The 72,089-nt window shown below is 35.3% G+C and overlaps 7 protein-coding genes across 9 annotated transcripts in view; 5 read left to right on the plus strand and 2 right to left on the minus strand.

Moving 5' to 3' along the window:
• Nucleotides 1-4,354: 4,354 nt before the first annotated feature.
• LOC113356540 (elongation factor 1-gamma 3-like) lies at nt 4,355-7,854 on the plus strand. The gene is made up of 8 exons (XM_026599701.1): nt 4,355-4,485; nt 4,591-4,634; nt 5,403-5,552; nt 5,650-5,710; nt 5,794-5,846; nt 6,223-6,324; nt 6,413-6,917; nt 7,289-7,854. The coding sequence occupies exons 2-8, from the start codon at nt 4,626-4,628 to the stop codon at nt 7,666-7,668; spliced, it is 1,260 nt and encodes a 419-aa protein (XP_026455486.1). The 5' UTR covers nt 4,355-4,485; nt 4,591-4,625; the 3' UTR covers nt 7,669-7,854.
• A 498-nt stretch (nt 7,855-8,352) lies between these two features.
• LOC113361375 (11-beta-hydroxysteroid dehydrogenase-like 5) lies at nt 8,353-11,545 on the plus strand. The gene is made up of 6 exons (XM_026604635.1): nt 8,353-8,535; nt 9,065-9,257; nt 9,522-9,607; nt 9,798-9,929; nt 10,135-10,302; nt 10,956-11,545. Exons 1-6 carry the CDS (start codon nt 8,353-8,355, stop codon nt 11,262-11,264), a joined length of 1,071 nt encoding a protein of 356 aa, XP_026460420.1. The 3' UTR covers nt 11,265-11,545.
• A 1,478-nt stretch (nt 11,546-13,023) lies between these two features.
• On the plus strand, nt 13,024-17,847 carry LOC113356541 (shaggy-related protein kinase kappa-like). The gene is made up of 13 exons (XM_026599702.1): nt 13,024-13,358; nt 14,067-14,316; nt 14,447-14,539; nt 14,628-14,687; nt 14,765-15,037; nt 15,309-15,383; nt 16,066-16,122; nt 16,197-16,337; nt 16,433-16,483; nt 16,562-16,657; nt 17,014-17,097; nt 17,193-17,295; nt 17,416-17,847. The coding sequence occupies exons 2-13, from the start codon at nt 14,167-14,169 to the stop codon at nt 17,502-17,504; spliced, it is 1,272 nt and encodes a 423-aa protein (XP_026455487.1). The 5' UTR covers nt 13,024-13,358; nt 14,067-14,166; the 3' UTR covers nt 17,505-17,847.
• Nucleotides 17,848-17,997: 150 nt separating this feature from the next.
• On the minus strand, nt 17,998-20,268 carry LOC113356542. 2 transcript variants are annotated; one of them, XM_026599703.1, is made up of 4 exons: nt 19,992-20,268; nt 19,740-19,791; nt 19,255-19,495; nt 17,998-19,081 (listed from the first exon to the last, which is right to left on the minus strand). In XM_026599703.1, the coding sequence occupies exons 3-4, from the start codon at nt 19,409-19,411 to the stop codon at nt 18,108-18,110; spliced, it is 1,131 nt and encodes a 376-aa protein (XP_026455488.1). In that variant the 5' UTR covers nt 19,412-19,495; nt 19,740-19,791; nt 19,992-20,268; the 3' UTR covers nt 17,998-18,107. The 2 variants fall into 2 exon arrangements, with proteins under 2 accessions (XP_026455488.1, XP_026455489.1); XM_026599704.1 differs by lacking the exon at nt 19,740-19,791.
• A 6,294-nt stretch (nt 20,269-26,562) lies between these two features.
• On the plus strand, nt 26,563-27,886 carry LOC113361376 (serine hydroxymethyltransferase 3, chloroplastic-like; the record flags this gene model as incomplete). Its single annotated transcript, XM_026604636.1, has 6 exons — nt 26,563-26,714; nt 26,794-26,968; nt 27,094-27,211; nt 27,313-27,425; nt 27,537-27,659; nt 27,788-27,886. Coding segments are annotated over 6 exons (780 nt in total), but the record flags the coding sequence as incomplete, so codon positions are not given.
• Nucleotides 27,887-28,448: 562 nt separating this feature from the next.
• Nucleotides 28,449-29,769, plus strand: LOC113362255 (serine hydroxymethyltransferase 3, chloroplastic-like; the record flags this gene model as incomplete). The annotated part of the gene is made up of 6 exons (XM_026605183.1): nt 28,449-28,597; nt 28,677-28,851; nt 28,977-29,094; nt 29,196-29,308; nt 29,420-29,542; nt 29,671-29,769. Coding segments are annotated over 6 exons (777 nt in total), but the record flags the coding sequence as incomplete, so codon positions are not given.
• A 40,023-nt stretch (nt 29,770-69,792) lies between these two features.
• Nucleotides 69,793-72,089, minus strand: part of LOC113356543 (hydroxypyruvate reductase-like) — a 5,462-nt gene continuing 3,165 nt past the window's right edge. For both annotated transcript variants that reach the window (XM_026599705.1, XM_026599706.1), the window contains exons 8-10: nt 71,948-71,989; nt 71,278-71,490; nt 69,793-70,128 (exon numbers count right to left, since the gene is read on the minus strand). In XM_026599705.1, the coding sequence (XP_026455490.1) occupies nt 70,060-70,128; nt 71,278-71,490; nt 71,948-71,989 (324 nt within the window). In that variant the 3' untranslated portion in view covers nt 69,793-70,059. The remainder of the gene's footprint in view (nt 70,129-71,277; nt 71,491-71,947; nt 71,990-72,089) is intronic.

Raw genomic sequence — 72,089 nt, forward strand, 5'->3', positions numbered from 1 at the left:
TAACATTTCTAGGAACTGGTACTAGAAGATCTAGGATAAATATGGCCATAATGAATGTAGATTGGAGTCTAAATTTACCTCATTTTAAACTTATGCATCTTACCCAAGTTGGCAGTGACCATAGTCCTATTATGCTAGTCACTGACTCCACTACACCTAACTGTTGGAAACCTTTTAAGTTTTTCCTTACCTGGTTGAATGACGAGTCTTGTGTTTTAGTTATTGAAAAAGCTTGGAAAATAGATGTTTTTGGTTCACCTGGATATCAATTTGTTAAAAAGCTCCAATCAGCAAGAAAGGAACTATATTTGCAGAACAAGAGTCACTTTGGTAATATCAACCAAATGGTGGATGAGTTATAACAAGAACTTTATGTATTACAAGCTCAGCTTCTATCATCAAAAATCCAGGAATTCTTTTGTCAAAGACATGGACAACAACAATAAATACTTTCATACAAAAACTAACAGAAGGAAGGCTAGAAACAACATATATTCTCTACAAGATACAACAATTAGCTTCATACTAGAGAATAAATATTTCATCATCTCACTTCTCATTTCAAAGATATAAGTATTTATGTAACAGTGAATCATGATGAAAATCTGTTTATGCTTTTTTCTACCATTATCACTGAGGATGATAATATTCTACTCACAAGAGTTCATACTCATCAAGAAATTCATGATACTCTTAAAAGTATGGAGAACTGGAGTGCTCCAGGACCTGAGGGGTTTCAAGCAGGTTTCTATAAAAGCCAATGGAGTATTATATGTGAAGATGTTTGTCAGATGGTCACTAGATTCTTTGAAAACAAGCACATTTTAAAGCAGATAAATAAAACTTATATCTCCCTTATTCCTAAGAAGAAAAAGCCTACATGTGCAGCTCATTATACACCAATTGGTTTATGCAATACTTCCTACAAGATTATTTCCAAGCTTATTGTTAAAAGATTAAAGCCTCTAATGGAGAAAATCATATCTCCTTATCAGGCTGCTTATGTATCTGGGAGATTATTAAGTGACAATACTGTAATTGCTCAAGAAATTATACATTATATGAAAAAGAAAAGAGGTCAGACTGGATGCATGGCACTAAAACTAGACATGTCCAAAGCTTTTGACATACTAGAATGAGATTTCTTGATCAAAGTTCTCAAGTATATTGGCTTCAGTGAAGATTTATGTGACCTTATACATCAATGCATCAGCACCACATCTCTTTCTGTCATACCCAATGGTTCCCCTTGTGGAGAATTTCATCCAAAAAGAGGAGTTAGGCAGGGTGATCCTTTATCACCATATCTGTTTATTCTTGCAATGTAATACTTATCAAGACATCTTTCTTATGCTCAACAAAAAACACCATTAAAGGTATTAAAGTGGCTGCAAATTCTCCAGCTATTAATCATTTGCTTTTTGCAGATGACTGCTTGATATTCACTCAAGCAAATATTTCTTCATCTAATAATCTTTTGGATCTTCTCCATAACTTCAACACTCAATCAGGTCAGCTCATCGACTTTGAGAAATCTTCAGTTCATTTCAACAAGAAAACCAAACCTGAAGTTGTTGATACACTCATTCAATTATTAGGTATTAAACTTATGAGTTTTAAAGAAAGATATCTTGGTTCCCCACTCCTACTAGGGCACTCAAAACAAAAAGCCTTTAAAGCTATTGAAGAAAATTTCATGAACAAATACTTCACATGGTGTTCTACATCTCTTACTCAAGCTAGCAGATCAACTATGATTAAACATGTTTTTAACTCAGTGCCAATTTACCAAATGGGTACTTTCAAGCTTCCAAATCATCTCATTAACAAACTTACAAGAATTCAAAGAAATTTCTTCTGGAGATACAATTCCAACAGGGGCTCAAACCCAATAGCATGACACAAGGTGTGTAAACCTAAAGACTTAGATGGATTGGCTTTTAGAGATTTAGAGAAGCTCAATTTAACATTGCTCACTAAGTTGGCATGGAGATTATGCACTGAATCATATGCACTCTGGACAAAAATTATGGGTAGTAAATACTTCAAGCAAAGGGATATACTTCACCAAAATCTTAAAGCAGATAATGGTTCTTACACTTGGAATGACATTATTATAGGTCTACAAGTTGTTCAAAAGAATTATTTTATGGAAGTCAATAATGAAAGGAAAACTAAAATTTGGTTGGATAAATGGATACCTTGTATGGATTCTCCTCATTCTCCAATCAATGACTTCCATAGATTCTATTAAGATGTTGAAGAACTCCTCTTCCCAAATACCAACAACTGGACTACTGATCTTCTTAACCAATTATTTGATGATAATACTTCCCCAAAGATACATAGTTTATTTCTCGATACCTATAAGGAAGATATCATGATTTGGATGCTGGCCCAATGATGAGAAATTTTCAGTTAAGACTACCTACAAGAAGCTTTCTATGAGCACTTCAGATGTTCAAGTGAATGGGAGAACTATACACAGAAAAGTCTGGAATTCATTGTGGAAAACCAATATAACACATATGATAAAACTTTTCGCATAAAAATGCATTCGAGAGTTGCATTCTACAAGATATAAGTTGTCTCTTTATAATGACAGGACACACAATGGTAGAGGAAGCGAAGAGACTATAGAGTACTTGTTGTTTTCTTGTGGTCATACAAGGCGAGTATGGAGTTTTGTCAATGTGGATATAGATGATATACAAAATAGGTGTAATAGTGTTTCAGAATGGGGTTAAAGCTTGTTTTCAGGAAATGACTACTATACTGAAGAAAAATGGTTGTATACTTTGATGATAACTGTCTGGATCATTTGGAAAGACAGATGCGATGTGGTATTCCAGGGAGTTACTCTTAACCCTTTTAACTCTATGCACAAAATTCATTATCACATGCATTCTCATTTGCATGTTACATGCATTAATAATAGTAACTCAAATCCTATCAGGATATCACAATGGCAACCACCCTTGCCTGGAGTTTTCAAATTTAATATTGATGCTTCTTATGATTATGAAACTAACAAGCTTGAAACTGGCATTGTCTTGCGTACGAATGCAAGAAACTACGAAGGAATTAAAGGGACTTACACAGATGGAGTTCTAAGTCCTGTGTGCAAGAGAGAAGCAATTTACGAAAATTCACATAGAAGCTGATGCAAAGCTAGTCATTCAATCAGTCACAGAAGAAGCTCTCCTAATTCAATGGGAAAACATAAACATTCTGAAGGAAAAAAAAGCATTTAAGTTCAAGTTTCATTCATTGCAAATTTTCGTTTATCAATAGAGAGGATAATCAAGTAGATGATGCAGTCGCAAAGTCTGTTAGAGAATCAACTACGAACAAAAACCTTTTTAATAATTTCCCTGCAGAAATTTGTAGTCTCCTGGCAAGAGACTGTAATTTCTCTTCTACTTGAGCAATAAAATTATATTTTATAAAAAATAAATTAATTTAATTTATGTCTAAGTTGTAATTAAGTATCGATGGACTTAAACTATGGGGTTAATTTTCAACAAAACTTCTCGTTTTAATCAGTCAAGTTTTTGAATTCGTCAACAACTACATCTTTTTACAAGATATAAACTTCAAATTGATTAGTATACTACGCCATTTTACAAGATAAAAAATTGGACGAGAAAAACTTAAATAAAGACTTCAATAAAAATCTTTGACCTCCTGGTTTTCTTCGTTTGAAGAAACTTCCATTTGATGCGCTCTTGAGGAGATTTTCCTTTGTAGGTTTGATTGCGCTAATATCCAAAACTTGAAAACTTATTTGCTTTTATCCTACTGTTTCTTTATAATATCATATATCTTGTTAACATCAGCTTCAAGTAATACTCCAAAAAGATCGCGTTGCGTTGGCAAATCAAGTCGGGTTCAAATTATGTCGTTTGAAATTTTTTGAAATTACAAAATAAAATTTGAAATTACCTATTTGTAAGCAACAAAGAAAGAGCCGTTGGAAATAGAGTTTCCAACGAGCAGATTGACTAAATTGCCGACAAAAAAGGCTTTATCACCGAAGCTATAGGCATGATCATTCGATAACATCTCTATCGCTAACCCTTTTCTCATAATGGTGCGGTCTAGTTTCTCAGCCCACCTGGTATAGCAAATGGAAAAGTTTGCCACCATGCATAGAAAACCGGCCCAAGAATCGTAGAAACTGTTCCACATGGTTGTTTATGGTCCGATACCAACCGTACAATCCAGAACTAATGTGGAGGTCCTGATTTTAATAAAATCAAAATAAGTTGGGGGTATTCCATAAATAAGATGAAATCAAGGTGCATAGATGTAATTTTTCCCTAATAAAGGATATCCGCGATTCCTTTTAACTCCACTTTCCACATCTATATAAACCCTCAATTCTAACTTATGCAACCTCTCTAGAAACCCTAAAAAAACTTATTGCATCATACTCTAGTCTCCTCCAACAGAGCAAGGCTAGGGTTTTGTGATCTTCTACATGTAAGTTTTCCATCTTTGGATTTTTATTTTCTGCGGCAGATCTATTTCCGTCGGTTCTACTTATAGCATTATCAGATTCTGATATCGTTTCTTTCTTTTAATCAGATCTAACACCAAAGTTAATAGAAAATCGTGAAGCCATGGCTCTGGTTGGTGTTCTTTTTCTTTTTTCAGTTGTTATTCAAAGTTTCTTATATTCTGTATATGTGAATTCTGCATGCGTTTAGTTGTTATAGATTTGTTTTTTTGTTCTTGAATTTTGATAGAAATTACAAGGGTTTGGAAAAGTTAATCAGAATTAAGAGATTTTTGATTTAGGTCTACGATGTTGTCTGACTTCAGTTCACAAGTACGAATTTGTTCTGTTATACTCTGAATGTCTAGTTTTCATGTATGGTGATTACGGTGCTGCTGCTAAATTGGCCTTGTTAGATCGATGTTCAACTATGGCAGAAAATTGAAATAGGTTTAAGTTTTATTCAGCAATCCTAATGTAGTTTGTAGTTGTTGGTGATTTAATATTACTTTCTGAGTGGTCAAAGCAACCAGTCAGTTCCGAAACTACTGTTATTATTACTGAGTAGTTGTGTGTAAAAGGGAACTTAGTTAAGTTGTCACTTGTTTCAAGTAAAAGATGTTCTATGCTGGTTTTTTATATGCTATCATCCATTAATGAGGTTGGGAGGAAGTACTCCCAGATTTATATGGATGTGTGTTAACATTGACCAAGGAATATATCCTTGGTTTCCTTTTTTACTTAAGAAGATTAATTATGGAGAACTAGGAAAATCGAAACTGCTTTCTGGAGACTTCTAGTAGAGAAGAACTTGATGGCTGGTTTGATGTGAACGCCTTATCGTCGTTATCAATCTTTTGTTTAACTTCTCTGTTTATTTGCTGTTGTATCTACTCTGTAGGTCTTGCACGCTGGAAATACAAACAAAAATGCCTTCAAGGCACTTATTGTTGGAGAGTACTCCGGGATCAAAGTTGATCTTGTTAAGGATTTTGAAATGGGGGTTTCCAACAAAGCTCCAGAGTTTCTTAAGATGAATCCTCTTGGAAAGGTACTATCCTTTAAATGTTCATATATTTTTTCCTTAACTCATACTCTCCATCATTTGGCTTTAGATTTGGTGCTTGAACATGTTCGATTTTGTGTAGGTTCCAGTACTTGAAACACCTGAAGGTGCCATATTTGAGAGTAATGCTATTGCTCGTTATGGTGAGCATCTACACATTTATTTTAGTTTGCTGTTTGGAGAACTGTTTTGGTACTTATCAGTTCTCAATCTTCCTCTGTTGCAGTTGCTTCTTTGACCGAAAACAGTCCTCTCTTAGGATGTTCAGCCATTGACAAGGTAAATAGTTGTATGAACTGTTGTAGTTAATGTGATTTGTACAGTGGTTTGATTTGTTTACTGCAAGTGGCAAATCAAAACAATAGTAGTAAAAATGTGGTTGACATTTGTTAAATGTTAGATAAATCGTTGTTCAATATTTCTAAAACAATAGTAAAAATGTCAAACAATGTATATATTTTTGCTTGCAGCAAATACCTAAAAATTGATATTCTTTTAGTAGGTGTTTTTGTCCATTAGGACCAGGTGCTGTTAGGATGTTGATTCAGCAAGCAATTATTATTTTCTTAAAGGCCATATTTTCAGGGTTGTACTACAATTGGTGAATTTTTCCAATTGTTTCATTCTTCTCATTTTGTTAACTTGTCTGGTGCAGGCTCATATTGATCAATGGATTGATTTTTCTGCCATGGAGGTTGATGCTAATATCTTGCGCTGGTTTATCCCAAGAATTGGGTTTGCTCCATACGTCCCTCAAGTAAGTCCAAATCTTATTCGTTTTTGTAATTTCTCTCTGACCCTATCCACCAGTCTAATGAATTTTGCTCTTTCTCAATTCAATGAAGGCTGAAGAACATGCCGTAACCAGTTTGAAGAGGGCACTGGATGCCTTGAACACTCACCTTGCTTCCAACACTTTCCTTGTCGGGCATGCTGTGACTCTTGCTGACATCATAATGACATGTAACCTGGTATTGGGATTCAGTAAAGTCATGACCTCAAGCTTCACAAAAGATTTCCCTCACGTTGAAAGGTATTTCTGGACCATGGTCAATCAACCAAATATCAAGAAGGTTTTGGGTGAAGTAAAGCAGACCGATTCCGTTCCACCAGTTCAAGCTGCCCAAAAGCCAGGTGCTGCAAAGCCTAAGACTGAAGCTAAAAAAGAAGTCAAGAAAGAGGCCCCTAAGCCAAAGGCTAAGGAAGAGGTTGCCGATTTAGAGGAGGAGGCACCTAAGCCCAAGGCTAAGAACGCCCTTGATCTTTTGCCACCAAGCAAGATGGTTTTGGACGACTGGAAGAGGCTGTACTCAAACACCAAGAAGAACTTCCGTGAGGTTGCAATAGGAGGTAGGTTTATCTTGTTTTTTCTCTTATACATTCAGTAACCTGTTCTGGCATTAATATTTTCATATCATTGATTCAATGTTAGTTTAGATGTCATATACTTGTGGTGGCAGTATTATATCATTGTGTTAATTGTCAAGTTATGTTTTGTAAACGTGGCAATGGTCTTCTTAAAATGGTGATAGGGATTTCTGTGAGTCAGCAACTGCAAGTCATCTTATTAAACTAGGTTTTAGCTAGATGAGTTGTTATGCATGACCTCATTGCTAGTTTGAATGGTGCTTGCAATTCAATGTATTTAACAATAAAAAAAATGTATGTGTACTTGTGTAGCATTGTCTGTTTTTCTCAATATCCTTTATTGGCATGTGCAGGATTTTGGGAGATGTTTGATCCCGAGGGCTACTCACTGTGGTTCTGTGATTACAAATACAACGATGAGAACCTTGTTTCATTTGTCACCATGAACAAGGTTGGTGGTTTCCTTCAAAGAATGGACTTGGCTCGCAAGTACGCTTTTGGAAAGATGCTCATCATCGGCAATGAGCCACCATACAAGTTGAAGGGATTGTGGATCTTCCGTGGACCAGATGTCCCTCAATTTATTATTGATGAGTGTTACGACATGGAGCTCTATGAGTGGACTAAGGTTGATTTGTCTGATGAAGCTCAGAAGGAACGTGTCAATCAGATGATTGAAGATGCTGAGCCTTTTGAGGGAGAAGCCTTGTTGGATGCTAAGTGTTTCAAATGATCTGGTTTCATCTCCTCACCACTTGTTATTAGTTGTTGGGAATTTAGTGGTAGAGTGGGGGGGGGGGGGGGGGGGGGGGGGGGGGGGGGGTTCTGTCCCATGTTTGGTGTATTTGAATTAAACTTGAGTTTCATTTTGCCTACAACATTTTTGTCAGCACTCTCTAATATGAACTACAGGTTAATGTTTCTATGTCCTTGTTTATCTGATGAAGTAGTAGATATATGTTTTCTCCTATTTCCATGCGTTTGAGTTTTAAATGCATCTTTGCTAGTTTGGACCTGAAGTAGTGTTTTGTTTTTTGCCTATTTCTGATCCACCCTGGTGATTTTAAGGAAAAAATAAAGATTTTGCAGGGTTACTGAAACCGACTCCCCTTCCCGTGAAAAGGGCTTCGACAACTTAATTAGATCATGTTGGACCCGTAATGTGAAACGGAAAATGGAGAAACTTTTCCATTTGTCTAGAACTGAATTAGAATTGGCAAGCAGTAGAAGCACGTGTCAATGTTCTCCATGCATGAAGCCTGTTTGGTGTTGAATGTTGAGCACTAAACGTTATAGCAGCAGCTGCTTCCCCTGGTTTCATTCTTATCTCTTAATTTCATCGTCATCTCTCACCACTACTCCAATTTAAGCACTTCTCTCCTCAAAGTCTCTTCTTTGTGATTTAGAGATTTTTGAAATGGATATCTTGAATTCACTACTGAATATAGTGGTTCCACCTGCAAGTATGGTGATGTTAGCTTTTGCATGGCCAACTTTATCTTTCATACATGCTTGTGAATGGGTTTATCATAGTTTCTACAGTGAAAACTTGGAAGACAAAGTTGTTGTAATTACTGGTGCTTCATCTGGAATTGGAGAGGTTAGTCCGTCTTTTTTCATCCAACTCTAGTTTGCTCTAAAATCTATTACAATCCCCTTGATTCTCAATATCTACTGTTCACTCTGTCAGTTAAACATTTTTTATTTGCAAAAGAGTATTGTGCACATGATTTTTTCCACCAGTTCTTAGTATCAAAATTGAATTTTGGACAAACGGTGTATGTAAGTGTACTTTTGAGCTTCTATTGTTGCCTCTACCCGGCTAATGAACAGGTAAACTTCTGATCTGGAGTCAGATGAGCTACCATTGCAATACATATTCAATTGATGGTCCATTGCATTGTAGGCAAATAAATACCTTATTGGTTAAATACTGAGGATCCTGAGCATGCTTCTCTAAGAGCAAGTATGTCAGGGTGGAAATCTTGATCAATTCCCTCTGGGGTTCGACTTTCCTTGGCCCCTATTATGTAGACCTTAGTTCTCAGTTTTTCCATTGACCATGAAAAATAGAACATGCAGATAAAGAAAAATGATCCTTATGTTAACTGTACTGATGATGAGTGCAGCAAATAGCATATGAATACGCAAAGAGAGGGGCAAACTTGGTTTTGGTGGCTAGGAGAGAGTTTAGGCTTTGGGGAATAAGCAACAATGCAAGACTTCTTGGTGCAAAACATGTCATGTTCATTGCTGCAGATGTTGTCAAGGAAGATGATTGTAGAAGATTCATTGATCAAACTATAGATCTCCATGGCCGTGGTATGGCTCACCCCTTATATTATAATCGTGGTATATTTTCTATTGAGTATGAGTTAGGCAAGCAGGCAGGTCTAATATCGTGTATATTCATTCATCGATGCATGTAAAAGTGACCCAAAATAGAAATGTGGTTGCTCCAAGTCTCATTATTGAACTAAAAAATCTTCAAATGATTTGAAACTGGTAAATATTAATTGAAATCCTCAAGAAAAGGGGTTCTGCTGAAATTACCTTGATGTTTTTCGTGTCACATATTTGCAACAGTGGATCATTTAGTAAACACAGCAAGCTTAGGACACACCTTCTTCTTTGAGGAAGCCGCTGACACCTCCGTATTTCCGCATATGATGGTAAGGCTTCCTGCTACTTGTAGTTGCCTTTTTTCCGAATGATCAATTATTAGTTTGATGGTTTGACCAGTGTATTCATTTCGTGTATTTCAAGTCTTACATATTAAATTATCCAATTGCTGGCATTACCCTATATCGAGATGGGTGCAAAAACTTTTTGAGGTAATTTTGGTATGGCGTTAATGTGCAGGATATTAATTTTTGGGGGAATGTTTACCCTACATTCGTTGCGCTACCTTACCTAAAGCAGAGCAACGGTCGAATCATTGTCAATGCATCGGTTGAGAATTGGTTACCTATGCCTAGAATGAGCCTGTATGCAGTAAGTAGCAACATCGCCATTTAATTAGTTATGCTGTTTACATTGAGGGGAAAACGTTTATATTAAGCATTAAAAAAACATAGCAGATTAAAAGAGGATTTAGAATTGGATAAAATAAAATCATCTTTGTCAAAAGTAGTCTTGACTATTAACTTTCATGTCCAAGTAGAAATGCTTATGGACAAAGTCTGTCCTTTCTCATTAGGCAGCAAAAGCGGCTGTTATAAACTTCTATGAGACGTTGAGATTTGAATTGGGTGATGAGGTTGGGATAACCATTGCAACACATGGTTGGATCGGGAGTGAACTGGCTGGAGGCAAGTTGATGTTGGAGGACAGAGCAGCTGAGATGCAATGGAGGGAAGAGAGAGAAGTAAGTAGCTGTTTGACAAATTCCGATTCCCAAATATATGCATATTTGTATAACTAGTCTCGTGAGTTCTTGGAATAAAATGAATATTCATTATACCGAGTCTATAACGTGAGTAGCTGGGAATATTACTCGACTAGTTTTGCTTAGTACTTTGTTCCATTAGATAATGAATGCACTAGGTTGCGCAGTTGGATTTGACTTGTTGAGAATCATTTGAAGTTTCTCCACGGGGGGCTGATCTAAGGTTTTCGTGAGGATTAACTAGCCCCATTTCATGTGTGCTTGATTTGTATTCTTTACTCTGAATTTACAATCATCTGTTGACTGGATAAAGCATATAACATTCTAGTATGTTGTGAAGATTGACCTGAATGATGATGTGTAAATGGGACTCGGATCATCTCAATCTGTTCCCAAGGTGTAACTTTGTGCTAACAAAAAGTGATACGTAAATGCATTAACATATCTCATTTGGATAATAGACTCTATATTATGATTTGGTTAAGATATACAGTGGATTGGTTTCTTGTTTCAGGCTCCAGTTAATGGTGGTCATTTGCAACAGACTGTATATTATGAATTGGCGAACAACCTGTTACTTACAGGGCACCGATTTTTGTTAACATCTACTGTGCATTGGTTTCTTGTTTCAGGCTCCAGTTAATGGTGGTCATGTAGAAGAGTTTGCAAAAATGATAGTATCTGGGGCATGTAAACGCCAGCCGTACGTGAAACTCCCTAGTTGGTATGATATATTCTTCGTCTATAAGGTTTTTGCACCAAATGTTCTAGCATGGACGTTTCGCTTGCTGTTTGCAACAAAGGGGTCGCCTAAAAGGATTACCACCTCCCAGTTCGGGACCGGTAGGCCGTTACTCGAGACTTCTTCTCCTAGAAAGCAACTCACTGGACCTCTTACTTTCTCACCGTTGTCTCTCCAGCACCAAATGAAGAATGAATGAATATCCCCTCACTAGCTTCAAACAGCAGTCTATCTCACAGGTCTAAAGCATCACGCGGAAAGTCAGGAGCGAAGCAGCTAGCTGTAGCTGCATCGCGCATATGAAATCAGTTTATCATGGAGATACATGTATGTCTATTGGATTCGAGACATAGTTTGAATTACGTTGTGTGTCGGCTTTGTACATAGTTTTTTACAAGAGTAAGTAGACTGGAGTCATTACATTCTGCGACCCGTCCATAGATAATAAACCTAAAAGCGAAACAGGCCTACAATAAATAATTGGCGAGCTGAATAAAGTAGAACTTTTATCTCATCACTGCTTGTTTACAATGGTGGGGTGTACTGCTCCTGCATCTTCCAAATAAAGTAGCTTTTTATCATCAGTAGATGAAAAGGAGTCTTTGCTTGTTTCATAAACAACTTTAGTTTGATGCATGGGTTAAAAGTTTTAGGCCAAATGCACTCCATTCTGTTCAGTCATCCATGGTTCTCCACTCCATGTCCCGGTTTGATGCGTCTGCCGATACTCAGCGGGGAAAGTCCCTTCTGGCTTTTGCAGGCGTGAAATAATTACCTGGGATTTTATTTTAAGATGCTTTAAAAGATGACACCGACTTGAAAAAAGAAAAAATCAAAATCAACTTTACGTGCTAACTGTAATTCTGTGGGATGAGCATTTTTTCAAAATCTGAAAGGTGAGTGGAGAAATCATGTCTCAATCTCATCAGTAGAGTAGAATCCCACGCCTCTCTCACTCTCTATAAAAAGCAACATTTCTCATACACTAATACTGCATTGATTGTGAAATTTTCTTGTGTATTTATTCAAATTCAGTGGTCCAATTTTGTGATTAAGCAAAAGTAGACAACAAGTGAAAAAGAAATCATCTATCTTGTAGATATAAGTGCACCTAGCCAGCTCAATAATGATGAGTTTTTTTTCTTTGACTCGATGAGTGTTCTTTTTTTGTTGTATTCTCATCATCCCTAGTTTGGTTTCTCATCCATATGGTATGGATATGGTAGAATACTTGCAAGGGGCCTTCCCCGAGTTGGGTGGCTAATTTAGCATCCAAAAATCTTTTAATTGTGATTCCTACATCTTTCTAACTAAAGAAAAGTTTTTATTTTTGATCGATTAAAAAATCTTTTAATTGTGGCCCGCGCTAAAGTAAAGAAAAGATGCACATGGTGGTGACGATGGTAATGTGGATGTCAAGGTCTCCGGGCCATCTGAACTCAGAGTGTATTTAGTTTACTGGTTAAATCCAAATAAAACAAAACAATCCTCATCACAACCATCATTCTCCCGAGAAATTGGCAATCCCGAGGCAGACTTCAGACGAAGTTTTTCCTTACAATTATTGATATGTTAGACGAATACACTCAACTCAAGATTTTCAACAAGTAATTAATATTGCTGGTTTTTTGTCCAAAATCAACAACAATGCTTGTAATAATTTCTTATTTAATCATCCTCTAGATGAGACGTTGATGGTATCTACAATGTAAGAATTCTCCATTTTATTCGCTATTTGACGCCTTGTGTGTAAGCACTTCCGGCCATATGTAGCCAAGGCCGACTATGATTGTGTTCTTCTGAGAGCGCTACGTCTAAAACCAGAAGAAGAAGAAACAATTCAAATAAGGTCCCAAATGTCACGTGATTGATGCAGGGTGAATGACGTTACCATCCAGACTAAAGAGAAGGAAGAGAACAAATATAACTCTTGTCTGTGGGGCACTCCAGCCAAGGAAACTGGAGTGCAGGTCCAGGAAAAAACAAACGAAAAACCTTTTTCAAGGCCAGATATGACGGAACACACACAAAACAACGCCACCACCCCCAACAGTAGTAGTAGTAGAAGTAAACAGACTACAGAGCTGTGAGCAGCAGACTGAGAGTAAAGAAGAAGAAGAACTGAAGAAATTTTAAAGAAAAATCCAAACACCAGCTCACTTGTCATCATCTCTAGTAAGACTGCAGCAGCAATTCTCAGAATTCAATCTCTCTCTAGGAATTCTCTTCTTTTATATAGACTTGGTGTCAAAAGTTTATAGAAATGCAAGAATTCTGCTTCAAATTTACCCAGGTTAGTCACCCTAACTAAAACTAATTTTTATTTTTATTTTCAGAAGGCGATTTAGATCCCATTTTTAAGCTTTAGAGTAGGAAATTCTGAGTAACCTGTAATCATTTTTAAGCCTTTGAAAGTTCTTGAATAAAGTTTTTATGAGAATTGATCAAAATGAACTGGTAGTGAACAGTTATGTAGATCTAATCAGGAGTTGAGATTGGGTTTATAATTAAGCAGTATCTTGAAATTTTTCTTATTAATCTAAGTATTAGTCATCTCCATTGCTTTTTCTTTTTTTCATTTGTGTTTTAATTGGGATTTCTGTATGTAAAATTCTACTTTATGTGTTAGAATTAGGGCAATAAATTTGAGGTGATAGGAATGAGATATGCATGCGAAAAAAGGTTTAGTGATTTCATTTATAGTACTATGTTCAGTATCCTTAAACCTTCATGTGACCTTTAATGAATGAATTTTTTTTTTTTTGAAGCATTTTAATGAATGAATGAATGAACGTGAATTGTCTTCGATTTTGCTCTGTTTCTAGGGTTTTAGTTTAGAATTAGTTTTTTGGTTCTCGCCTATGCCATGAAATGAATAGCTTCATCAGTTATTAGTTGTGGTTTGAGATTGAAGCTAACAAAGAAGTGATTTTCTTGAATGTTTTTAACTTTTTTGTTCATATGAGGTGTACAATTTTTTAACATAGACTTGTTTTTCCAGAAGGATAGGCACCTGGGTGAGATGGAAGGAAGAATAGAAATAAACCATCAAGTGGGTAACAACTATTAGCTTCTTCATATTTCAACGCAACAGTTAGGAGATGGGATCCACGGGTTTGAGTCATGGGGGGATAGGGAGTTCCAGGACAACTACCAGCTTCAAGAGCTCCTCGAGTTCTGTTGACTGGCTTGGAAGAGAGATGCTTGATATGAATATAAGGGATAAGACATTGGAAGAGGATGATGATAAAGTAAGTGATAGTTTGCAATGGTGATGGTATTTATGATGAGTTTGCTTTCCTTCAGCTAAATACATGTAAGCATAGGGTGGTTGTTTGTGTTTTATCCGAAATGTAATGGCTTTTAACTTATCGTTTGCAGGATAGTGAACCAGAAGTAATCGATAGTGTTGGTGCCGGAGCAGGGCATGTAATAGCAACTACAGTTGGTGGTCGAAATGGCCAATCGAGGCAGGTTAGGACTGAAATAAGTTGTTAGTGCTTGGCTTGATTATGTGGTGCTGAAGTTAGTGTCACTGAAATGTTTCGATTTTACTTTGCAGAATATTAGTTACATAGCAGAGCATGTGGTTGGAACAGGTTCATTTGGAGTTGTCTTCCAGGTAAACTGAACTTGAACTGGGTGTAGTTGGAAAACCTGGCCTTGTTTTAGATTCTCATAGCTTGTTGTATTTTGTAGGCCAAATGTAGAGAGACTGGAGAAATAGTTGCAATCAAGAAGGTTCTTCAAGACAAGCGTTATAAGAATCGGGAGCTGCAAATTATGCAAATGTTGGATCACCCAAACATCGTAGCTCTAAAGCATAGTTTCTTTTCGACCACAGACAAGGAAGAGCTATACCTAAATCTAGTACTTGAGTTCGTCCCAGAGACTGTTTATCGTGTTGCAAAGCACTACACTCGGATGAACCAGCGCATGCCCCTAATATACGTGAAACTCTATACTTATCAGGTTTGTGAAATTCTTTATATCGTCTCTTCTTACATGGAATCATACTTGGGTTTGATAATATACAGGGATTTTATTGATAAGAGACAGTAGTAGTGTAAGTATGATGTTTCCTAGTAAGAAGTAGTTACTGTCTGCTTATGTAAATTGCCAGAAATTCTGCTATCCAATTATCATATCGTAAATTAAGAGAACATTATACTATATATATCGCATGTTCATAGTGGGCTAGTGCTTCAAAGACACTTAAATGACCGGTTAATGTTTGGTGCAGATCTGCAGATCGCTTGCTTACATTCATAACTGTATTGGTATTTGTCACCGTGATATTAAGCCACAGAATCTATTGGTAAGAGCCATCTTGTTTACTCTAATTAACAAGTACTTGTTTGCATATTTCATTTACAAGTCCTTCGTACAGTTTAATATTCGTACACTGTTAAGATCCTTTCGTATTTGCATTTGCATCTGCATCCATCCCCCATGTGTAGCAACTCTAGAGAATCAAAATGTCAAAAGGAAGAAATGCCGAGGTATTCTCGGTTGGGTGTTCAACAAAAAGTTGTTAAACTACTTACACCCTCCTCAGTACCGCAGTGGATACACAATCCCAACAGTTCCATTGTTATCTATGATACCACAAATCGACAGCAGTCTTACCCTAAAAGCTCAAACAAGCTGCAATCCAGGAAATGCATATGCAGCCTTATAAGACCTATCGGCCTACCTTTACGTGTTTTTGTCTATGGGATCATCCTGTGTAATTAGGCGGACCCTTTTGTTCAGAAAATGACCGTCTTTGATATGGTTCTAAGCATCTGCCTCTTTCTTCATCTCACAATGCATTCCTAGAGCTCCTGTTTCTTATTGCTGGTGCTCAGGGCAGCTGGATAAGATGCAGATTTTAAGACGATTTTCAGAGCCTGAAATATGCGTAGTAGTTTAAACGTTTGTATTGGTGGTCTGGGCAGCTGGATAAGATGTGCCAAGTGGACTGAGTTTTTGTTCTTGTTTTTGTTTTTTTATTTCAGGTGAACCCCCATACACATCAGCTGAAAATTTGTGATTTTGGAAGTGCAAAAGTATTGGTGAGTTCATCATTAGCAAAGCAGCTATTATCTCTTCATTTATATGAAATTGCCTCTCATTCCATTTTACGCAGGTTAAAGGAGAACCTAATATTTCCTACATTTGCTCAAGATATTACCGTGCCCCTGAGCTAATCTTTGGTGCAACTGAATACACAACGGCTATTGATTTGTGGTCCACAGGTTGTGTAATGGCTGAGTTACTCCTTGGTCAGGTAATTTTACTTACAAGCGCGTTCCTTGTTTTCATCCTTCCCGTTCAACATTTTATCACCTGTTTTGACTTTTGGGCGTTTTATCTGGCTTTCAGCCCTTGTTTCCTGGCGAAAGCGGAGTTGATCAATTAGTCGAGATCATCAAGGTAATGATTTCGGATGTCTTATACGGTCTTCGGGTTTGAAAATATCTCCAATGTCTTAACATAATTAACATTTTGCAGGTTCTGGGGACACCAACCAGGGAAGAGATCAAGTGCATGAATCCGAGTTATATAGAGTTTAAGTTCCCACAGATAAAGGCACACCCATGGCATAAGGTATGCCAGTAGCTATATCATTTTTTATCATGTTAGCTATAGTTTGTATTACAATGTGGGAACCGAGGGTTAGACCCAAGGAGAGTATTTATGTCTGAGAAGCCCTCTTTCATTGGATTAATGTCACCTTTCAAAGTAAATGTGTAATATGATTCCATGGAAATTAGCTCTCTTAGAAGGACCTAGCTTTTTAATTGTAAATGAGGCAATTTAGAGATTTAGAGACTAAATCTGTCTGTCCGTCTCTCTAGTCTCTCCCACAATTCTTGGAACGGTAGGGGATATCCCTATCTCATGCTAATTTAGAGTAACAAGCAGGAGACTTATGAGTTTCATTTTCCTGTTTCTCTCTCCAGGTTTTCCAAAAACGTTTGCCCCCAGAAGCAGTGGACTTGGTCTCGAGATTTCTGCAATACTCCCCTAATTTGAGATGCACTGCTGTAAGTTCAAATTATGTATTATTTACCAAATTTTCCCTGTTTCAGTTGAATGTTCTTAACCAGTTCCTGAAACTTGTATATACACTTCAATACAGTTGGAAGCTTGTGTTCACCCTTTCTTTGATGAATTGAGAGATCCCAGCACTCGTCTTCCAAATGGTCGCCCTCTTCCTGCACTCTTCAATTTCAAACCACAAGGTAAAATCTACGCATGATTGTTTGCTGTGTAAAATATGGTTTGTTCTTATTAGTTCCTATATACCGAGTAAAAAAAAATCTTATTAGTTCCTATATTCATCGGACCTTCTTTCCTGGCAGAACTCTCTGGCATATCACCTCATATCCTCGGTCGACTAATTCCTGAGCATGCTAGAAAGCAGAACTTGTTCATGGCGTTAAACAGTTAGTATATAAATGCTGGAAATTGCTGGACGTTCCTTCATCCACTGTTTTGTACCCTGCATTGGTCTGATCATATTGAGATGTGTAAAGTTCTGTATCCTTCTCTTTACCTATACGCCGCATGTGGAAGTTTTCCGTTAGAGAAAGTGAGAAAAAAAGTAAGAGATGGTCGTGATGCAAATAAAAATTTCCTGACATGTTTGTGAACCTAATGTCTGAGTATTTCTAGTATAATTGAAAGAGTAAAATTTCATATTCAGATGTGTGAAGTTCTGTATCCTTCTCATTACCCATATGCCGCATATTAGAGAAAGTGAGAAAAAAAGAAAGAGATGGTTGTAAAGCTGACATATTGTGAACCTAGTGTTCCAGTATTTCTGAAAGAGTATTTGAGTTCACTGATTTTCCGAGATCTCTATATCTTTGTTGTCTACAAATTCCACTACAAAAATAAGAAAAGAAAAAGGTAAAAGAGGAAGAGGAAAAGCTTGAGAGATGTATGAAAATAAAAGTGTCCATTCTTTATTTGCAGCTATGCTTCAAATCCTGTTTGTCAAAATATATATGTTCCCACACACATGGGCCACTTGAGAAATCAATCTTCAAATCTAAAACCCCCTTCCATTTCTACAAATTCTACATTCGTTAACATGGCCACAACCAATACACCCAACATTCTGCACCCTACCTGGGGAATAATACCTAGTCTTAGAATGACCAATTTGCGGCCTAGTAATCTCGCTTCTCCCTGTTGACATAGTTGATCGAAACTGTCCACTCATCACACCGTTGCACTGACCGTGAAATCTTGATGTCGTGTGTGGTTGGTGTTGGTGACACTGTTGTTCAATCGAGTGCCGGTGGTGTTGGTGGTGATTAGAGTGAGGATGTTGTTCTTCAACATCAGGAGGGGAGTGTTGCTGATAGTGATGCCTATGAGAATGAAAAGGCTGTTGTTCACTAGAATAATGTTGATGGTGATGCGAGTGACCTTTTGGTGGTTCAATGAAGTGTCTGTGGTGCTGGGGATTGGGATGAGGAGGATGAGGATGAGGATGTTGATGTTGATGCTGATGCTGCTGTTGATTTGTATGTTGGCGACTAAGGTTGCATAAATCACTGGGGGAACTGTGTACTCTATGCATGTCTCGACGCAGTCCGGTGGATACAAAAATGTCATGGCTGATAGTTTCAGAGGGAAAAACATCTGGCCCAGTTGACCTTGGAGATGATCCACATGATGAGCTAATGCTGAAACAGGGACGAATCCTATTAGTTGAGGAAGAATGTACAACTCCGTTGATGGCATCAATGTATCGCTGCTCAATTGCATAACTTTCATTGGTATTGGTGGGAAATATCTGACTTTTGATTACAGTTGGATCTGATGGGAAGAGAAATGCTCGCAGTTTTGGGATTTCGTTGCTTTCAGATGCTCTAGAGTGTCGGTCATATTCATCTAGCATATAGCGCAGATCATCATCATTTGTAACTGAAACTAGGGCATCTAAATCTTCTGGGATCAATTGGTACTTCAGAACTGTATCACCACCAAATATGCCGGCAAGTTTGGCCATCAATTCTGCAGAATGGAGTTAAAAACAAAGCAAACATTTTCATTAAGAACCCAATTTTGATACCAAAAAGCTAAAAAGTTGATACACAAAACAAATGGAGTAAACAGTTAAGATATTTGATATGAGGTTTGGTAAAAAGGGTACACAGGAAAAACAATCCAAAACCGAATGTTCATACCTGCGAAGTTGATATTACGAGGAACCACAACCAGGCGAGTTTCGCCTCCAATGTATTTGAGCTTACCATCAGCAGGCCTTGGTAATATTTTACCACCATGACTACACAAAAACTTCACCTTACACATTCCTGTATCCTCCACTTCTTCAACAGCCATTTCCTTCCTATCTCAGTCCCTCTTCTCCTTCACTGCTATATACCACTTGTTTTCGTAGCGCCAAATGTGTCTTCAAAACAATTCCTGCACCAAAACACCCGGCAGTATATAATAATCTGAATTTTCTAATGTCTCGAATCAAACACGTCTAATGGGTGTTCCTAGATGTCTTCCTCTTAAAGGAGGGTATTACTATAACCCAATCCATGGATCTAAATAATTTGCTGGTTTCTTTAAGGGAATTTTAATCAAACATCTTTGTTTCAATCAATAAAATAAAACACACAAGGAAATTTAGACGAAGACAAATTGGAAAAGGAAAACAAACCTAAAAACCCCTGATTATGTTGGAACCATTCAAATTTAGGAATTGTAGATATCTGCAAAAAAAAAAAAAAAAAAAACCCAGTTCCTAATAATACAGAAAACTTAACAAAATTAGGGTTTCATATTATGGAAATCAGAAATCAAGAACAATTATGGAAAGTTTAATTTTCTTATTTTGATTTATAACAAAGAAAATTACTTTTGTCAAAAAGAATTGTTGTGTAAATTAGGGTTTCAGATGTTTTTTAATTACCGAGATTTGAGGGTAAGAAAGTGAATATTCCGTTTCTTCTGCTCCCGATGAACCACTGATTTATTCTTCGTCTTCGTCTCTGTCTCTTAATTTTGATTTTTGTTTAAGACCTAAAAACAACAAGAATCTTCAAACCGGAGTCTATGACCAAATCCCATATTTATAGTCATTTCGCGAGCCAAAAGATTTTTGAAAGAGTTAAATTAGAGGACGCACCCCTAGAAGTTTCGTAGGTTTAGACATACCTACACCGTTTTAATGTTGTATTCAGATGTTAGGCCATAAGCCACCATTCTTCCAACCGGTCAGTTTTCTATTTATTTTTTTTATACTAAGAAATTTTAATTGTTACTAATGATTACATAGTCCTCCTCCATCCATTCCACAATGTTAGGAGGATAATGATCATAATGACAATAAGATATTGCTTTAACTATAACTTTTTTTGTTAGATTGTGAGCAACATTGTTTCCATACCTGTGAACTAACTTACAAAACAACTTGTAATCATGGTTGAACCAGTGTATCTGTAATTCTTCACTGGTAAGTGAGTTCGTTACAGTTTCACAGTTCATTTCAAAAACAATTTGATTAAATCCCAAAGATTTCGTCCATTCCACTGCCATCAACAAAGCTTTACACTCAAAATGTTCAGCTCCAAATTCCGCATCCACGACACCTTCCATTGTTAAACCTTTGACTCCTAGATAATTACATGCAAAATCACGGATAATTAGTCCGATTAACCCTTTTCCTGTGACAGATATAGAGGTCTCTGCCTTGGACTAAACTTAGTATTTCTAAAGCTTTAGGAGGTTTTGGCTTTAAAAATCTTGAAATGTTTAGTATTGCTTTACTTACTAAACTTGCTTGGAAGGCTTGCACTGATGAAAATTCTCTTTATATGCAAATTGTTAGAGCTAAGTATGGTAAAAGTGGTAGTATATTGCAATTGGATAAAATGAAAGATGACTGTTCTAAGATTTGGAGAAGTATATATTATGAATTAGAGGTTGTTCATAAATACTCTATGTGGGTTGTTAGATGTGATACCAAAATTAATAATTGGCTAGATTGTTGGATTATAGGCTTAAATTGTCCACCCGTCCCAGTTATGAGTCTTTCTAGCATTGTTACTTGTAATCTTGTTTGTGATCTCTTCCTACCAGACACTATAATTTGGAATTCTGGCCTAATTACTTCTCTTTTAACCATGAAACTGCTACTGATATTTTGAATATGAATGTACCTGCTACTGATGAGGATTATCTAATCTAGAAGCCAGATAGAAAAGGAAAATTCTTTATTACTAGTGCATACAATACTTTATGCACTAGTTATGTGAACAATGGTATAAGTTGAAATACCATCCCTAGAGATGTTTGGAAACAATGGCACATTGGAGTTCCACATAGAGTCCAACTTTTTATTTGGAAATGCTTGAAAGACATCGTTCCTACTAGAGCTAGAATAACAAGCATAGAAATGAGATTGAGTTGCGTTTTTGTTTTTGTAATCATAGTATGGAATCTATTGAACATCTTGTTTTTTTTCTTAATAGAAAGATGGTTGTTATTATTAGATGGAATGATGAACAATTACATCTTCAGCTAACGAAAATTAATCTCATTTGGAGCAGTATTAGTCCATACACTAGTTATTCCATCCACTCTAGCTATTTTAGATAGGATATCTGCAACTTTATTTCTTTCTTTTGAAACATAACTAAGTTCCAAGAGGAAAAGTCTTTAAAAAATTATGCTAGATCAGTCTATGGATCTTTTTTTTTTTGTGAATGTGCTTATGCTAGATCAATTTGGCTTGCTCTGGGTGTTAATATTGCTGACATTTTACAGACTTTTAATTCTTTCAAAGATAGGGATGTAAGTTGGTTTGGTAATAATAACTTCAGTCAGAATGATCATGTTTCTGTTCCAGAAAGTCACATTTGCAAGTTAATGTGCATAGTCTGGTACATTCGGAAAGACATGTGCAATATGGTTTTTCAGAATACCAAACCAAATGCATATGCTACTATTATAAGAATTCAACTTATGGCCGACCAATGGGATATCTATGTTGCTTCTCTCAGAATTAACAATAATCCTAATGCGGATATATAAGAATGGATTCCTCCTGCCAAGAGTTATCTTAAGATTAATATGGATGCGTCGGTCAGTTTTTCACTTAGTCTCTCGAGAATGACCACATATTCCTACCCGCCAATCAGTTTTTCGCTTAGTCTCTCAGGAATGGCCATATATTCTTGCCCACCAATAAAAGTGGAAGGAGTGCCCTGACCCCGAGATTATAAGATCAAGATAGGTGGCTGTTGTTGGTGTCATTGTAGTATATTGGTAACGTCAGTGGGTGATGATACCAACTACATGAGTCTGAAACTTATCAACACCAATTTCTTTATTGATCATTGAAGTTTCAAGTATCCAATGGAAAATAAATATCATTGTTGAAGATTTTTTCTTTCTATTTAATTGCAATGTGTTAGGGGTGTGTGACATGTCAAGAAAATACTTAGTACCCAAATTAGTAACTAGAACATAACATGCACAACACAAGGTACACCATGCATGGCTGCCATATATAATGTGTCCGAGCATGCCATATTATGTGTAAGCCTATCTGACTCAAGGAAGAAGGCCATTCCGCCGAAAGTTTAGTTGGCTTATTGGGCCGAAAGTACAATAGAAATTCTTTTAATTAATACTCGATTATTTAATAAACTCTCTTAAATAATATTTTTGACCGGTCCCGAGTCGGGGACAACATGCCAAATTAATAATTCGCTAAAATTATAAGATAAAACATTTTTGATTACCTATGTAGATCCCATATGAAATATAAATTAATGATGCACATATATATTCAATACATTAATGATTTACGAAGACTCTTTGAAAAATAATTTAATTGTCTTATGTTTTTTTTTGCTAAGATCAATATCGCATTGAATTTCATATTTAGTTTTCTTATCATTGTAAGAATTGTTGGTGTTGTTTTCTCATAGCTCAATAAGAAATTACTCAATGTGATTGCCTCTTTAATAGCCTCGTTTCGTGAAGGGGGATATATTGTTGAACTTTCATCATCTTCTTCCACATCTTTATCAGTTCCCATAACGCTCTCGATTATTTATTCATCAATCAACAACTGTGTAACTTCATTTTCTTTCGGATAATTTAGGACATCTTCGACATTCATTGAATTGCGATAGCCCAACTTCTCGATCAAATTTTGCAAGTTTTGAGTGATTTCACTGTCTGTATGTTAATCCAAATATCTAAACTTGTAGCGAAGTTTACAATGACAAAAACATCAATTTAAACTAAACTTGTGATACGAAATTTATCTATCATTAAGTTAATAAAATATTAATTACAATATAAATTAATAATTGTTAATTTATCGGTTAATTAATATCTCGTTTAATTAATAAATTTTGATGGTCCCGACAACACTAAGTTATATAATTTCTCTGTATAGTTGGCTTATTGGGTGCAGTCTAAGGAAAAATTCGACTAGGCTATAAATGATTTTACAGTTAATCAGGAAAACAATCGAAGTCATAAAACTACAGAGCGCGTCCTCAGTGGCTCCATAAATGCTACCATGTTAACTTTTTTTTGTTTGGAATTTGCACTTGGGTATGCGGTTCCAACATGCTTTTTACTTTCTAGTCTGGTCATTTTGATAGAGAAATTTATGATACAAATCCTCGTGGATACCATGTCGTAAAGAACAATAAATAGCGAACAACCATTATGCTTAAAAAAAGAAGTAAATGAGGTCAGATATATACTCAAACATAGTTTAGTATGTTTTAAATGGGTCATTTAACACATGGTTTAAATGGATCAAATGGACGAGTAAAAATTAGTATGGGTGAAATGGACACAAAAAAATAGCAAGGATGAAACTGGATTCATCCTGACTTAAACTTAAAAAATAGGAAGGATGAAACTGAATGCATCCTGATGTAAATTAAAAATAAAAATAAAATATTTGAAAATGGGTAGGATGAAACTGTTTATATCCTTGTTATTTTTATATTTTTGTCCATTTAAACAGTATCAAAATCTAAATGTCTTTTTCATCCAGGAATTGTTAATTTGGTCTTTTTAACCAATTTTGTGTTTGGTAATGGCAAATCTTTTTAGGAAACAAACAAAAGTTACGGGTTAACAAAAACACAAATCAATTACCGGTCAAGGGGCTTTATCCATCAAATTCCAACTTCTTAGATCATCTCAAATAAGAGGGAGAGAATTATATTAAAATCCGACGTGACATCGAATATACTGGACGTGTATAATAATAGGGAAAGATTGTGTATTATTGTGTTAGAAATGATTGGTTTGTCGTTCGATTAAAAGTATCAAAACATACGTGTACTTAAAAGCCTAAGATAACCCAACATGACCGAAAAAAAAGACGAAATAACGCCTAAAGTGAATGGTCCACCGGCGGGTTAATGATTAACCGATCGATTGATGATTTTCTCTTCTGAGAGTGAAACAGTCCTATCGGTGTATGCTTCAGCAGTCACAAAATTGTTCAGCTTCATTCCCTTATTCCCCGTATCCCCTCCCATCTTCCCATATATGGGGTAGGGAATAAAGCTTTACGAAATATCCCAAGCCCATGAGAGATGGCTAATCGGTTGTACAAGGAACAGATCCCTCATTGGACATGATCTTGACGTTTCGGCTCAAGGGTTGTTAAGTTATGAGCCCAAAAGAGTAATTGCCTCCCTTATTACCTATGTTAAGAGAGTGCTTACCAACAACTAAAAACAAAATTCTAGTATAGACTTTTACAAGTAGGAATTACCAATAGGTATTATAGGTATTATTATGGTAGTCTTAGTTAGTAGCAGGTCCATCCACTAAAGCCCAGTAACCAGAGTTCCATAATAAAAAGAAAAACAGGAAATTGGACCAAAATTTTTATCCCTGGTCCGTTACACGTGCGGGATGTCATAATCCACTTTTAAAATACCCAAACTACCCATTCCCTGATAATACATATATGTTTCTTAAAAAAAACCACCATTTTTTACAGATCCGAGTTCCGCTCTCCTCCTCTCTTTCTTCATCTTCTCAAATTTTGCTCCTGCTTTTGAATTACGAGGTAGAGTTTTTTATGAAGATCTCTTTGAAGATTTACAGGTATGTTATGTAATATCTTTTTCTGCTGTTTTTTTTTTCAACTGAATCTGTGAAGATCGGATCGTTTTGATTACGTTTTCACCTTCTTCTTTCGGTTTTTGTTTGTTTTTTGCATTTATTTTTGTTTTGGTTTGATTTTTATGAATCTTGATCGTAATTATTTAATTTTTTGGCTAGATTATGATGTTTTTAACATATTTGAACTTTCGATTTGATTATCTTGTTGTTTTCGCTTCTTCATTTTATCAAAATCGTGCTTGTTTGTTGTTTCAGGGGTATTATCCAACAGTACATATGTTGAATACTGATACAAATTGCTTTTGATTCTATTTTGTTCTTAGTTTTATCACTTGTTATTGTTTGATTCATAAGTACATATCTTCGATACTGAAATAAGACTCTCTCGATTTATGGTCTTCTTCAATATCTCTCGTTTCTACAAAATCAGATGAAAATTTCTTTATTGCAATGTTTATATTAGGGTTTTCACGATCTAATCGTGGTTGTATTTGATTTCGTCTTTTATCTCCGTGTCTAATTTGTTGATTATTTTACTAGATCTAGATGAATAATCAGATTGTTTGTTCATTTCGTTATTAGATCTGATTATACCAGTTCCATTTTTGTTGGTTTTATATTTATTTCAGTTTGTTGTTGTGTATGAACCAGCAGTACGTATATCCCGTACTGACAGAAACCTAGTCTACTTTTAAGAAGAAGAAGAACAAGATGGTGCATCATTATGATTTACGAGGAGAATATTTGTTTTTTGTTTCCAGGTATGCTTTCTAATAATCTTGTTTGATTATTTTGTTCGGGTTTTCTTCTTTTGATTTGTTTTTTTATTGTATTATGATAATCAAATCGATTTGATTGACGCTTTTATGGTTTTTAGGTTTGTTACAGTTGTTTTTCGTGTATGAATTGACAGTACATATATGGCGTACTGATACAAAACTCTTCTAATTTTGTTTTATTTGAAGTTTTTCCAATTTTTTTGGTTCGATCCATGAGTATGTATGTATAATACTGATAGGAAGTGCTATTTGCTGTGTTTTTGCTCCTTTTTTAGTCTTACCCTTCAGTACTTATGTGATATAATGTAATATGTCTTTCGATTCTCTTATTTTTCATAGATCTTTCACCTGTTGTTGTCATACTGTTGATTTGTAGTTCATGAATCTTCAGTACATATATCGCATACTGATAGGAAGTGCTCCTTGTTATGTTTAAGGAGAAGTGAAGAAGATGCAGGCATACAGTGGAGCTGCAATAATGGGTGCTGCTGTACAACAATCCAATCTTTTTACTTAAGGTTCTTCAACTTTTTTTCCCAAGTTGGGTACTACTACTGCGGATAGATTACCTTCTCAAGTTAGGCAGACCCTGAAGTACGTTCAATAATTGATAGTGAGAAGAATCGTCAGTTTAACAGCTTGGAGCTCATTGCTTCAGAGAATTTTACATCTCGCGCAGTAATGGAAGCTGTGGGTTCTTGTCTCACAAACAAGTATTCAGAAGGGCTTCATGGTAAAAGGTAAAGATGGTGCTTAATGTTGTATTTTTTCCCTGTATTTGTATTGAAATGCATTTGATCATTTCATTCTGCAATGTAGGTACTATGGTGGCAATGAGTACATTGATGAGCTAGAGACACTTTGTCAACAAAGGGCTTTGGCTGCATTTCACTTAGACCCAAAGAAATGGGGAGTTAATGTCCAACCTCTGTCTAGTTCTTCTGCTAACTTTGAAGTTTACACTGCACTTCTCAACCCACATGACCGTATTATGGTAAGTTGAGGCCTCTTTCTCTTTCTCTCCAATTTTTTGAAATCAGTTTTGAACCCCTAAAGGATGTAATCAACTCTCCTTTCAAAATATGGGGTTGTATTAATTTGTTCATGTAACTGGCACAGGGTCTGGATCTTCCTCATGGAGGTCACTTGTCACATGGATTTATGACTCCTAAAAGACGGGTATCTGGGACTTCGATTTATTTTGAATCGATGCCCTACCGTCTTGATGAATCAACAGGTGCTGCTCTGCATTCTTATATTGTGTAATGACTATGTGGTATATTGTTGTTCATTTATAATTCGTTGATAATTTGCATTCATTACCAAATTCACTTGTAGGCCTTATTGATTATGATATGCTTGAGAAAACTGCCACCCTCTTTCGACCAAAACTCATCATTGTTGGTGTTAGTGCTTATCCTCGTGATTTCGATTATCCTCGAATGAGAAAGGTATACACATATCTTTTGATTGTCAACAATTGTGATTCTTAGTGATCAGAGAATCAGACTAGTTAACCCATTACGCACACCTAATTCCCTTTCTTGCTATGTTTCTTGAAGATTGCAGATTCTGTTGGGGCTTTTCTCATGATGGATATGGCTCACATAAGTGGTCTCGTTGCTGCATCTGTACTTTCCGACCCATTTGAATACTGTGATGTTGTAACAACCACCACTCACAAGGTACATCTAGTCACATTCATAAAGTCTGCAAGACTGCAACTACTGACACCAACACAAGCAGCATTTGTTTTTATTGGTTTAGGTTCAAGGGTCATGTTGTTTACTATGTCTTATGTTTCAATTTGCAGTCATTACGAGGTCCCAGAGGTGGCATGATTTTCTTCAAGAAAGTTCATGTTCTTTGGGTTGATATGGAATCTGCGATTAACAATGCTGTTTTCCCAGGGTTACAGGCAACTAAAACTGTAGCGGTTATTTGTTATTTATCATTGGTTCAACATTATAACATTTTTTAGGTTTGTTACAGTTGTTTTTCCTGTATGAATTGACAGTACATATATGGCGTACTGATACAAAACTCTTCTAATTTTGTTTTATTTGAAGTTGATCCAATTTTTTTGGTTCGATCCATGAGTATGTATGTATAATACTGATAGGAAGTGCTATTTGCTGTGTTTTTGCTCCTTTTTTAGTCTTACCCTTCAGTACTTATGTGAAATACTGTAATATGTCTTTCGATTCTCTTATTTTTCATAGATCTGTCACCTGTTGTTGTCATACTGTTGATTTGTAGTTCATGAATCTTCAGTATATATATCGCATACTGATAGGAAGTGCTCCTTCTTATGTTTAAGGAGAAGTGAAGAAGATGCAGGCATACAGTGGAGCTGCAATAATGGGTGCTGCTGTACAACAATCCAATCTTTTTACTAAAGGTTCTTCAACTTTTTTTCCCAAGTTGGGTACTACTACTGCGGATAGATTACCTTCTCAAGTTAGGAAGACCCTGAAGTACGTTCAATAATTGATAGTGAGAAGAATCGTCAGTTTAACAGCTTGGAGCTCATTGCTTCAGAGAATTTTACATCTCGCGCAGTAATGGAAGCTGTGGGTTCTTGTCTCACAAACAAGTATTCAGAAGGGCTTCATGGTAAAAGGTAAAGATGGTGCTTAATGTTGTATTTTTTCCCTGTATTTGTATTGAAATGCATTTGATCATTTCATTCTGCAATGTAGGTACTATGGTGGCAATGAGTACATTGATGAGCTAGAGACACTTTGTCAACAAAGGTCTTTGGCTGCATTTCACTTAGACCCAAAGAAATGGGGAGTTAATGTCCAACCTCTGTCTGGTTCTCCTGCTAACTTTGAAGTTTACACTGCACTTCTCAACCCACATGACCGTATTATGGTAAGTTGAGGCCTCTTTCTCTTTCTCTCCAATTTTTTGAAATCAGTTTTGAACCCCTAAAGGATGTAATCAACTCTCCATTCAAAATATGGGGCTGTATTAATTTGTTCATGTAACTGGCACAGGGTCTGGATCTTCCTCATGGAGGTCACTATTCACATGGATTTATGACTCCTAAAAGACGGGTATCTGGGACTTCGATTTATTTTGAATCGATGCCCTACCGTCTTGATGAATCAACAGGTGCTGCTCTGCATTCTTATATTGTGTAATGACTATGTGGTCTATTGTTGTTCATTTATAATTCGTTGATAATTTGCATTCATTACCAAATTCACTTGCAGGCCTTATTGATTATGATATGCTTGAGAAAACTGCCACCCTCTTTCGACCAAAACTCATCATTGTTGGTGTTAGTGCTTATCCTCGTGATTTCGATTATCCTCGAATGAGAAAGGTATACACATATCTTTTGATTGTCAACAGTTGTGATTCTTAGTGATCAGAGAATCAGACTAGTTAACCCATTACGCACACCTAATTCCCTTTCCTGCTATGTTTCTTGAAGATTGCAGATTCTGTTGGGGCTTTTCTCATGATGGATATGGCTCACATAAGTGGTCTCGTTGCTTCATCTGTACTTTCCGACCCATTTGAATACTGTGATGTTGTAACAACCACCACTCACAAGGTACATCTAGTCCCATTCATGAAGTCTGCAAGACTGCAACTACTGACACCAACACAAGCAACATTTGTTTTTATTGGTTTAGGTTCAAGGGTCATGTTGTTTACCATGTCTTCTGTTTAAATTTGCAGTCATTACGAGGTCCCAGAGGTGGCATGATTTTCTTCAATAAAGATCCTGTTCTTTGGGTTGATATGGAATCTGCGATTAACAATGCTGTTTTCCCAGGGTTACAGGTAACTAAAACTGTAGCGGTTATTTGTTATTTATCATTGGTTCAACATTATAACATTTTTTAGGTTTGTTACAATTGTTTTTCGTGTATGAATTGACAGTACATATATGGCGTACTGATACAAAACTCTTCTAATTTTGTTTTATTTGAAGTTTTTCCAATTTTTTTGGTTCGATCCATGAGTATGTATGTATAATACTGATAGGAAGTGCTATTTGCTGTGTTTTTGCTCCTTTTTTAGTCTTACCCTTCAGTACTTATGTGAAATACTGTAATATGTCTTTCGATTCTTTTATTTTTCATAGATCTGTCACCTGTTGTTGTCATACTGTTGATTTGTAGTTCATGAATCTTCAGTACATATATCGCATACTGATAGGAAGTGCTCCTTGTTATGTTTGATTCAGTACGTATATGAAATACTGAAATAGATGCTCTTTTTTACGTTTGATTCGGTACTGGAATTGGATATGGAGATGTTCTGGAGCTGCAGTTCAGAACTTATTGCAAGAAATGACAGATTTTGAATGATAGGAACAGGAGTTGTTGTTGGTTCAGATTTGCAAGCTTGTGAAATTGGTGGTGGTCTTGATGAAGTTACAAATTGGTTGTGACGTGTGTTTGAAAGAAGGTGTGCTGCAAATGGATTTGGAGGAACATAGAAGGTTGGGTTGCTACATTGTATGATCCTACAATGTATGTGATGTAATACGTTTTCTAATTTATTTATCATTGATTCTTACAGATTTGTACTCTACCTGGAAGCAGTGCAGCAAATATGTACTCGAATTTGTAAGCATTCAGATATATAATCGGATTTGTAAGCAGTACGACAGATATGTACTCAGACAGATATGTACTCAAATTTGTAAGCAGTGTAACAAATATGTACTCGAATTTTTAAGAAGTGTACCAGATATGTACTCAAATTTGTAAGCAGTGTAGACACACACGTTTGGTAGTAATGGGCATTATGGACATTTCCATGTTTTAATTAATTTTGGACCTCCGGATAAAAAAATATTCCGGTTGGACCCTACTATAAATAACTATATGGGCTTAGGACCAAACAAGAAATTTTCCCTTTTACAATAAACAACTTAGCCCAAAAAAATGTAACTTGAGAAAAGCAAAATGCGTTTACCAATTGCCTTTAGAAAAATTATTGTTTTCTCGGAATACTAGCTGCGAGAACCACAAATTCTAATGTTGGTACTTTCACAAAGTACGCCGAGACCAGTTTAATCTTTTGTTCCGTAAATTCTAGATATTGGTATTCACCATTAGATTTTCTTCTCCTTCATTTTGGGAAAGACTCGGACCCCGTGCAATTCTATAATTCTTCAATGGACCTAATTTTCCTATAAAAGAGAAAGTAGTACAAAGTATGGTTGGTTGGCCGCCAAATGCCTTCTAAAACAGCGTTTGGATGCCAAATAATAGTAACTTTCGATTTAATTAAATTAAAAAATTAAAAATTAATTTGGACATTTCAAAATAACTTTTAGAAATAAATAAAAAAATTTGTAGAGCAGAAAAATCCATTTCCAACTTCTAAGAACTACATCTGCATCTAGAAACTTCAACTTTTGATTGCCAAACATGCACTAAATATTACTCCCTCCGTCTCTAAAAGATAGGCAGGTTTGTAATTCACAATCCTGCCTATCTTTTAGAGACGGAGATAGTAATTCACAATGTATATTTTAACGAGAGTCACTCAGGATTGACTTATCATCCTAAAAGATTTGTTGAAGTTGTTAGTAGTTACTCTAGATCAAACCCCCCATTCCATCTCAAGGATTTATAGCTTATATCATTTTTGTTCAGTGTCTAAACAAAAATAATGCAATGGTGAAGACCATATAAACAAATTTAGAAAAACAATATCCTGTTTATGAAATGAAAAACCTTTTGAGGATAATCGGTCTAACTTGAATGTCATGGAACCCATTATTCTTGTGAGAGTCGTTTTTGTGGTATCTAAAACATAAATTGTTTATCATTTTTGAAAAAGATGTTTCTAATTCCTCGAAACAAAAGAAAATTACTTTTGTTAAAAAATAAATAATTATTATGTAAATTAGGGTTTAAGATGTTTTTTATTTACCGAGATTTGAGGGTAAGAGAGTGAAATATTATGTTTCTTCTATTCTCCCTAAAAACCACTGATTTATTCTTCTTCTTGGTCGTCTTCTTCTTCCTTCTCTATCCAATTATTTTGATTTTTTTTAAAGACCTAAACCAAGAAGAAACTTCAAACTAGGACCAAATCTTCATATTTATAGTTATTTCGTGAGCTAAAAGATTTTTAAAAGAGTTAAATTAGAGAGTATACCCCTTGAGGTTTTGTAGTTTTAGACACACCTACTCCATTTTATGCAGTGTTTAGATGCTAGGCCATAGGCATTGCTAACCAGGCCAACAAGTCCTTGTCTCAAACTCCAATTAAATTCGTGATGTAACAAATTGATTTCCTTAAATAAAAGGGTTCTCTTTTCTTCTTTTCCATATTAAGACGTGGAGTAATAACTTGGGAGAATCTGTAGAAAGATTCATTGTAAAATTTCAATGTGCCAGGGGTGTGTGACATGTCAAGAAAAAGATTCAACACCCTAATTAACGTGTATGTGTAAGCTATCTAACTCGATTCCGCCGAAAGTATAGTTGGCTGATTGGGCGCAGTTTAAGGAATGAATCCAACTAGACTATAAATGATTTCACAGTTAATAAGGAATGACAATTGACATCATCAAACTACAGGCTTACCGGTGGATCACCAGAAGCAAATCAAAGCACGTCCTCAGTCCCACAAATAATACCTAAAATAATGTTAAATTTTATTGAGAATTTGCACTTGGGTACCTAGGTTCCATCATTGGAACAAGTTATAGCTTGGTTATTTTTATTTTGGGGATATGATGATAAAGTTTCTCGGTTTGAAAATCCGATTAGTAAATTATTCTCGGTTTTAAACATTTCAAAAAGTATCACTCATAGTTAAGTTTTTCATTTAAGTTAGTAGTTTCTTTAGGTACATATATAAAAGTAAATTTTCGACTTTTAGAAGTAAAAAAAATAAGAAGTTAGTTTGGATATAAAATTTCAAATCGACTTCTAAAATAAAAAAAATAAATCAATTTCTTATAAATAAAAATATTTTTGTTTCTGATTATGCTTTTGGAGAGACAATAGCTATCCAAATGCGCCATTAGCAACCTTTTAAGAAGTTACCGTCTAAAAAAAATGTAAATTAAAAATATGGTGTGATTTTTTTAAAATAAACAACTTGTATAAATTGCTTATAACCCCAAAAAGTGTCCTATGAAAAAAGCAAAATGTGTTTATTACTTGCTTCCTGAAAAACATTACTTTCTCAGGTTGCTAGAAGCAAGAATAACAAAGTAAATTAGGACTAGTTTAATAGTGGTTGCGGGAAAACCAAGCAGAGGCCGAAGAGGATCTACCCAAGCCAACTTCACCGATTTCCTTCCAATGACATGATTTCTAGGACAACCTCTGCACATAATGGTCTTCTGCTCCCAATAAAACCCTCGTAGAAGATGATGAGGAGTATGGAAGACTCTACCTCTGAGAGTCTCTGCTATATGCTGTAAGTAGAATTAATGTAAATCAATATGTGTACAACAAAGATAGGTTATACTTCTAAGTTCTATTGAGAAGAGAGAAGTTCACCTTGGACCTGTGCACACTGCACAAACATAAGCCCAACCTAGGAAACAATCCAATTAGAAAGATACAAAATTGAATTCTAATTAGAAGATAGAAATTCACCTTGGATATGTGCAGAGATATAAGCCAACCCCAGGATACACGAATAATTATAATTCACGATTTAAATTATAAACTAAGTCTTTTTCCAATTATAGTTTTAAGAATTCTCTGATCAAATACACTATCAAAATAAAAATGACGTATAAAAAATTTAATGCAATTATAATGGCGTTGACAATAATGTTGTTCGTAATGTTAACAGTACCTACACCAACTGTGAATGGATATAAATACTAATAGGTGTTATGTTTAAGTTTGTTGCCAAAAGTGTGAAGCTGAACTACATTTGCATGTTTTAATTATTCATTGACAGTAAACCCTGGTTAGATCGACAAACACAAATCAGTGACTATGTAGGATGTGTAGAAGATTTATTTTTCTTACCGATCAAAAAGCTTAAAAACCCGAATTATTGGTTATCAAGATGAAAAAGAACAAATTAATTTACGCTAATAATCCTAATGTTCTATGTGATACAAGAAAGTAAAATGACGTTCAGTTGATTGATCACAATGAAAGATAAGTAAATCGAAATATTAAACAACGTGATGGTGATTGTCGTAGGCATCGGGAGAGGATAACTAAAAGTTAGGGACTGTTTTATGTTTCCCCCTATACTAACTGCAAGTCAAACTCAGATGACCAAAAATCAGCTTTCCTCAATCGGTTATAGCTTTCCCTATAACAAAAAAACATGTTATTTCCGTCCGTTTCACAAAAAGTGATGTTGGTGCATGACTTTTAAGAAAATCATGGAGAATGATATTTTAATACCATTTTTTTTCTTCATATGTGCTTTCGCTCACAATTTGAAGGAGAAATCTCTGCCCTTAACATCGACACGTTTATGATTAAAATATAAGTAGGAAACCTTGCCTAAGATGTATAGCAGCAAGCAATACCGGATGGAAGAATCTTTGGACTGTACGGTGAGAGATAAAAAAAAAGAATTAGTAAGAAAGAAGATTGGGACTTACAGCTGCCAAGTCTTGTTGGAAGTCTGTGATCGCCATACCGGGAAGAAAGGATCTTTCTTGGAGGTTGGAGAGGATATAACTGCTGACAAATCCGTTACTCCATTACGGTTTGTTATTTTTTATTCTCTTGTAATTATCTTTATGGGTTTTTACGAACAACAGTTATGTTCTAATCATTGTGTAACTAGAATTTTATGACAGAAACTACTTAAAACTTGAAGAAAATAATGAGTTTATGACGGCTAAATCCTTTCTTATTTAATAAAGTATGATTATATTGATTGAAGGTTGCTTTGAAAGTATGACTTAAATTCTTTCGACTGAATAGAATGAAACCTATAAAACAACCCAATGATACTCAATTTTTTATGTTTTTCATCTCTTTACGAATAAGTATCACGTTAGTATCCGTTGTTTTGATAAATTATTATCATTGTAACATTCAAAATTTCAAAAATAAAATAAAATATTTATGTTAAACTTAGAACGATACTTTCTAGTACAATATACATATTTTTCAAAACGAGTGTGTAAATCATTTTCTTGTAATAGGAAATTAATATCTAAAAACTTTATTATCAATTTACTAGATGTTGAGGACAATGTTCTAGATGAAAACTTAGGTGGAGGAGAATTTAAAGCATAATTCTAGATGTTGAGGACATGCTCTAGATGAAAACTTAGGTGGAGGAGAATTTAAAGCATAAAACTGAGTGTGAAAGAATCACTCAAATGGAGGAAACATTTTGGAGAACTAAGTCGAACAACAAATAATTACAAGAAGGAGATAGAAACACCACATTTCTCTTTTCATAAATCAGGGGTACTGCTAGAATGAGATTTAACATGATTAGACGAATCTACATTGAGGGGAGCTGGTTGCTGACATTTTAAATTACAATACATGTTGTTAACTTCTACAAGCACTTATTCAGAGAAGATGAAATTATCAAACCCGCATTAGAAGGCATAAAGTTTGACAACATTGGTAACACTGTGTCTGAAATTCTTGATGTTGCTCATACTGAATTGAGGTTTTGCAATCTATCAAAGGTCTTGGTTAGGACAAACCCCTGGGCCTGATTGGTTCCCCATCCTGTCGTTTATAAAATGCAAATGCTCGGGTTTTATCGAGTTTGACACCTTAGATACAACTAACACATTTTATGAGTATGATAATATTGATGCAAAGCATAATTCAACGTTCATTACATAACTGGTTCCTAGAAAAAGCCATATCAATAATAAAAAATTACAGACCTATATGTCTTCTCACTAGTATATATATACAAAATAATTACTAAGGTTCTTATATCTAAAATGAATCTAGTTATACCCAATTCCGACAAAAAAAAGTCTTGTAATATATATTTCAAGATACGTATTTAACAAGAACGAGTCTTGTCGATTCTTTACAGTTGAGTTAATACTATCTATGTTTTAAATACGTACAACCTATGATGAAATGACGAGGGTACCAAGTACACCACAATATTTTCGATATCAACTTATATGACCGATGCCTTGCGTGATCTAATATAGATAGTGACTGCCAAGAAGATAACAACCATATGCTATACACTTGATATAAAATACAAGTATGAAACCTAACCTAACTATAGATATCAACGCAAGTGTTTTGATTTACATACTAGAGCAATTACTTTATTATAACTAAACAATTATTATAATGCGGAAAGTAAATTAAAAGCACACAACAAGATTTTGTTCGCGAGGAAACCACAAATGCAGAAAAACCCCAAGACCTAGTCCAGTTTTGAATACTCTCAGAATTAAGCCATTATACAAAGACCACTACCAACTTTGTACAGTTGATACCAAGTAAACTACCCTTAGTTACCTAGTTTCCTTAGTATCCCTATGTCTGAAACCAATCTGGCCAACACATGCCAATCCTACCAACTGCGAAGACTTCTTGCACTCAACTCCTTTGGATCGTATTCCAAAACAATAAATGACTAAATTGTATTCGGTAAGTGATCGTATTCAAGAAGTAAGTCAAAGATTTTATTTTGAGTCAAACAAAGGCTCTTATATTTAATCTAATAAACTCCTTTGTCCGGTATGATCAACCAAGATCTAGATTATCAAGATAACCAGATATAGGTATACAAACTATCATATTCAAATACTGAAGAATACCACCAAATGATAGTTTTCATATCTACTACAACTAGCAATAAGATTTTTATCAAAAGATAAACCAAGATTAGTAGGATCCTAGCCGATCAAGTGTGTGCACGAAGTAAATCACAAAGATCAGAAACCAATAAGAAATCCTTTTGTCTTCAAATCCTCAATGTCTTCAAAGTATCTGCAAAAACAAACTTAATTCTAACTTATGATCAATCACGCATAAAACAGAGTCTGTTAACAATGGAAGATCACAAGTCTACCGTCAAATCTAAAAACAGATCTAAACTACCTTTAATCCCTTTATCTAGTTTGAGTGACCTTATATTAGAAGAGAAGGTTCCCAGAATAAAAAAACTAGGTGCAATCAAGGTTTAACAACCGTCATTAAATCAAATCATTAATCGAAAACTAAAATACTAATACAAATTCTATTTTCCCACCAACGGTATTGTCTAGATGCTTCTTGATCCCACATAAGTCTTTAAACTAGCGGACATAAGAGATTTCGCCTAATTACGTTATTTTCTTCTCCAATATAGTATTACAAGCAATACTATCAGTCGGCTACAACCGTGACTAAAAAAATGAAGTGCTTGCCTCAGGATAAGTTTGTAAGAAAAAAAAACTTCACTATTTATAACCAAGGTAGTTTGGACACCAAGGAATTTTTATAACCGAAAATATTCTCAAGATGTGCAATAAGCACCTATTTTCGATGTTATCTTATTCCAACCAATATCCAACTGTAATGCCGAAATTCCTCTTGGATGAGAACTCAATATTATCTGGTATATAAGTATACTAGTAATAAAATATCTTCCAAAGATATGTTTTACTTGCTGGAAAAATAAAACATATAAATATAAAAATCTTAACAAAAAGATTCCCAAAGATTTCAATTTGGGATCTCACCTTGAGTATCAATGAATATCTTTGAACAATAAAAGATAAGATTTTACACATGTTCAAATTACTCACACTATCGACATCTTGAACTTTCATAATTAGCAAACCTTACTTTTTCAAACCTTAAAGTATACGTCATATCGGAAATCGGTTTTGCCATAGGGATCAGTATTATTATAGATCCCAAATATTTAGGGATCGGTTATGCTAGAGATCTCCATTACATAAGTATTGGTCCCGCTAGAGATCCACAATAAGGATCGGTTCTGCTATAGATCCCTAATAGGAATCAGACCACCAATCAAATTGATTTCTTTCAACAACGATTTTTTTTAAGTGTGTCTACTTCCTTAAACTCATACAATCAAATATAGTTTTCTACGCATGAAATCAATTCTAAGTTCATTACACATGGATAAGCGATATACTTCGTAATTCATTACTGAAAAAGCGGGGGTCTAACAACACCACCCAATATTTCGCTTAGCAATCTGTATGGACTAACTCCGAAATACTTTGCTAGAGAATCAACTAGACAGTAAGACTCAATCTAGATAAAAGTATCTCAAGGAGTTAATATCTCTCTCTTGTTTTTGATATTACTCAAGCTAATAGAAATCAGCGAGTCCTAATCAAACTCAAGGAATACTTGGAAGGTACCAAAGACCAATGTCCAAGGATCAATCAATATCAATCAACAACCAAAGGTCGGATTTCCAATTGATGATCACAAACGCACAACCTGTATTATTTCAATTATAAATATAAACAATATAATGCGGAAAATGAAATAACACAGACACCAGAAATTTTGTTAACGAGGAAACCGCAAGTGCAGAAAAACCCTGAGACCTAGTCCAGATTAAACACATACTGTATTAAGCCGCTACATACACTAGCCTACTCCAAGCTAACTTCGAACTGGACTATAGTTGAACCCCAATCAGTCTCCCAATAATTAAAGGTACAGTTATACTCCCTACGCCTCTGATCCCAGCAGGATACTGCGCACTTGATTCCCTTAGTTGATCTCACCCACAACTAAGAGTTGCTGCAACCCAAAATCGCAGACTTGATAATAAACAAATCTGTCTCAAACAGAAAAGTCTATCAAAGAATAAATATGTCTCCCACAGAAGAACCCTAGGTTTTTGTTCCGTCTTATGATATGAAATCAAGGTGAACATGAACCAATTGATAATCCGGTCTTATATTCCCGAAGAACAGCTTAGATTAATCAATCACCTCTCAACAGTCTTACTTGTATAAACAAGAGGACGTCGAGGAATCACAAACAGTGAGACGAAGATGTTTGTGATTTTTGTATCTTGCCTATCGGAGAACTCTCACGATCTCAACCCAATCAATAAGATTGTACTCGTACGATAGAAGATGCAAGATCAGATCACACAATTACGATAAAAGTCTGGCTTCACAATCCCAATGAAGTCTTTAAGTCGTTAACCTGGTTTTAGAGAAGAAAACCAAAGGTTAGAGGAGAATCGACTCTAGCGAGCGCACTAGTATCACACAGACGTGTGGGGATTAGTTTTTCCAATGCTAGATGTCTTCTTTATATAGTCTTCAAATCAGGGTTTTGCCTTAGGTACAAAGCAATCAATATTCACCGTCGGATGAAAACCTGATATAGATTCAAGCTAATATTTCTCAACCGTTAGATCGAATACTTAGCTTGTCACACACACTTGAGATATACGTTTACTGGGTTTGTGAAAACCGTGCCCAAACGTGTACGTGTATGTTGGTTCAACATAGTAACCCAAAAGGTTAACCATATGAGCATTTCATATTAACCTTGTTCTTCTTCACCATAACTAGTTCAATTGACTCAAATGAACTGGTTAGAGAGTTGTTCAATTGCTATGAGATCTTATGTAACTACGCAAGACACAATTGAAATAAAGATGATTCGATTCGATTGAACCGGCTCATGAACTTTATAGCCACGGTTTGCATACTGCATTCCTTAGTAATCTAAGTTTCATGTTCAGAGCACATATTTAGATCATAACCCACTCAAGTTCGCAAACAAGTTCTCGGACTTAAGACAACCGACAGAGTTTTCCAAACTCAAGAGAAAATCTCGGAAAGGAGACTTCCGCCAGTTCGCGGACTAAACACGCAAATGAGTTTTTGGAAATCCCAGCAGAAATTCTCGGTAAGAGAACTTCCGTCAGTTCGCAAACTGAGTTCGCGGACTTGGCAAAGCCAATTCCTCCGGTTTATCTCAGTCAACAAAGTTCGCAAACTTCGGATTAAGGAAAAAAAACTTATGCACATATGTGTTTCCACACAATGCTTATATCCATCATTGGTTATATTGACCTAAACTCTCATTCCAACCATTGAAACGTTCTTAGAGGACGTTATACAGTTGTTACACTATTTCTCGTCAAAGCGATTCTCAAAGTGATTGAAACATTATGACTTTCGTCATTTGGTGAAGATAAACCCGATCAAAGCGAAACGCTTTACCAACACATGATTTCGAGATATAGATATGCGAGATATACTCGGCTCGAAATACCAAATGTGTATGATCCAGTCTATATAGCATACGACTTTTGTCTCATAAGAAGTAGGAGATAGAATATATAGACTTTTGAGTGATAGATAAGTTCAAGTCTCCACATACCTTTTTGTTGATGAAGTTCCACAGTTCCTTGAGTAGATCTTCGTCGTTGTATGATGAATCGCCATGAAGTCCTTGAGCTCAACTACACTTTTCTATCCTAGTCCGAGACTTAGCTATGTATACTAGAAATCAAGACTCATAGTTTTGATCACTAACATTGACAAACATGCTTGATATAGCAACGCATGCGAGGTCGACCGATCTATGCTCTAACAATCTCCCCCTTTGTTAATTTTAATGACAAAACTATTAATACATATGGAATATAAAAAAGATAAACTTTAGTGTCTCCTATTCCATAGTCTAATCTTCAACGTTCCCTGAAATCTTCGTCCTTCCAACTACTCCAATGATCCCAAAGGTTGTAAGTTTAGCATCACCGTTGTTGAAGATCCGTAGCTATAACAATGAGAGAAATTGAGATTCTCGATCATCATTATATTGTGACATAGTACTATTATGTAATATCAAAGTCCAATTGTATCACGAGTTTAACAATAATACTACGGTGATATGTATCACTCCCCCTTAGTCAATACTCCATCTCACATGGAAACCACTCCCCCTTACACAATAATCCGAAAACCATATGTATATGTAGTAGAACTACACATTAATTCTCCCCTTTTTGTCAATAAAATTGGGAAAGGTACAAGAACGGGATCCTAATGAAATTTCCGAGAAGAGACGTTTCATAGACTAAAAGAAAAAAATACATACCAACTTAATTTAGATGCAATCATAAAGCTGAAGATAAATGCATTCATCAAGGAGTTTTAAGATACAAGATAACCCCTATAAAATTCCACACACCCTGCAAGATATTACCATTAAGCACAAGTTCAAAAGAACTCTCCCCCATTTGATGTCATTCCCGAAAGAACGACAAGAGCGACCTTAATTTCGAAAGAAAAGAAGGATTTTTAATTGGACATCAAAAACCATAGGAATGATTTTCTATATCCAAAACTCAATCAAATTAATCATAAGTAAACCCATGATTAATTTAATTGGAATACGCAACTAAATCAAACCACAAAAGTGATTAGTTTAATTGATTGTGCTCAACATAAGTAAACTTACGGAGCTACGACTAAGGTAATCATACGGAGATGACTAACTTAATCGTTCACATACTCAACATAAGGAACACCTTACGGAATATACGACTACGTTAACCAATAGAGCATGATTAGTATAGCCGTTCATATACTCAACACAAGGACTTGTGGAATATATGAAAACTCAACTAGACTAATTACAAGAGAACTTATAATTGATCTAATTGGAAAACACAACCAAACTAATCACAGAAGTAATCAATTTAATTGTTAATTGTTTTGCTCGACAAAAGAAGACTTTTGGAGCAAATAACTAAATAACCAACCAAGATGATTAATTTAGTTCAAAGATGCTCGTCATAAAGTACCTTACGGAAAAACCAACAAAGTTAATCACAATAATCAACTTAGTTGTATCATGCTCGACATAAGATACATTAAGGAGCCTCACAGTAATACATAAGATATGGATCAGTGATGATCATTACTGTGGAATGCATACAAGGATCTATTCTATTTTTCCATCACTATATGCATAATGACATAATAGAATTTATCCTTGTCATACAAAAGATTTTACCCTATTTTCCATCAAATAAATGACCGCATAGGTATAACTTTTGTATTTGTCAAAAGTCCATTCGTCCTTTCATCAATACGAATACCAATTTATGAACGACTTTACTTTTGACAACATATGGGACCTTCAAGTTCACAGATGCAAACAATACATATCCCATAAACAATTGCAATATCACAAAATCATAAAGATTAATACTGCAATAACAATCTTTGCCCTTAGAAGGTAGAATCAATCTTTTTTGCACGGATTTATATCAAGAATGGATACCAAAAGCGTATAAAAATATTTCGTTAACAAAGAAGAACATACAAAGTCATTGACGACTATGCACCATAGTTCACATGAGATGATTGTGAACACTCAAGAATATATAGCAATGTGAACTACTACCCATTCTCGAACTTCCTTATTTGTGATTCACCAACATCACTCTTGTAACAGCCTATAATAGGATTTCTCCAAGAATCCCAGTACCCAAGTCCAAGAGAATATAACAAGTGCACTGAAACGAAGCAAACACTAAAAAAACAAGAGACAGGATAAATACCAATATTAACTCATCCAAATTCAACAATTCTCATCTCCATTTTGAAGTTAATTCAATAATGAAGAGAATGCAAAAAGAATGAGGTAAATCCGAGTTCGAACTAAGAAGTTACGGCCAAAACAAGTTTACCGAATATCGACGTAAAGTATGCATACGGGTTTGCGAACTTAAACCCCTGGATTTTGACTTTGAATGTTGTTATGCATACTTGGTATGTGTTCCATGTAGTCCAAACATCCCGAACTATTATTTTCAAACCTTAAACACGGATCAAGTTAGGTAGAAATGAACGATAAGCAAGATTATTATAAATATCCTAAGCAAATAAAAGTACAAATATTGATCAAGTTTATAGACATACCTTTTTAGATGAATCCAATCGAATTCTATCGCCTTACCGAACATAATCCGTATGCCCCAATTCTTGTGCTTCCCTCACCGTATACAAAGCAGGGCATTCCTCGGTGAGGATGCACTTCCAACACAATCAAGTTGTGTTGGGGTGAACAAAGTCTTGCTCACTACAAGTGACTTTTGGATTATCATGAAGGAGATCGCTTTTAGAACCTTTCAAATCCAAATCCATCTTCCAAAAGAACTCTTTAAGTTCCAGCATCATGGATACTACTTTCTCCATAGTCATGGAACTTTCTGGGAGATCATTCCTTTATACACTCAAAACATCATTGACTTTCTTTGGTATCCACTTTTGAGTGCGTTTATGAACGACCGAAACCTTCTTCCTATTACTCTCTTCAAGATTTTCCGAAATAGAATTGGATTGGCTATTCTTTTGCAAGTTAGTCTTTTTCCAATTGGGAGCATCAGATATTGTCTTCGTCTTCATGAAGTTATTCTTTTGATAACCATTACGATTGTGAAAAGGATTCGTATGACGTTTATAGGAAAATCTAGGATTATCACAGCACTGATTCTGTTGCCTAAAGGTTGGACGTTTACAACCCGTAATGTCAAGAGTGTTAGCCTTAACATATGATCCCGGTTTAATAACTTCTTTTGACACCCAAACAAGAATATCATGAAGTTTTTCATTCCTTATACGAAAACGACATCTCCTTTCCAGGTGACCTTTGTTTCCACAATAATGACAAATATAAGGAACGTTCTTACCCGGATTCATGTGTGCTGGTTTTGGAGGTTGATATACTTTGCTCTTTTGAACCTTAACTGCCGGTGAAGGTATTTCACTTTTGCCATCAGTGGAAACCTTTTGTTGAGAAGAATCACTAGCCTTGACAAATTTTACCTATTTGCTAATACTTGGAGCATCTATTCCCTTATAGCCCAATCCTCGTGTATCACGATGATTTTTACTTGCTCCTAGCATAGTGGTTAATTTGCTTGAACTAGTATTGAGCTTTTTCAAGTCATCTTCCAACATCTTTATTTTATCAAGAGCAGCAGCTAAATCAGCCTCAAGGCGTTTTTCTCGAGCGAGATAAGCGCTTTCTCTGTCATCAAAACTTATTTGCTGAGAGTTAAACCTTGCTTCAGATTCTGCAAGTTTCTCTTCCAACAAAAAGTACTTTTGATAAAGATTATCACATTCAAGTGACTTCATACGTAGGTTTTCCTCAGAATCCTTGAAGATCAATTCGCAAGAACGATTCGAAAAATAAACACCTGCGTAACATCTTCTCAATTTCTTGTTTTCTCGACAGAGAGGAGTCAGAAGAGGTGAGACATGAGAAGTAGTAATCTTCTTCATATTCCATGAATCCGAAAACATTACATACTCTGAGACTTCCTCATCAACATCTCTATCAATATCTGAATCACCTTCATCAGAAAGTTCATCCAACTGTTCTTCTAGAAGAGTTTCTCAATCAACAGTTTTTACATCAAGAGAATGTTTAGATATTGACTTATATGTGACAGTTTTCTCAGGTGAATCCAAGCTTTTAGAATCATCTGGTAGTTTCTGAACTGGTACGTTATTAGAGATAGACCCGTCCATAATCAGATCGCTACAAACACAAAATTATAAGGTCTTTAACGTGTTTGCCTGATCTGATACCAATTGAAAAAGCGGGGGTCTAACAACACCACCCAATATTTCGCTTAGAAATCTGTATGGACTAACTCCAAAATACTTTGTTAGAGAATCAACTAGACAGTCAGACTCAATCTAGATAAAAGTATCTCAAGGAGTTAATATCTCTCTCTTGTCTTTGATATTACTCAAGCTAATAAAAATCAGCGAGTCCTAATCAAACACAAGGAATACTTGGACGACACCAAAGACCAATGTCCAAGGATCAATCAATATCAATCAACAACCAAAGGTCGGATTTCCAATTGATGATCACAAATGCACAACCTGTATTATTTCAATTATAAAAATAAACAATATAATGCGGAAAATGAAATAACACAGACACCAGAAATTTTGTTAAAGCGGAAACCGCAAATGCAGAAAAACCCCGGGACCTGGTCCAGATTGAATACACATTATATTAAGCCGCTACCGACACTAGCCTACTCCAAGCTAACTTCGGACTGGACTATAGTTGAACCCCAATCAGTCTCCCACTAATTCAAGGTACAGTTGTACTCCCTACGCCTCTAATCCCAGCAGGATACTGCGCACTTGATTCCCTTAGCTGATCTCACCCACAACTAAGAGTTGCTGCAACCCAAAATCGCAGATTTGATAATAAACAAATCTGTCTCACACAGAAAAATCTATCAAAGGATAAATCTGTCTCCCACAGAAGAACCCTAGGTTTTTGTTCCGTATTTTGATATGAAATCAAGGTGAACATGAACCAATTGATAATCCGGTCTTATATTCCCGAAAAACAGCCTAGATTAATCAATCACCTCTCAACAGTATTACTTGTATAAACAAGAGGACGTCGAGGAATCACAAACAATGAGACGGAGATGTTTGTGACTTCTTTATCTTGCCTATTGGAGAACTCTCACGATCTCAAGCCAATCAATAAGATTGTACTCGTACGATAGAAGATGCAAGATCATATCACACAACTAAGATAAAAGTAGTATCGGTCTGGCTTCACAATCCCAATGAAGTCTTTAAGTCGTTAACCTGGTTTTAGAGAAGAAAACCAAAGGTTAGAGGAGAATCGACTCTAGCAAGCGCACTAGTATCACACAGACGTGTGGGGATTATTTTTGCCTATGCTAGATGTCTTCTTTATATAGTCTTCAAATCAGGGTTTTGCCTTAGGTATAAAGCAATCAATATTCACCGTCGGATGAAAACCTGATATAGATTCAAGCTAATATTTCTCAACCGTTAGATCGAATACTTAGCTTGTCACACACACTTGAGATATACGTTTACTGGGTTTGTGAAAACCGTGCCCAAACGTGTACGTGTATGTTGGTTCAACATAGTAACCCAAAAGGTTAACCATATGAGCATTTCATATGAACCTTGTTCTTCTTCACCATAACTAGTTCAATTGACTCAAATGAACTGGTTAGAGAGTTGTTCAATTGCTCTGAGATCTTATGTAACTACACAAGACACAATTGAAATAAAGATGATTCGATTCGATTGAACCGGCTCATGAACTTTATAGCCACGGTTTGCATACTGCATTCCTTAGTAATCTAAGTTTCATGTTCAGAGCACATATTTAGATCATAACCCACTTAAGTTCGCAAACAAGTTCTCGGACTTAAGACAACCGACAGAGTTTTCCAAACTCAAGAGAAAATCTCGGCAAGGAGACTTCCGCCAGTTCGTGGACTAAACACGCAAATGAGTTTTTGGAAATCCCAGCAGAAATTCTCGGTAAGAGAACTTCCGTCAGTTCGCGGACTGAGTTCGCAAACTGAGTTCGCGGACTTGGCAAAGCCAATTCCTCCGGTTTATCTCAGTCAACAAAGTTCGCAAACTTCGGATTAAGGAAAAAAAACTTATGCACATATGTGTTTCCACACAATGCTTATATCTATCATTGGTTATATTGACCTAAACTCTCATTCCAACCATTGAAACGTTCTTAGAGGACGTTATACAGTTGTTACACTATTTCTCGTCAAAGCGATTCTCAAAGTGATTGAAACATTATGACTTTCGTCATTTGGTGAAGATAAACCCGATCAAAGCGAAACGCTTTACCAACACATGATTTCGAGATATAGATACGCGAGATATACTCGGCTCGAAATACCAAATGTGTATGATCCAGTCTATATAGCATACGACTTTTGTCTCATAAGAAGTAGGAGATAGAATAAATAGACTTTTGAGTGATAGATAAGTTCAAGTCTCCACATACCTTTTTGTTGATGAAGTTCCACGGTTCCTTGAGTAGATCTTCGTCGTTGTATGATGAATGGCCATGAAGTCCTTGAGCTCAACTACACTTTTCTATCCTAGTCCGAGACTTGGCTATGTAGACTAGAAATCAAGACTCATAGTTTTGATCACTAACATTGACAAACATGCTTGATATAGCAACGCATGCGAGGTCGACCGAGCTATGCTCTAAAAATTACACATTGAAATCAATCAGAAGATAAGCGCTATACTTCGTAATTCAATATACCTAAGTTGTGAAACAACTTGTATTCTTCCTTGACACATTGATCATAATAAGATGATCAAGTCTTTAATACTATAGCTATATATATATATATATATATATATATATATATATATATATATATATAACTTCGCATGTATGTTTTCAATCCAAACGACTTGAAATTAACGTAGATAGAAATGGAAACAAGTCAAGGCGTTACCACATTGCTAATAGTTCGTGCAAAACCTAATGACTCCATGTGGGTATCAACATTCCTTATGCTAATTATAAAGTTCTCCTTGCCTATGTGAATCATAAGTAAGAGACGAGAACACAATCCATGGGAATAACTACGTAACAAGCTAGGAAGAATACATTCTTACATAATATATCCAATCATAATGTTGATATATTTAAACTTAGGTTACTATTTTTTGGTAGAACTCGCAAGACATGATAATCATACAGATATCGAGTACATCATTCTCCATTGGTTAAGAGATAATGGATCAATTGTGAAGTACTCATGATATACAAACCAATGCAACTAATGATCCATATACCTCGAGTATGATTTTTATTTACCTAACTTGATATGTGTTTAATTTCTTAAATATACAGATTAAAACAAAGTCGATGACTTCTGGCTTTTGGAAATTACTACAAAAAAGAAATTTCGAGTTCAAGTTTATCTTGTTAAACATTTCGAAATATGATTCAAGCAACAATTGTTTTATATTCTAAATAAACTTAGTTAAGAACAATTTAAGGTTCATGAACTATTTTGGTTCATGAACAACAGTTCATCATATATGGCAATTGGAAAAGTTTCAAATTGATTAAAGAGAGCTTTCAGAACTACTAAAATTCTGGATATAGGGTAGGTACACGTACCCCAAACATCTGAGTTCCGAAATAGGGGTAGGTACGCGTACCCAGTACGCATACCCCTTAGTTATGAGTTCTTGTAGGGGACATGTACGCGTACCCAATACACATACCTCAAGAGCCTGAGTTTTTGAATTGCCTTAGGGTATTCATACCTAGTATGAGTACCTTGGCCATCTGAATTCACGAACTGGTTCATAGTGTTAGAGCATTGCTCGGTTGAACCTACAAGTTTTGATATATCAAGCTTGTTGTCATTGTTAGGTGATCAAAACTATATCTATATTTCTGGTATACTAAGTCAAGTTACGGATAGGTTAGAATTATAGTTGAGTATCAGAGATCACCCTTGAAGACTGAAGATCGAAGAACACATTTTGGAGAACTTCTGTATCAGGTATGTGAAGACTGAACCATTCTATTTTACTCACCATACCATATTTCTATCTATTGAGACCATATCGTATGACATATAGTAGATTAACAAAGAAGATGTTTCGAGTCAAGCTTGTGTTGTGAAAAATATCGAAATATGATTTAGCGATTGGATGTTCGAAGTTCCTAACAATGTTAGTTCTATGAACTAATTTGTGGATCAATTAAAAATTTCCCATGCAAACGATTACATCACTTAGGAATGTTTCAATCATCAAAAGAGAGAGATATGAACTTACTGAATTTCTAGTCAGGGTAGGTTGGCGAACTCAGTTTGCAAACCATAAATATCTAAGATTCGTTAATATGGGAAGGTTGGAGAACCAGTTAGCAAACCATAAGTTCAGTTAGGAACATTTTGAGAACCTGGTTGGTGAACCTTGGTGAACTGCGTTTTATAGGTTGGATTAATTGGATAGCAATTGGCGAACCCAGTTCACGAACTATGGTTAACTGAGTTCTGGATTCTAGTAGGGTTGGCGAACTCGGTTCAAGAACCGTTGCACCCTGACTTGTGTACAAGTCTTGCGGTTGGCGAACCGTTGTACCAACTGTCCTGACAATGTTTAGCAGATGCTCAAAGACTTATTATTCTAATATGTTTGGCATTGCTATAACTTTCTCAAACACTTCTAAGACTTCATTGATTTACTAAAATACTTAGTTGTTTGAATCATGATTAATTTCTTGGGTGCTTAAATGAACATTAAGTAGCTATTATTTCTTTGGATAACTTGCCAAACCGAACAGTCATTATACACGTTTGATGAACTCGGTTTAACCGAACCTTTGTGTATAATCTTTTATTGTAGTTTGAATACCTATTTTGTTTACTTGATTCTCAAGTTGTCTTAGATTGAATTAAAAGCTAACCTTGGTCTTTGAAAAACTATAAAAATGGAGCATCTATGTCAACTGGGAAAATCAACTCCTGACAATTTGTGTCATAGTTGATTCTAGAGTCGCCTCTATTGACCTTTTTAGGTCTACGATTAAAAAGACCTTGCTTGGGGATTTGTGAAGCCAGGTCCTGTTAGAGCACTGCTCTGTTGAACTCGCAAGCGTTAATATCTCAAGCTTGTTTGCCAAGTTTAGTTGATCAAAAGTATATACTTGATTTCTACTCTACTTATAGTTACGTCTCGGATTAGGATAGAAGTGTGTAGTTGAGCTTTAGACTTCACGGCGTTTACCAATAAGAAGAAGATCTACTGAATAGCTTGGAGGAAATTCATCAACAAAAGGTATGTGGAGACTAAAACTTATCTATCACTCAAAAGTCTATTCTATTTTACCTTTTAAAGAGACTAAGTCATATAGCTATATAGACAAGTCTATTCTATTTTACCTTCTAAAGAGACTAAGTCGTATAGCTATATAATCGTTTACATTTTATACACAATTGAAATTTCGAGCCGAGTTTATCTCGTTTATATATTTCTCGAAATACGTGTTGGAAGCTTTTAGCTTTAACTTAAACTTCATCATCTACTTGACGAGTTTAGTTGTAAACAATTTATTTGTTGGAAACTAAATATTAAGTCAAGATGATCATGTGAAAATTACCTTGAACATCTTACATGATTTGTGTGAGACAATCATTTGCTGTTAAATTGGGAAGTTTCATATTGATCGATTAATCACTTGGAAATTACTTGAAGCTAGTGGTATGTGTAAGATTACCATCGTTGTCTTATAAGGATGTCTAAATGATTAAATGAGAGTTTTAGAACTACTACCAATGCCTGGATATAACACAGTATGTATACCTTGTATGCGAACTGTGAAGTTCTAGTTCAGGCCCGGAACTCTTGTTTGCGAACGGGTTTACCTGTGAAAGGTCCGCAACTGTGGTTTGCGAACGGAAAGACTAGGCCAAGTACGGAACTGTGGTTTGCGTGCTCAGTTTGTGAACACAGTGGTTAAGTTATAAATCGATAAGTATGACTTTTCATACTCATGAACTCAAGTTCGTTTGCGAACTAAAGTCCCTGAAACTTTAATGAAATAAGGTATGCGAACTTGTTTTGCAAACCATGGAATTATGTTCATGAATTGGTTATTATATAAGTACTTTCTACAATTATAAACCAAACCGAATATGTTTCAAATGGTTCATATATGTTTCTATGAGATAGTGAACATTTGAACAACTCTCTTAATGCACATTTAGATTCATATGATTATCTATCATGATTGATTGATCATCATATTTGATCTAGAAGCGTTAGATGAATGCGGATAAACTATAAGTGTTTTTACGGCTAACTTTGGTTAACTGTTATTGAGCCAACAGTTATACACGTTTAGGTACGGTTCATCCATATCTTATAGGTATATTTCATTTGTGTGTATCAAGCTAATACCATCTAACGGTGGATATTGATTGCTTATTTTCTAAGCAGACTTAGCTTGAATCTTAAATCAGGAGTTCATCTAACAGTGAATATCAATTGCTTTGTTACTAAGCTATCTTAGCTTTGATTGTAAGCAACCTTAAATTGAAATACTATATAAGGGAGAATTCTAGTATCTGGGAAACCTAATCCCAACACTCTCGTGTGTCTTAGTTTCAAACTAGAGTCGATTCTCCATTAACTTAGGGTTTTCCAAAACCATTATTAGGTTAACGACTTGAAGACCTCATCTGGGATTTGTGAAGCCAGATCCAACTATTTTCTTTATAGTTGCGTATTCTGAGCTTACTTATTTTATTTTATTGAGTTTAATATTCTCTGAGATTTTCTCGATATTTATCTCCGATAGGTAAGATATAAAAAGTAATCACGAAAGTTCTTCGTCTCAAACTCTTGTGATTCCGCAATAACTTTTTCTGTTAATCAGTTAGGTTATTGTGAGGTGACTAATATTTCTAGGCTTCTCTTCAGAGTATAAGACCGGATTATTAGTTGAGTTTCCTGTTCACCTTGATTTATCTTAAGACGGAAACAACAACCAGAATAGACTTATCTGTGGGAGACAAATTTGTTTATAAGTCTTCGACTTTGGGTCATAGCAACTCTTAGTTGTAGGTGAGATCATCTAAGGAAATCACATGCGCAGAGTCCTGCTGGGATTCAAGAGGCGTAAGGAATGCGACTGTACCTTAATCAGTGTGAGACTTGGTTAGAGCTAAACTACATTCCAGTCCGAAGTTAACTTATAGTAGGCTAGAGTATGTAGCGGCTTAATACATCATGGTGTTCAAATATAGACTAGGTCCCAGGTTTTTTCTGCATTTGTGGTTTACTCGTTAACAAAATTTCTAGTGTCTGTGTTATTTCTTTTCTGCATTATATTTTTTTATATAATTAAAATATCACAGGTTATGCGCAGTTCAATCATAGTTGATAAATCTGACCTTTTTTGTGGGATAGAACTTGATTGACACTCGGACATTGGTTTTTGGTACCATCCAAGTTATTCTCATATCAATCAGTCTCACGGATTTATATCTAGTTATTTAGAAAGAGATAAAGCTATTTGATATTTTTCTTGATTGAGTCTCACTTTTAAGTTGGTGCCCTCAAAATTATATTAGAGTTTAGTCCATACAAATTTCCGAACGAAATATTGGGTGTGGTTGTTATACCCACGCGTTTTCAGGTCCGACTATCTTTACCTTGATAGTTCGTGAATCCTTTGCTTTTTTGTTATCGAGGTTTTCGTAATCTCTTTCAGGCAAGACAGATAGTGATCAGAAAGTTCTCTTCGTCTCATACTTTGTGTTTCCTCAAGATAGATATCTAAAGACTGATATTAATTGATCTTTCAACAATTTTTCCTGAGAGGTAGTTAAGAATCTAGGCTTCTCTTCGGGAGTCATAAGTTACGGATTTGTGAGGTTTGCTATCTTACTATTGCAAACAAATTTCCACACCTTGATCTTTGATCTAAACGGAAATCAAATAGGCTTATCTGTTATAGGCAGATTGGTACCAAAAGTCTTCACTTCGGCTAAAGCAACTCTTAGGCTGTAAAGGACGTCAGCTAATGGAATCAAGTTCATAGAACCTTGTGAGGTTTAAGAGACGTAAGGAGCGCGATTGTAGGCTAGTGTCTGTAGCAACTTAATACAATGTGTTTTTCAATCTGGACGAAGTCCCGAGGTTTTTATGCTATTGTGGTTTCCTCGTTAACAAAAATTCTGGTGTCTTGTGTTTTTCCTTTTCCGCATTATATTTGATTATATTTATAATTGGACGTACACAGGTTTGTACATATTCAATCTAAGTAGATAAGTCCGCTTAATTGTATTTGATTACGAGACTAGTTTCTTGTAGAATTCGTATCTTGAAAGATAGATAACAAGTTTAATAACTTGACAGAATTCCGATTGGGTTATTTGGATACAACTAGATTGATCTTGGATATTGATTTTTGAGATCGTCCAAGTACTCTGCTTAACAACCAGGTTCACGGACCTTGTGTATATATACATACTGATTGAGTAGAGGTTGAGATATTAACTCTATACATATTGTCAAAGGATCATTAAGTTGGTATACTATCATTAATTTTTGTATATACAGGTTGTCGAACGAAAAAGTTGGATGTATTTAGTATCCCCTGCGTTTTCACATAGGTATATGCGCACCCTTTCACATACCTAACCAAAATGAACTAAAGCATATGCATTCAGACTGTTTTTTCAAATACGTTTGGCATTGCTGTAACTCTCATAGACACTTCTAAGACAACTTTGTTTACTAAATCACTTTGTGCTTGTGGGTTTTTATTTAGTCTTGAGTGTTATTGAACACAAATACTGCTTGAGCGCTCACAACCTTCTTGGTTCATATGTGAACTTATGGTGCATGGTCCTTAATGACTTATATATGCATCTTCTTCTTTGTCAAGGAAATCTTTTCATACACATATAGTACCCATTCATGCCGTAATTCTTTGTGGAAAAGGTTAATTCTTCCTCTAAGAGTAAATCAAATCTTGTTTTTACAAGTTTGCATCTTAGAAAAGATGATCACAATACTTGATCTTTATGATTACATATTGTGTATTTTTTGATTACCATGAAATAGTTTTAATTTGATTAGTAACACGATCTCATGAGAAATTTTTAGTGTTCGATTCTTATCTCATATATGCTTATGAGATTTCTACAATCTAATATAAAAATCCTTTTCTTTCAGAGAAAGGTCGCTTTTGTTGTTCTCTTGAGAATGCCATATAATAGGGGAGAGTACAAGTTGATCTAGTGCTTAATTGCCGTATCTTTGTGGGGAGTGCGGTTGTGGAATTGTAGGAGATGCTTGTACCTATATATCTCCTTGATGAAGACGCTAAGTTTATTCAGTCATATCTTCTAAATAAAAGCTGATATATGTTATCTAGTCTTGATAACTCTTTTGTTTCAATTCATTATGGTTATTATTTTTCGCCTTTTCCAATTTTGTTGAAAAGAAAGGGGAAAATTATTCAGTAGTATGGATTTTCGGAACATTGTGTAAGGGGAAGTGGATTATAATCTATAGGTTTTACTTATTATGCATAAGAAGTAAGTATTGACTAGGGGGAACACATCACCCGTAGTATTTCTTGAAAGTTGTGGTGCAATTGAACTCTATTTTTTTTTTGCTAACAGTTGAACTCTAGGGAAGGTAACAATACGATGTTTTTGGTATAACAACCATTGAGTTGAGTGATTTTTATTCAAGAAAAGCTCGAATAGGGTATTCTCATAAGTTGTTATCGCTACGGATCTTCAACAACAACAGAGCTGAAACGATCATATGCAAAACCTTATAAGAACTTGAAAAACGAAAAATTCAAGACGACGTTGAAGATTCAAAAAATTAAGAAGCATAGTGGATTTAGAGCATATGTAAGATGTTTTTGTCATTAAAACTGACAAAGGGGGAGATCGTTAAACCATTGCTTGGTTGAACCCACAGACGTTGGTATGTCAAGCCAGTTGTCAAATTTAGATGCCAAAACGCATTTTTTGCTTTAGTCACTAAAATTAAGAAACAAATGCTCACTCTATGGAACAATTCATATGATGGTTAATATACACTTATTTGCACACTCGAGGATATTTGAGCCCAAGACTTTTGTAAGAATGACCTTTTTTCTTGAAAAAGTCCTCATGTTGTAGTGAATGAAAACACAAACCCAATGAGCTAAGAATTACTCAAGTTCGAGTATAACGAAGAAGTTATGAGTGACTCATTTTTTGATGAATTGTTGTAAATACGTGATTAGTCCTTTTTCCTATTGTGCCCTGGATTAAGACTTTTTACGGGCCAAACTTGGACCAAACAATATGACCATCTTGATGATCAGTGATCACATCTCAATAGTTAAATATTTTCCTATTTGAATAATATTTTCATGTCAATCATTTCGCTCCAATTGATCATGAACTTGTAGGATGACGTTCGTTCAGAAAAGTTAGTAGTTTTTGATATTTTTCCGGTATCACTAACTTAGTCAATGTCAAACGTCTATCTGAGAAGTCTGTTTTGAAGCATACTCAAAAAGGATAAAATAGAGTCACGAGGTAGTAAAACCAATAGTCCCCATCAACCATATTTTAATTATGACAGTAATGTCCTTATGTTTATGTTTTTATAATTATTGTTTACTGGCGAGGACACTGTAATCTTTTTGAAGAGGCTGAAGAATTGTTTAGCTAATAATGATGTGAATTGTGGGTCTGGAAGATTTCTTTTTCACAGAATAGGTGTGGCTATTCAAAAGGGTGTTGGAGATCAGCTAGTTGCGAGACTCCCATCCAATTTCGTGTGTAATGATTCCCTAATAATATAATATTTATGTTTACAGCTTTTAGAAAAAGTTAAAAATTTCTTACGAAACCTAGACCTAGGTTCGGCTAAAAGGTTATTGGCCGAACATAAGTTCGGGTAACTCGAGCAAAAAGTTGGACAACCGAATCTATGTTCAGTTGGAGTAGAAGAGAGAAGGGAAGAAAAATAATTTAAAAACTTTTAAAAAGATTTAGAAAATAATAAAAATTAAAATAAATAATGGGTAACTAGCTCAGCTGGTCATTACCGTTCCTCAAAGATTGATGCACTCAGGAGGTCCCAGATTCGAATCCCTAATGGAGCAATATTGCAGAATTTGACATGGAAGGTAAAGCTAGCTTAACCCCCTTGCGGCATAATCATCCCCGACCCATATCCGCTTCGGCTCCCTTGGTAGGCTCGTTGGTAGGCTAGCACAGAAACCAATGTAGTAGCATGTTGTTGGAGTTCAACTTGTTGGGCTTCCAACTAGTTTCTTGTAATACTCTTTACCAAAAAAATATTAATCATAAGTAAGTAAATTAATCAAGATCAGGGAAGATCCCTTCATACTTTTATTCTCACACTATCTCACGCACTAGATGTATTTTTTGTCAATAAAAACCAAATGTTATCGGATTTGAGTCTAATATTTTTGGGATATGTTCCTCTTGCAAAGTTCTACATACCTACCAGAAATGAGTGCAACCGAGACGTATAACGCAACGATCTAATATTTTGAAAATGGGTCGTTGAAAATCGACGAAGTTTTAACCATTAAAATTAAGATTTGTAGATAGTGAGCTTTAGTATTTTGGAATATGCTCATTTTTGTAGGAAAGTAGAGCTTCGTAAAAGAAGAATATCCTCAAAATATTAGATTCAAGTCTGTAAACTTTTGGATTTTATTGACAAAAATTACGTCTAAAGTATGAAATACTGTGAGAATAAACATGTTAGAGGATCCTTCCTCAATTAAAATTATCTAAGTAATTCAATTAGCCTTGGAACACCCCTTACCATTTTACACTAGTTAGCGTAATAATCTTGTATGCTCTCAAAACAGGCTTTCTATCGGAGACTCAAATATAACATGGATTTTTAGGGCCCATGATGTCGATGGTTGATGCTACCCAAAGCCTAAATAACCCTTAAAATATTTCTGGATTCTTCTAAAAATACTCTAATTAATAAAAGAATATATCTCTGTGAATAGCCATGATTCTCTATCCATCCCGACCTTATTTTGAGGTGAATTCCATACGAAAACATAAGAGCTTCTCCAATAGAATGTACGTGAAGATAAATGTCTAAGTCCACATAGGATAAACATTCATTTTCCCTAAAAATCTTCTCCAATCCAACTTTTTAAATCAATGTGAAGATAACATGACTTAATTTTTGTTAGACATTGTCAAGGTGAATGTCAAGTTTTAGACATTCACCTTGACAATGTCAAGGTATCCTAGTAAGTTTTTGCTTCCTAAAATTAATTCCAATATATTAAGTAGCCCTCTTTAGGTGTAATAAAATCTAAACTTTACTAAAAATAAAAAAGACATTTAATTCATAAAAAATCACCAACAACACCATTGGAGATAAAATGTTTTTTATCTCTAAATTTAAGGAAAAATTGGAATGAGGGTGTCTTGTTTGGGTTGCCACCTAGGAAACACACACAACCACCATTGGAGAAGCTCTAATAGAGAGGGTATTTTAAACCTAGCTTAATCAGGGACTTAGCGATTGTAAACTTTGAGTATTTTTGGAAAAATTTCAAGTAAGGAATCAGCATATGTAAGAGGCCATAGCAATCGATTTATTTCACCTATCAATCCCGCCAAAAGTGTACTATAGTCGGTTTATAAGGTGATGAACATCGACCGATTGTCATTCCCAATTTAAGGAGATAACCAAGAATCGGTAGATGTGGTGTTATCGCATCCACCGATTATGAGTAATAATTGACGGCAAAAAACTTAAAATTTTGTAGGTTTGGAGATCCTTAGAACGCATACGTGCCCATTGGACGCATTATGACCTTCATTTTTCGGGTAATATTCTTCTTGTGCTACAATAAAATCCTCAATTAGGCTTTGGTGGATATGGTCTTGTCATTCAACATATAACCCAGATCACTAGGATCGAAATCATAATTATCTGATACACACACTTCTTCATCACTACTAGAGTCTTCATGGTCGCTATGAAGTTTCATTTTTGCAAACAAAATCACAAAGCCTAGTCTTCCTTCCTCTAAATTCTTCTTATTTTCTAAACCTTAGAAATTTCTGTTCTAATTCTAAAATTATAATCAAACTCAAACACTAATCAATAATTTAATTAGTAACTTAATAAATCATTACTAATGATTAAGGACATATTAGCCATTAACATAACCAGGTAGATAAGGGTTTTTGAAATTACTTCGTAATGGTTCCTTTTTGTCTTTCGGTGATAGATTTCAAATAATTCTTATAGCCATAGGCCCCAAACTAGCCAAGTATTCCTAGGAGCTCATGCTGTTATTACATTAGTTATGCAACATATTTGTAGTTTTGTACATCTTTTGGTTGCATTTTGGTTAAACGAATTTTAATCATAATGAACTAGTTTTGTGAATTTCCATTTCCTTTACAAATTACAAGGGTCATGTGTGCACAAACATATTAACTCTGTCACTCAATCTGATTCAACATGCAACACAAGAACCATATATATTTTCAGCACCATAAAAACAAACTTCATTCACGACGACCCCTTAAAAAGAAATATAAACTCAAAAGTTCATAGAAGCATTGATAGAGGATTTGTGGTTGATTTGATAACAAAATAATACCTAATGACGGATGTAAAACAACATCATATCAGAGGCTTTGCAAAAACCTTTAATTTTACAAAAAGTTTTACCCCAATTATTATAACCATTAACTGTAATGAGTCTAATGACTAGCTAATGCTTTTGATAATCCACTTATGAACTCATAAACTTCACATTAAGAGCATCACCAATGACAAAGTACATAATACTTAAATCATTATATATATACTAATAATAACAAATGAAATGAAGGTATTAAAGTCCTAAAAAACTCTTACATACTTTTAGGATCTTGCTCTTATTGTTCTTCTTTTTCTTCTTTGATTCAGTGTGATTATTATGAAATTGATTAATATCATCATCTACATTAGTAATGGGTGATGTAATTGGATCAAATTGGTCATGAATTCTACAATAATCTTCTGCAACTGCTGAAGATTTTGTCATTGAGAAAACCCTTCTCACTGCACACTGAATTGTGGGTTTCTTATCATACTCTGATGTAATCCCAAAATTTTGAGTTTTTGAACTTGAAAATGAAGAAACTGAGTAGTTTCTACTCAGAATAACACCAAATTGCTCTCCATCAAGATCAACATCACTTTCATGCTGTTGCTGCTGCTGCTTCTTTGAAGTGGAATCAAGAACCTTGTTTCTGTTGCTGTTTGTGTTACCTTGTGTTCTTGTTTGTTGAGCTTTGTAGTTGAATTCAGGATGAATTGTGTTTGTAATAGGTTTAGGATTTTGATATGAAGAAATAAGATCTGAAAAATCAACTGATCTTGATTTAGTGGTCCTAACAACTCTGATCTTTGAGTACTTATACATATCTCTTTCTCAGTAAGCTCCTTGTCTATCTACCTAATTCAAAAGTTTTAATGTGCTTGCAGAAAATGTAGTAGAAGTGGATGTGGGGAGTGTAAATATAGACCCCTCAGTGCTACTACCTTGTACTGGTTGAGGTCTAGAAGTATTTATGGAGAATAGTTATACAGAGGTGTAAGGAAAAGAAATATAGTTTGGTAAAAACAGTTGCACCATTTAATTCATCCAACAATTCATCCACTATTGGAATTGGAAAACGATCCTTGATGGTAATCTTATTTAGAGCTCTATAATCCACACACATTCGCCAAAAGCCATATTTCTTACGCACCATCAATATGGGAGAGGAATACATACTAGAACTAGGTCGAATCAATCCATCTCGTTTTAGTTCAGACACTATCTTTTGAATTTCATCTTTTTGAAAATGTGGGTAACGATATGGTCTGACATTGACAGGTGCAAAATCTGGAAGTAAAGAGATACGATGATCATGAAGTATTGCAGGAGGAAATGAAGTTGGAGTCTTAAAAACATCAACATATTTAGAGATCAGTTCCTGCAACTCAGGTGGAATAATCGTTGCAGCATTGATTGAAGTAGTTGATGCAGATATTTGTAAGAATACTGCAAAAGTTTCTCTCTTAATAAATGTTGCATGGGTTTAGTGTCCAAGAGCATAATTCTGGAAGAATTATTCCCTATTAAAACCACCTCTTGACCTTGTACTCTGAACTTCATCATTAATTTCGAAAAATCCCATTTGATTGGTCCTAATGTACGTAACCATTGAATTCCTAAGACTGCATTACAACCACTGATATCAAGAAGATGAAAATCCGTAGAAAAAGAATAATTTTGAAGTTTAACTTGTATACCATGGCAAGTACCACGAGTTTGTATCTGACCACCATCACCAACAATAACTTGCAAAACAACATCTTCAGATAGTGTATGATAACCACACTGCTTTGCTATTTTAGGGTGAAGAAAGTTATGTGTTGAGCCCGAGTCAATCAATATTGAAAATGGTTGAGCTTTATTGTAACCTAGAATACACATAGTTCTAGGAAAAGAAGAACCCATCAATGAGTTCAAAGAAATTATTGGTCCCAATTTCTCTGAAAGAACAGTTTGAGTCATAGTAATATCTTCATCATCTTGAGCTGTCTCATCTTGTGCTTCATCAACTTCCTCTGAATTTAGAGGAACATCTAATAGTAATAGTCTAGGCTTTAAACATAAATGACCAGGCTGATAAAGTTGGTCACAATTAAAGCAAAGACCCTTGTCCCTCTTTTCTTTTTGTTCTTCCCAAGTAAGTCGTTTAACACCAGGTGGTAAAGGATTTTTCTTGAATGAGGAATTTTTTGGAGCACTAGGTGATTTAAACTGGTTAGACCGTGAAAAGTGTTTGGAAGTTGTTAACAATACTTCTTCTTGATTAATTGCCTTCTTAAAGGCTGGAGCCAAAGTTGTTGGTTCAAATAATTTCACAACAGTACAATTTCAGGTTTCAAAGAATGAATGAACAGATTAATCAAGTGAGTTTCAGGAAAATCCACAAAATTCAAAAGACGTTCAAAATCAGGAATATGATCCTTAACAATACCTTTTTGTTTAATTGTGCTAATTTTCATCTTAGCATCAATAAACTTCTCAGGAGAGAATCGTTCACGAACTAGAGAGCAAAATTATGGCCATGTCGGGTTTAGAATTGTAGTTCTCTTCCAACGAAACCATGCATTGGCATCTCCTTTAAGGTGAGCAGCAACAAGTGAGACCTTCATATTATTAGCAATATTATGCCAAGAGAAATATTGCTCGGCTTAAAATAACCAACCGTCAGGATCATCGCCATCAAAAGAAGAAAATTTTAGATTAAGTGGTGGTATACGAACCGGAGTTTCAAGAAGACTAGTTCCATTATTAATTGGTGTACGATGTGTATTCTGAGGAAGTGTACCGTCGTTAGCTTGAATCCGAGGTAGAAATTCTTGAAATAAAGTACGTAACGATGTAGAAAGTTATGTGCTTATAGCTTGTGTCAAACTTGATGTCAGCGTTTTTTCATGTTCAGCTAGGTCAAGCTTACGATTAACTCTATCTTCCTCATTTCTGCACGAAATTTCAGAACTTGGTCATCAGCCTGCTTTCTATCTTTGGTAATAGTGTCAACAAGCGTATCAAGTTTGGTTGTAACTCCATCAATGCTCTGTTGTAGGAGAGACAAATCTTCTGTGTACGTCATTGAATAAAATGGGTGAAAAAATAGGTATAGCATAAACCTCTCTGTACCAGGTGTTAGGGTTCTAGACTAAACACAAGGTTTTATGTAACTGAAATAGTTAAGAACCCAGATAAGAAGAAGAATTAAGAGATTAAGAAGAGAAAAGAAGACCAGAAGAGATTGAAGAAAAAATCTTTGTATTAATTCTTAAGTCTATTACCAAGCTTAGGTGCAGTATTTAAAGCTATGAATACTTGCAAAACACGAAATACTAACTATAGTGTTTTAACAAAACAGGGAAATCAATGTAAGCTAAATATAGAAAAGCTATAAAAAGAAGCTAGGCTAGCTTAGTGTTGGCACCGCAACATCGAGGAAGTTTTGTAATTGGAATACATGAAATTTATGTTGAGTTTTTTTTTGGAAGAACTGTTGTGGGATTCGGAATGAGAAAATTAGGCGCATGCCCAAAAAAATAATATTCTTATTATTAGGCTCATAATTAATTTTTAGTTCTGTGACGCCCATAATTATATGAAATTATTAAAATTGTATGCATGACGGATTATGCATCAGGGGTATAATTGGCAACGCAACTTTAATATAACATATCTAAAAATCCGCGCCTTGGAATTTTACAAATTTTATATCGTTGGAAATCTTTTTAAGAGAGCTACGCAACGAGTACAAACAAGAATATCAAATTTTTGTTTTTCACTAAAAAAATCGGAGGTGATCATCATTTTAGGCAAAATTTCCGAAAACTTGATACATAACCATTATGCAGCCACCAAAAAAGATGCAAAACACATTCTGCAGATGCATAACGAATTATGCAACCATTTTCTCAACTGCATAACAAGTTATGCATCTATAACAGGTTATGTAGCCATTGTTTTGGTTGATTTTAGTGCGTACAGATAAAATCGATGCATAATGCATTATGCAGCCATATTTCCGGCTGCATAATAGGTTATGCATCCATTTTCATGATTGCATAACATGTTATGCAGATATTATTGTAGGTGCATGCCAAGTTATGCGGTCTTTGTTTTTGTTGGTTTCCTAGTAACAAAAAAATTGGTGCATAACGTATTATGCAACTGTTTTCTGGACTGCATAACAAGTTATCCATTAATTTTTGTAGATGCATAATATGCGATGCGGTTACGAAAATGGATGCATAACCTGTTATGCAACATTTTCTCGAACACCACATGTAGGTTACACCAAACTCTTCCTCACTCTTTAGCATCCGTGACAGTAAAGCTCGAACACCACAATTACACCAAACTACCATATACTCGGTATTTCTTCTTTCTTCTTGTTTGATAATTTGATTGGATACACGTATGTAATGCTTCATTTAATTCACATGACATGAATTTCGTATGACAAATACATCGAATTAGTTCATCAATATTCTTAATTTGCAGAGGCGTGTTCACCCCATCACAACCACATCTACTTCCCACTCTATAACTCCCTTTTCACCTCCACCCGCACCACATTTATTTGTGAATATGTTAGTCGATCAAACAGTAAGCTGTTTCGTCGGCACCACATTAATTTCTGTAAGATGGTTAGCTTCATTTGTGCTCTACAGATTGGAGTATATAAACAACTTACACAAATTATTGTTTCAGCGAAAAAGCTAACCGAATAAAGTTAACAGTGGATCAATATTTCGCTCTTGTCTTGCATTTCCACAAACAGTAAAGTTTCAACTTCCATCACTTTGAAAATTCCTCCAAATTAAGAAAGTATCAATTTTTCGTGTGAATTGATTGGGAAAATAAGAAGCATTGAATCAAATTCGAAGGCTTCGTAGATGTGCTTCCTTCCAGTTTCAGTCACATCATTACGCTTTTGTTTAACCAAAACTCGGCGGACCTGCTGTTGAACTCTCATATCCTTCATTAAATTGGAATCCAATTGGTATTGTTCCAATGGAAATCGAAACACAGAGTAATGGAACAATCGAACTTGGAGAGACATATGTACCTCAAACAATGATTAGGGTATAAATGAGTAGGTGCAGGCGGTGGTTGATGCCGCTGGTTTTGGTGGTGCTGATGGTGTTGGTGGTGAAGGAATGATTACTGGGATCTAAGTAATAGAATAGGGATTTTGATTGAGACCATCATTATTTGGTGATGCTGCTAGTTATAACACAAAATTGGTTAAAAAGATCAAAACCAACAATTCCTGGGTGAAAAGGACATTTAGATTTTGATACTGTTTAAATGGACAAAAATGTAAAAATAACCAGGATGTAAACAGTTTCATCCTACCCATTTTCAAATAATTTTTCTTATTTTTAATTTACATCAGAATGCATCCAGTTTCATCCTTACTATTTTTTAAGTTTAAGTAAAGATGAATCCAGTTTCATCCTTGCTATTTTTTTGGTGTCCATTTCAACGATAATAATTTTTACGCGTCCATTTGAACCATTTTTTAGAAATATTTGGACAAATGACCCATTTTCCGTAGTTATAATGGTGGTTGGTGCTGCTACAATGGCGGTGCTGGTGGTGCTGGCTACGATGATGATGGTGATGATGGCTCTGGTGGTATGGTGTTAGAAAAAGATTTTTGTTTTTCTTGTGTAGAAAAGGAATCGAAGAAAAAGAAAAAAAAAGACTGAAACCTAATTTTATAAACTATGAGTTTGGGAGAAAATTTTTCGCCAAAATTGGGTGCGCGCCTGAACTTTTCTGTCGGTGGATTTCACAGTGACCAAAATCTTAAAAATGGGTGTGGCTGTAGTTTTCACATTCGGAATACGGAATACGACTGTTTTCCTGTTGGGCCCTGAATTAACACCTTTTATGGGCCGACCTTAGACCAAACAATATGGCCCTTTACTTGGAACGGTTTTTTGCGGACCATGGTTTTTTTGGGGACCATGGTCTTATTAGGCCACTTTCCCTATAGTTATAAGGGGTGTCCTAAAATGTGGAAATGACTAACCTATCCTTAACCTAACTTAATTTAAAACTAACCTAATAATCACACACATATATATATATATATATATATATATATATATACATATATATATATATATACATATATATATATATACATATATATAAATAAATAACCACCTCCTCCCACCGCCGCCGCTACCACTACCGACCATCACCTACCATCTCCGACCACCACCACCAACAGCCACCACCACCTCTCTCTCTATATATATACATATATATATCATCAAAATATGTATATATATCGTTTTTGGTTGAAAAATGAGAAGTAATCACCAAAATGAGTTGAAAATGGAAGTTGTAGAGATAAGTTCGGTTAGGAATTATGTGAAAAACTTTGTCGAACTAACCGAACTCAACTTTAATGGAGGTTTTTCTTTTTCCAGAGAAAAGTTCGGTTTCGTTGCAAAAAGTTCGGTTTCGTCGCAAAAAATATCCCAACCGAACTTCGAGTTCGCTTGCGTCGCAAAAATGTCCCAACCGAACTTTGAGTTCGGTTACGTCGCAAAAAATTCAGTTACGTCGCAAAAAATGTCCCAGCCGAACTTTGAGTTCTGTTACGTCGCAAAAAGTTCGGTTACGTCGCAAAAAAGTTCGGTTTCGTCGCGAAAAAATGTCTCAACCGAACTTTGGGTTCGGTTACGTCGCAAAAAATGTCCCAACCGAACTACATTTGCAGAAACAAAAACTCCATTAAAGCTTTGGTTCGGTTGCCTGTGATTTTGGATTTATTAACCGAACTACATTTGCAGAAAGTTCGGTTACATGTTCTTCGTATAATATAACCGAACTTTATTGACTTGGTTGAAATTTTTTGTTACAATTTTAATTTTGACGATATTTTAGGCCATTTATAACAACATTCACTAAGTTACAAGCATATTTCGGTACCGAGAGAATGTTTTTTCTCCATATTTACCCATCTCAAAATAATTTTTTTCTCCATCTTCTTCTTCTTCTTCTATTACTTTGTTCACTCAATAATTCTATTTCTTTTAAATACAATCATCTATTAATTTAACCTTAATAAATGATTAACCACATTAAATAATCATTATACAAAAATAATCAGGAGGATAATTTTGGTATTAATATAAATATTTAGATAAGGGGTGACCTAGATTTACTTCTAATGTCTTACCCAAAATAAAACAATGGTCCCCCAAAAAAAAGACTGGTCCGCAAAAAACCGTTCTTTACTTGATGATCCCATCTCACATGTCAACCATTCGCTACGATTGTTTATGACGTCTGACGCATGTATTAATCGTTCTGCAATGTTGGTAGGTTTTGAAATTTATCCAGCCATCACTAACTTAGGCTGGGTTTGGGTTTGGTAATGCTTTTATTTTTCCAAAAGCACTTTCAAAACCTATATATGTCAATAATTTTTGAAATTGGCGTTTGGTAAAAAAAAATCAAAGTGCTTTTTACCCGAAGCACTTCCCAAATTCCTCAATTTTCAAAAGCTGGGGAGGAGGAGCTTTTAAAAGTTATAAAAACATAAGCTTTGGTCCCACCTAAATTTAACGCTCGATTTATCTTTTTTGTCCCTATTTCATTTTATAAATGACAAAAGTTACCCTTAAACTTATACAATCAATTTTTTATTTCTTATATTTTAGTCTTTAAATATTATTATTTTTTATTTTCAAAATATTTCATTTACCATTTCATTTCATTTATCAATAATAAAAAAAAATTAAATAATTATTTAATTAATTTTAGTTTGATTTTTTGTTTGAAAATATATTAAAAAGTGGTTAAGTAAAATAATAACAATCATAATAATAGAAAAAATTAGTAAATTAATAGTAACAATTAGTAAATTAATATTATATATATTAATATTAAATAATAAAAAAAATTAATTATTTTTAAAACAATAAAATCGAATACAACTATTTTCAAAGATATGTCTGTTTTTGTCATTTGCTACAACAACAATGGTTGAATTTGATATTTTACCAAACACACTTTGACTGCTTTTTTAATCAGCTTTAACTTTAGTTGATATTTTACCAAACATCAAACTGCTTTTTTCTCACAGCACAGCACAACAACGCACAACAAAAAAGTGCTTCTACAAAAGCTGCAGCAATACCAAACTAAGCCTTAACCAATTATACCATTCAATATCAAACGTTGATATAAGACTCGAATATCAATCCGGTGTCTGGATTTTGGTATCTCATTAGCAATGTTGCTCAAATATAGCAAGATTGCTAATAGGGGTACCAGATTAAGTGCGAGTGTACCCAAATCAAGATAAGACAAACCAGGTTTTTATATAGGACAAAATAAGTTTTGCCTTAATTTGGTACACCACCACTAATCCTGGCATCCCCCATTAGCAGCCTTGAAATATAATACGGATGTTTAGGGCCCATGGTGTCAATGATGGCACCCAGAACCTGATTACTCTAGATTCTGAATAGGGTTATTTTAACTTTGGTGCCCATAAAATGATATATTTCTGCATTTTGTGCCTAACTTTGTCCAACTTCGAATTTGGTGTGCAGTCAACTGATTGGTTTTGTTTGACCGTGTTGATCAACCACTCTACAATTAAAATTACGAAATGACGAACGAAAATAACTTTAACAAATCCATAATAATTACGGAAATGCAGTTATTTTAACCGATCCACTTGCAAATCCGGTGAGTCTTATTTCATTGATCATTTCACAATTTTAATTGTAAAGTAGATGGTCAACACCGTCAAACAAAGTCAATCAGTTGATTGGGCACCAAACTCAAAGTTGGACAAAATTAGACACCAAACGCAAAAATATATCATTTTATGGGCACCAAAGTCAATATATCCCTTCTTAATAATACTTCTAGATTCTTCTAGAAACATTCTAATCATGTTATAAAAACATACTCCGTATATATTTCCATAAGTAACCATGAATCTGTATCCATCCTTTTCTTATTCCGAGGTGATTTCCATATCGAAACATAATGGAGAGTGTTTCCAAATCCCATCGCAGTCTTCCTGATTCCTTTCTTCGTAAAGAGATGGGTCTATAAATAGTTGGCTTATTGTTAGCTGTGTTGATTATATCTTAGCTATAACAATCTTTCTGTGTGCGTTTGTAATAATCTTCTCTGATAATATTGTCTTATTTTGTATACGACTTGAAGGGAGAGCGATCGATCATGGATATGGCTGGTTGGAACGAGTACGTTGAGAAGGAAAAGCTAAAAGAAAAAGATGAATTTTATGCGAAGAAGGGAAGGGAATTTATATCGCTTTTGCAGGAAGACGGTGAGTGGACTGGTTTCGTCGAATTAGAAAAATGGCCAAGTTATGATGAGAAGACGAAAGGAAAGATTGCAACCGACTTGAAGGATTATTTTAGATTAATACACGAGGATTACTCATTGAAAAGGTGGCCTTTCGCGGAACAACTGGAAGAGAAACAAGGTTATATACGGTCTGCAGACTCACCCGGCTTCAACGCCTGCACGCATCAACCTGCTCCAGGACAACCACATGTTGGAATAATTTGGAATACATTATGATGATCAGAAGAGGACTAGCACTATGTTTGTTTACTCCTTACTCATCTGAGGTGTCTGGATCTGAGTCATCTGGATCTGAGTGAAATCACCTGACTCATCTGGATCTAACTCGATATGTTTGTTTTGAGTCAGATTTGACTCATCTGATTCAAAAAATGTGAATCAGTGGTTTGGTCCCGTGAGTCAGGGGTATTTTGTTACCTGACTCAAATGGGTCCGAGTCAGGAATTATGTCTGAGTCATAGATCGAGTCAGATCTGACTCAAAATGTAAAAAAAACGGTCTGACTGCTGACTCGGCCCGAATCAGAGGTTGACTCAGATCCAGACGCCGAGTCAGCCGCAAGCAAACAAGATGTAGCTTTCGGCTAAAACCGATATTAGGCAGGACGTAAATACGTCCGTGTTGATATTTCTTTGATATTTTTAGGAGCTCATTTTGTTACTCTTCTATTAGTTATGCAGGATATTTGTAGCATTTTGGTTATTCAATTTCAATTAATTAATTTAAAAATTGAAATTCATAATATGAATTTCCATTTGCAACTATATTTTACAAGGGTCATGTGTGCACGAACACATTACCTTTGTCAATCACATCTGATTCAACATGCAACACAAGAACTATATTTATTTTCAGCACCATAAAAACTTCATTCACGACAACTCTTTGAAAAGAAATATAAACTCAAAAATTAGTAGCAGCATTGATGGAAGATTTGTGGTTGATTTGATAACAAAATACCACCTAATGACGGATGTCAAACAGCATCATACCAGAGTCTTTACGAAAACCTTTAATTTTACAAAAAGTTTTACCACAATTATTATAACCATTAATGGTAATGAGCCTAATGACTACCTAATGCTTTTGATAATCCACTTGTGAACTCATAACCTTCACCTTAAAGGCATCGCCAATGACAAAGTACAGAATACTTAAATCATTATATATGTATACTAATAATAATAACAAATGAAATCAAGGGATTAAAGTCCTAAAAAACTCTTGCATACTTTTAGGATCTTGCTCTTATTGTTCTTCTTTTTCTTCTTGGATCCAGTGTGATTATTATGAAATTGATGAATATCATCATCTCCATTAGTAATGGGTGATGTAATTGGATCAAATTGGTCATGAATTCTACAATAATCTTCTGCAACTGCTGAAGATTTTCTCATTGAGAAAGCCCTTCTCACTGCACATTGAATTGTGGGTTTCCTATCATACTCTGATGTAATCCCAAAATTTTGAGTTTTTGAACTTGAAAATGAAGAAACTGAGTAGTTTCTACTCAAAATAACACCAAATTGCTCTCCATCAAGATCAACATCACTTTCATGCTGTTGTTGCTGCTGCTTCTTTGAAGTGGAATCAAGAACCTTGTTTCTGTTGCTATTTGTGTTACCATGTGTTCTTGTTTGCTGAGCTTTGTAGTTGAATTCAGGCTGAATTGTGTTTGGAATAGGCTTAGGATTTTGATATGGAGAAATAAGATCTGAAAAATCAACTGATCTTGATTTAGTGGTCCTAACAACTCTGATCTTTGAGTACTTATTCATATCTCTTTCTCAATGAGCTCTCCTTGTCTATCTACCTAATTCAAAAGTTTTAATGTGCTTGCAGAAAATGTAGTAGAAGTGGATGTGAGGAGGGTAAATATAGACCCCTCAGTGCTACCTTGTACTCAAGTCTTGAAGTAGTTATAGAGAATAGAGATGGATGATGGTGGGTTTCGGATGTGGGACCCACTTGTACTGTATGGGTGGGACTTTGGGTGGTGTGAAATGAATGAATAGAAAGTTAGGTATTCAAAATAGGAATTGAAAACGTAAGCATCAAATGCTGATTTGGCCGACCTAGGACTTGGACAGAGAGAGAACACAATAATGGTCCAATTTTAATACATTTCTCTGTGACATAACACTTGCTAGTTGATACAGTCAGTTATACACAGACTGTATTAAACTGAAACCATTGTCAAAGTTGGCCTGCTTGTAGATATGATTGCCAGGATAATTTGTGATTCTAACAAGTAAATTTTCCTGAATGGCAAACTGGGGCTGTCACGACTAATTTAGTTGTTTACCCTAAATGACAATCGACCGATTTTGAAAAAACTGATTCATACTTCATGAAAGACAAACTATTCACACGCGGTGATATACATTGCTCTAGCATTTAACGATGGATAACTGATGAGTAACTAATCTAGTGAGTAACCTTGTGAGAGTGTCAAAGAAGCAGGCATTTCTATGGACAATTGCCCTGATACTTTTAAGTAACCTCTCTGGACAAAATATTGTCCACACTTCAGTAAGACCACAAAAACCCTATAGATATGACAAAATCAGATACAGACAACATCAAATGTAGACACTACTGAAAAAGGGACCTAGTGATTGTTACAGTGTCTGAGATGTAAGAAGACAATGGAGTACATGAAGGTAAAACAGTAATCAAATGAAATTGTTGTTGGCTTAGTTCGGAGTCAAATACTGTTTTCTAGAATAGATCAATGAAGTGTAACTTACAAGTTAAAAGAGGGTTGTTTTCAGGGTTCATTGGTCTGCTTGTTAATCATTCAGTTCACAAACTCCACTCCTGTCAATGGAGTTCCCGCATGAAGCTCAAGTGCAGTATCGCCAACAACCTGCCAACACGGCAGCACCACAAAGATAAACCATCAATTGCGCAAAGAGAAAAGAGAAACCAAGGGAAGAGAACATATTGGTGCATCTGGATGCTATCATGTGCACTCAGAATGGACGTGTAGGGTGGTGAACCAGTTCAGCGTTCATCATTTCAACGATGCAATCCGATTAACAGATGGCGGATTGTGTATAATAACTAACAACTAGATGAGGGACGTAAAGTGCACCCTCTTTGAAACAAAGAAATTCCTCTATTTATAGGTAACTAGTGAGGATCTTGATTAACTTTAAGCAATTAAATGATTTCAAATAAAACCTACTAGGATATATCAGTAAAACTATGTTTCATATCGTGCTTTTAAGTAATGTGTATAAAAGTGAAAATTCAGCAATAAAGTTGATAAGTTCATTTGATATAACAAACTCCTTAAAAGGCATGATATGCTCAATATAACTCTTTTAAATTTATACTGAAACACATTAAACCAAAGCTGATGTTGCAAGCAGCATCAAAATCATCCTCCAACTGCGTCTAGATGGGAAATCAGAGTTAGATGGAGACTCGGGAAATCCAAGGAGGTGATTGAAATCACTCCCAACTTCTGGCTCTGCCTGAACTAAGCAGGTGAACAAATATTTGTTGCATAGTCAGGAAGTTTAAGAGGTCTGGAGAAGGGAAGCAAATGTGTCAGGGCTAGAATGTAGAGCACTCAGTTGGAATGAGGGCTCCATTATCTGTCTTTGCCTGTATAAAACAGATAAGACCTCCACAACCCTCCTTTGGCTTGTTGAGCGGACAGAGGGTCCCAAATTTGAGTGTACCATGAGTTTTCCACAATAACGAAGCATAGCGAGGACCCATATTTAAGGAAGATCTACCTAGCATCCAGAAACGTTACTGAGCTAAGTACTGGACAGGTCACTTTTAAGTTTGTTGAGAACCTATGAATTTTAACCCTCAATCTGTCACGTCAGATATCATGTAGTATCCTTTAGATCAGAATTCACTAGGTGAAATTTTATATATGTGAGAAATAATGTGTTTCGTAATGGTGGCATGTGCCAGACCCATTTATGAAAGTGCATTATATGAAACTTAAAGCTAAAAATACTTCTCATATCCACAAAATGATCTGTAAGATATATACCTTAGCCATAGCTCTGTATGAATATTCCGTTACTCCAGCAACATGGGGGGTGATTAGAACATTTTGAAGCTTCAAAATCGGATCATCTGGATCGAAGGGCTCAGTCCATGCAACATCAATGCCAAGGCCACCCAAGTGACCTGACTCAAGGTGGGACTTAACAGCATCATAATCCAGGAGACCACCTCGAGCAATATTAACCAACAGAGCACCCTATATTTACGGAATTCAATCAGAAAAAACAAACTCATAAATAGGCAAAAGACCATTTAGATGATTACTCAAAGTTTGGTATTTTCTTCTGCCTAATACTTACCTGGAGGTAGTATAACGATATAAATACACGTTTCGGTTTTACGACTTGGGTCAGGGAATTCATAATGATGGTTATGGCCATAACAATCAATAGATGAACTAGAGTTGAGTTGATTTTTAACACCAAATTAATAGATCTTTCCTGATGATAAAGTGACAACCTGTACTTGTGTATACTTATTAATTTATTATCGATTGAGTATTCATGATCTTTGAAGTTTTCAGAATACCAGTACCCCAGTCACGCATCTAAGTTTGAGAAATGAAAAAAAAAAATTACAGGAAATATTCCATTTTTAACGGACACTAATAACCTTTCACGATAAATAAGAATAATTATACAGAAAAAACAGACCTTTTTCATTGCGGAGACGAATTTCTTGTCCACTATGCCAGCCTGAAAACCCAATAACCAGAGGTTAAGAGCCCAGGTGTCATACAACTACAAATATGATCCACATTACAGAAAAATGTCTACGCTTGGGATAAGCTGGATT

Source organism: Papaver somniferum, chromosome 3 (genome assembly GCF_003573695.1).
Source record: "Papaver somniferum cultivar HN1 chromosome 3, ASM357369v1, whole genome shotgun sequence".
NCBI classification, from domain to species: domain Eukaryota; kingdom Viridiplantae; phylum Streptophyta; class Magnoliopsida; order Ranunculales; family Papaveraceae; genus Papaver; species Papaver somniferum.

Coding starts and splice junctions, on each gene's coding strand:
- LOC113356540 (XM_026599701.1), top strand. Junction 5,553..5,649: donor AGATGAATCCTCTTGGAAAG/GTACTATCCTTT, acceptor GATTTTGTGTAG/GTTCCAGTACTTGAAACACC. Junction 6,918..7,288: donor CCGTGAGGTTGCAATAGGAG/GTAGGTTTATCT, acceptor TGGCATGTGCAG/GATTTTGGGAGATGTTTGAT.
- LOC113361375 (XM_026604635.1), top strand. CDS start 8,353: ATGGATATCTTGAATTCACTACTGAATATAGTGGTTCCACCTGCAAGT. Junction 9,608..9,797: donor CCGTATTTCCGCATATGATG/GTAAGGCTTCCT, acceptor GTTAATGTGCAG/GATATTAATTTTTGGGGGAA. Junction 9,930..10,134: donor CTAGAATGAGCCTGTATGCA/GTAAGTAGCAAC, acceptor CTTTCTCATTAG/GCAGCAAAAGCGGCTGTTAT.
- LOC113356541 (XM_026599702.1), top strand. CDS start 14,167: ATGGGATCCACGGGTTTGAGTCATGGGGGGATAGGGAGTTCCAGGACA. Junction 15,384..16,065: donor TTAAGCCACAGAATCTATTG/GTAAGAGCCATC, acceptor TTTTTATTTCAG/GTGAACCCCCATACACATCA. Junction 16,658..17,013: donor AGGCACACCCATGGCATAAG/GTATGCCAGTAG, acceptor TTCTCTCTCCAG/GTTTTCCAAAAACGTTTGCC.
- LOC113356542 (XM_026599704.1), bottom strand. CDS start 19,411: ATGGCTGTTGAAGAAGTGGAGGATACAGGAATGTGTAAGGTGAAGTTT. Junction 19,082..19,254: donor TCGTAATATCAACTTCGCAG/GTATGAACATTC, acceptor TCCATTCTGCAG/AATTGATGGCCAAACTTGCC.